This window comes from Arachis hypogaea, chromosome 11 (genome assembly GCF_003086295.3).
Source record: "Arachis hypogaea cultivar Tifrunner chromosome 11, arahy.Tifrunner.gnm2.J5K5, whole genome shotgun sequence".
NCBI lineage: Eukaryota > Viridiplantae > Streptophyta > Magnoliopsida > Fabales > Fabaceae > Arachis > Arachis hypogaea.
The window spans coordinates 87,483,547-87,555,635 of NC_092046.1; the positions used below are offsets into that span (position 1 = coordinate 87,483,547).

At 38.1% G+C, this 72,089-nt stretch overlaps 3 non-coding genes across 3 annotated transcripts; 1 reads left to right on the forward strand and 2 right to left on the reverse strand.

Annotated features, from left to right (window-relative positions):
• Nucleotides 1-26,295: 26,295 nt before the first annotated feature.
• On the reverse strand, nucleotides 26,296-26,399 carry LOC112724296 (small nucleolar RNA R71). Its single transcript, XR_003163466.1, has one exon. It is a non-coding gene; the product is annotated as a small nucleolar RNA R71 (small nucleolar RNA).
• An 8,884-nt stretch (nucleotides 26,400-35,283) lies between these two features.
• On the reverse strand, nucleotides 35,284-35,387 carry LOC112724308 (small nucleolar RNA R71). Its single transcript, XR_003163477.1, has one exon. It is a non-coding gene; the product is annotated as a small nucleolar RNA R71 (small nucleolar RNA).
• Nucleotides 35,388-55,131: 19,744 nt separating this feature from the next.
• LOC112724321 (small nucleolar RNA R71) lies at nucleotides 55,132-55,235 on the forward strand. Its single transcript, XR_003163489.1, has one exon. It is a non-coding gene; the product is annotated as a small nucleolar RNA R71 (small nucleolar RNA).
• Nucleotides 55,236-72,089: the final 16,854 nt, after the last annotated feature.

Consider the following 72,089-nt stretch of genomic DNA (forward strand, 5'->3'; position numbering starts at 1 on the left):
TAAATCTTAGTCAGCGGATCCAAATGGTTATGATGTTTTGATAATTAAAAGATAAATAAAACATAAAATAAAATAAAGATACTGATGTAATTCACTGGTAGAAATTTCAGATAAGCGTTTGGAGATGATTTGTTGCTTCTGAACCTCTGCTTTCCTATTGTCTTCTTCCAACCATGCGTGCTCCCTTCCATGGCAAGCTGTATGATCCTCTCAGATGAAAAATACCAGGTACAGTTTCTGAACGGCTAATCAACTGTCGGATTTCTCCTCTCGGATGAAAAATACCAGGTACAGCTACCGCACGGCTAATCATCTATCAGTTTTCAATAGCGTCGGAATAGGATCTCTCTATCCTTTTGCACATTGTCACTGCGCCCAACATTTGCGAGTTTGAAGCTCGTCACAGTCATCCCTTCCCATATCCTACTCGGAATACCACAGACAAGGTTTAGACTTTCCGGATCTCAGGAATGCTGCCAATTGGTTCTAGCCTATACCATGAAGGTTCTAACCCCCGGACTCGGTCCGTGGATTAGAGACCCAAGAGAATATACTCTGGTTGTCGTCCAATGACTACGTTGAATATCATGTAGACCGCTTGTGGTTGTCAGGCACGCGGATCTTGGCTAAGCGAGTAACGAAGATAGTGGGTGATTGTCACGGGTCACCCCTTCATTCTGACTTAACTGAATTAAGTACGAGAGTATATCTTGGAGAAGAAGTAGGCGTGAATTGAAAGAGAAACAATAGTACTTGCATTAATTCATGAAGAACAGCAGAGCTCCACACCTTAATCTATGAGGTATAGAAACTCCACCGTAGAAAATACATAAGAGAAAAAGGTTTAGGCATGGCCGAATGGCCAGCCTCCAAGTCCTAAGATGATAAAGTTCATCAAAAGATGATCTGATGATAAGATCCGAATACAATAGTAAAAAGTGTTATTTATACTAAACTAGTAACTTAGGTTTACAGAAAATGAGTAACTAAGTGCAGATAGTGCAGAAATTCACTTTCGGGGCCCACTTGGTGTGTGCTTGGGCTGAGCATTGAAGCTTTCACGTGCATAGGCCATTCTTGGAGTTAAACGCCAGCTTGGGTGCCAGTTTGGGCGTTTAACTCCAGTTCTGATGCCGGTTCTGGCGTTTTACGCCAGAAAAGGGTCTCTGGTGGGCGTTTGAACGCCAGTTTGGGCCATCAAATCTCGGACAAAGTATGGACTATTATATATTTATGGAAACCCCAAGATGTCTACTTTACAACGCAATTGAGAGAGCGTCAATTGGGCTTCTGTAACTCCAGAAAATCTATTTTGAGTGCAGGAGGGTCAGAATCCAACAGCATCTGCAGTCCTTTCTCAACCTCTGAATCAGATTTTTGCTCAGGTCCCTCAATTTCAGCTAGAAAATACTTGAAATTATAGAAAAACACACAAACTCATATTAAATTCCAGAAATGTGATTTTTGAATAAAACTAATAAAAAATATAATAAAAAGTAACTAAAACATACTAAAAACTATGTAAAAACAATGCCAAAAAGGGTATAAATTATCCGCTCATGATGTCCCTTATTATTAGTTATTGTGAATATTGTTAATATGTTTGCCTTTTGTTTCTTTATTAGTTGTTGCTAGTTTTAGGATTTTAATTTCATTATTTCTTGTTAGTTGTTGTTTTTATTTTCTCTTGTTACTATGAATTCTCATCACTTTGGCTACGAGTTTGGTTCAAATTATGTTGTAGGGAATGGAGGCTACAATGAGAATATGCATCAAGGATGGGACAATCAAAGGTGGGAGGAGCCTCAAGCTTATGGACAACCCTCTTGGCAACAACCTCCACCAACGTACTATGAGAAAGAGCCATTCCAAGATGCATATCAATCCAATAGCTATGGTGGACCCCGTTGTAGTCACCAAAAACCCCCACCATATGCCTATGAACCCCCTCCTCAACATAGTTTTGAACCACCATACTCACAAGCCCCATGTTACCAAACACCCCCATATGACCATAATCCTTACCCACTATACCAAGAGCCATACAAGCCATACTTAGAACCACCCCATTCCAACCCAATTACTCCCAAAAGCCACCACCTCAATATACACCATCTCTAATGTATGCAAACTTTCAACCACAAGATGAATTTTTCTTTCTACTACAACCCTCGATAGGGGAATGTCCATATCCATCAATCCAAGAGTAATATGATCCTAATTGTGTCCAAGCGGAACAAGAGCCACGGGATTATTTTAAGGAAGCAATGGATCGACTTCAAGCAACCATCCATTAAATGGAGCAAGAGGAAAGCCGAAAAGTACACGAAGCTCTCACGGCTAACATTGCCAAAACGAGAACCACCATCGACCCATGGGACTCATGCAACAAACAGAGCATTTCCAAGGATGAATGTGTTGTGCAACAAGTGAAAAAGATAGAGAGTGTTGAACCACTACATCCTTATCATGATGAACCACCCTCCTCTAATGAACCTTTCCTCCCAAGCAATAAACCCTCATATCCACCTGAATCTCCAATGAATGACACCCTTGGTGTTCTTCTTCAAGGGCAAAGAGAGATGCAAAGGACGACACTGGAGTTCATAGCTACCTTGACTGAGGTAGTAGATAATTTAGCTTCCCTGCGCTTCGACACTCAAAGTACCCCCATGGCTACATGTGAAGAATCTAATAAAGAACGTATCATGAAGGAGAGATTGGAAACTATGGTGGAAAATGAGGAATGTTGTTTTGTGTTAGAAAAATTTGAAGAAGCTATGATTGTCAAAGAAGAGGAAGAAGTGGTCAAAGATTTAGGAGATGCGGAACCTCCATAGGAATCTAGAGTTGTAGAGTATTCATCTAAGAAGCTTGAAATTAATGTTGAGGAGGGTAGTGCATAACCCCCAAGGCAAATTCCCTATGAAGAATTGGATGGAACAGATCAAGAGGCAAGTTCTCTTGGTGATGATGATCATGAATCAAGCCATTCTAGCAATGAATTTGCATCCACAAGTGAACCCCTGGAGTTTGAAGAACCTTCTCCCAATGAAATTGAAAGCAAAATTGAGGTAGATTTCTCTCAACCTCATATTTATGATTTGAGTCACAGAGAAGAGTTGGATGAATTCGGTGAGGAAGAGTTTGAAAGTGACGAATCCTCTCAAAAGGCGGAAGTCCTTCGACAAGGTTTGACGGGAGTTGAATATGCTTTGTCAACACCATTGGAGACTTCTCTACCTAGGTCACCGTCCACTCCTTTATTTGAGTGGATAAAACTTATCTCAATTAGCTTTATTGTCCCACTTGAGTATGGTATTCTTGAAAAGGATGGCCAACTTAGGAGGCTTTATGGAATTAAGCATAAGAGAAGGATGTTTAGTTGTTGGAGTTGCAAATCAATAATCATCAAAGTTGAGATTTCAAGAGCTAGATGCAAGGGTTGGACTAGTGATCAATTGGTTGGATCTAAGAGAAGAGTTTGGTACTTCATTGAGAATTTGAATTGCTTGCCACCCGGTTGGAACAATGATGACCCACTTAAAGACGGGTGTAGAAACAAGATTTGGGATCCCAGCATACAAGAGGATCAACTTTGGGAGCTCAAAGCTTGTGAAGAACTTCATCAAGGCTTGATGAATTCACTTGGAAATATTGGAGCTTATTAGAAGTCTAAGCGTTGATGGAAGTTTCAACATGAGTTCAAGCACAAGCCACCATAACAAAGAGCTCACCAAATATCCAACTTAAGGACTTTAACTAAAAGTGCTAGGTGGGAGACACCCCACCATGGTAAATTCTTCCTATTTTTCCTTTTATTTCTATTGGTAATAAGTTGAATTTTCATTTTTAATTAGGTTTATTTAGTTCAAGTTGTGATCTAGCATGTTTAATAATGTTTGGATTTATTTTGGTAGCTTGTTAGTTAAAAAAAAGGGGGGATGTCAGGCGTACGTGTGACCGACGCATATGCGTCTATACCAATTTTGCTCTCTCGTATAATGAACAGAGAGTTGCGCTGGAACTATGCGGGTGGGGTGCCAGGCGCACAACCCAACCCACATGTGCGCGTCGATGACACGTACGCGTCATTTGCATTTCTGGACATCCACGCGTAAGCTTGACCGACGCTTACGCATCGCCTCTTCTCCTGCTAACCCACGCATGCGCGTGGGCGACGCTCACGCACCACGTTTTCTTTTCCTTTCTTCTTCTTTCTTCTTACTTTTTCACTTTCTTCTCCTTCCTACTCATTCTTATTCTCTTTTATTTTCTTTTACTTATTGCATTTACATACTTTCATTCATTGCATTTTAACTTTTTGCATGTTTTTCTTTCCTTTTCTAAGTTTGCTATTTTTTTTCATTGGTGTTAAATTTTCTTACTCATCTGCCGAATATTTCCTCCATTATTTTGGTGCTTAGTGACTTGTTCTACATTGTTGGGTGATGTTTTTTATAGGTCCATGGTAATCTTCTATGACACTTGTATTCCTTGTGCATTGATATAGACTTATATTGTCTTTCATGACCCACTCTCTCTTCCTTATTATTGCAATTCTTGCACTATTGATATGCCCTTTGCTTACATTGTTGTCTCACTTGCATGTTGTAGCTACCATGTAGTTGAGAACCTCATTATTATTTGGCATTAGCCCATCCATATTTTATTTGTTTGCATATCTTTGTTTGTGGGTTATTCTTCTTCCTTTTTCTCTTCTTTCAGGATGGCCACCAAGGAGGGGAAAAGGAAAAGTTTTCGAATGGGGCGACAAACAAATCCCTCCGCACAACCTTTTGAAGGAATTCATCAATTGTAGTAACCCGTCCACTTGCACATCTTTGCATGCACCGAGGATGGTACAATCTTTAAGTGTAGGGAGGTCAATACCGACTTTCGTGGGTAACTACTTTCTTTTCCAACACCAAATTTTCATTTTCTTTGTTAGTTAGTTGTTGCATTGTATGATAGATTGCATAGTTAGTTAGTTGCTTGTATTTAAGTACTACTTGGGTGAAGTAATAATTTCTTTTCCAAGAAACTATTTTATAGCATTTCACTAATTTGAATTAAAATTTTTGTTAAACTTGCTTGAAGAAATTTATTTTGGAACATGGTTTTAGAGCTCAAACACACAAACCTAGTAAGATTTTAAGCTTGTTTGATTAGTTGCATCTTATCAACCAATATTTTGTTTTGATGTGTGTTGTTCTCTCTAAAATTGTGATCTTTGTCTTGCTTAATTCTATATTTCCAATGTTTGATGTATGCATGCACTTATGTGATTGAGGCCTTTGTTTCACTGAGCTTACATACCCATATGGCCTTAACCTTTTCATTATCCCTTGACAACCAATTTTGAGCTTGTTTTACCCCATTTATTCTTTACTTTAGCTCATCACTAACACTAAGCGAAAAACAATGAATATCCTTAATTTGAATCCTTGGTTAGCTTAGACTAGTGAGAGTGCTCATGATTTAAGTGTGGAAAAATTGGGTTTGGAAACATCTAATTTAGAAAATGGGTATTGTATATTTTTGTGAAAATGTGAAAAAAATAGTTGAGCACTTGTTCATGCATTCAATACCTTAATCATATGCATTGAGAAAAACAAAAGAAGAGAAAAATAAAAAGAAAAAAGAAGAGAAAAAGAAAAGAAAAGAAAAAAAGAGCAAATAAAAAGAGGACAAAATTCCCCAAAGTAAATGATGGTAGCAATACATATGAGTTGTACTCAAATTCGGATGCATGAATATGTGGAAAACATAGCTAATGGGTAGTTAGATTTTATATTCTGATTATATGGATTGTCTTAAGTTAGGTAGGAAGTTTAGGTTAATCAAGGATTCAGATTTAAGTCAACTTGACCAAATACAATCCTACCTTGACCCTAACCCCATTACAACCCTTAAAAGACCTCTTGATATGTGTATTTATGCATTAAATTTTTGTTGATTGGTAGAAAAAAAGCAAGTCTTAGAAAGCAAGATTAGTGGAGAATTGAGAGAATCGAACGTTAAACATTTGAGTGATTAAAGTGTATCCACCTCCGGTGAGGGTTCGATGCTCGATTCTTTATTCTCGACTTTCACGAGCTTTCTTCTTGCAAGTCTACTTGTACCTTATTTTGAGATTTGATTTAGTGGAATCCAGTTTATATTTGTTCTTGAAATATGATATGTTGTATTTCATAAATTCTACCATTCCTCTTCACCTCCTTTATAGCTTCTCTTGAGCTTAGCATGAGGACAAGCTAATGTTTAAGTGTGGGAAGATTTGATGCGCCACTATTTCATGGTATATTTTAGGTTGAATTGAGTGGATTTCACCCATTATTCTCACACTTATAAAATTCGCATATTTTACATTTTACTTCCTAATTTAGTACTATGATTGAAAACATGCTTCTTTGGCCTTAAATTTGCAAATTTTTAATCCTCCTTTATTACCATCGATGCCATGATATGTGCGTTAAATGATTTCAGATTTTCTAAGGTAGGAATGGCTTAGAGGATGGAAAAGAAGCATGCAAAAGTGAAAGGAACACAAGAAATTAAGGATTTAAAAAGCTGGCAGTGACACGTACGCGTGGACGACGCGTACACGTGACCGGTGCAGTAGGCAAACGACGCGCACGCATGGCATGACGCGTATGCGTGACTAGGAATTCGTGCAACAGCCACGCGTACGCGTGCCTGATGCGTAGGCGTGGCTGACGTATACGCGTGACAGAGCGTAATGTGCATCACTTAACAGAACTCACTAGGGGTAATTTCTGGGCTGATTTGGACCTAGTTTCAAGCCCAAAAACATAAATTAGAGGTTAGGAGTGGAGCAGAATCAAGAATTCATACCTTAATTCACACAATTTTAGGTTTTAGATGTAGAATTCTAAAGAGAGAGGCTCCCCCCTCCTCTCTTTAGGTTTTAGGGTTTCTACTCCAATTTCTTCTTAGATTTAGATTTAATTTCTATTTTTATTTACAATTCCTTGGAATTTATTATTCTAGCACCTTTGTTCTTCAATTCTACTTGTTATTTCCTTCACTTTGTTATCCTTATGTTTATGCATTCTTGATACTTTAGATCTTTGTTAATGCAATTTATACGTTCATATTGTTATTGCTTTCTTCAGTTGTCATTGTTAATTTCTTTCAATCGGTAGTTGTTAGATTTTATTATTGTTGCAATTTTATCATGCTTTTATTTTGGGTCTACCAAGTGTTTGATAAAATACTTGGTTGGATTTTAAATTAGAATTTTGTACTCTTAGCTTGGATTGAGTAATTTGGAGACTCTTGAATTGTCAAAGTCTCTTGTTGGTTGGTGATAGTTGGCTTGAGCTTCACCAACTCTAGTCTTTGATTAGGACTTGTGAACTCAAGTTGATTTGCTCACTTGACTTTCCTTCAATTGTTAGAGGTTAACTAAGTGAAAGCAATTTGCAATTACCATCACAATTTGACAATGATAATGAGGATAGGAATTCCGATTCTCAACCCTTGCTAGGACTTTTCTTAGTTGTTAGTTTATTTTCTTGTTATTTACATTTGTTGCTTATTAAACTCAAAACCCAAAAAGATAAAATCTCATATCCAATAATAAATACACTTCCCTGCAATTCCTTGAGAGACGACCCGAGGTTTAAATACTTCGGTTAATTTTATTGGATTTGTATTTGTGACAAACAATTTAAATATTGACTGAAGTTTAATTGTTGGTTTAGAACTATACTTGAAACATGATATTTTTGTGAAAATCTTTACCGACATTTTTCCTCCCATCATGCATTCTCAAGTTGCAGCTCAATACAATCCCACTAAGGACTCGCAAGAACTCATGTAGAATAAGGGGTCATACGCCTGTTCCACCCCAAATTCATAAGGATGAGGAACAAAAATGCATCATAAAATGAAATCAAACATATATTAAGGTAGAAAAGTAATGATATTAATTCATAGGAATAAGCAGAGCTCATATCCTTAACCTAGGAGGTTTAGTTGCTCATAATATATAGAAATAATGTGTATGTGCTTCTCCCCTCCTGGGAGACATAGTCCTCCAGAGGAAGGAAGTCTCTTATTTATAATAAAAACTCTAAGACTAAACCTAAAAGATATTGTTTTTAATTAAAAATTACAAAAGGGGAAATAAACTAAGCTAAAGGTGCAAAAATCCACTTCTGGGCCCACTTGGTGAGTGTTTGGGTTGAGCTTGGTGTCCAACTTGAAGGAGTGGGCATTGAACGCCTACTAGAGGGTAAATATGTTGCTTCCTTGCTCCCCTTGTGCCATTGAACGCCAGTTTGGGCGTTCAACTTGGGAGGTTGCTCCCTTTGGGGCGTTGAACGCTAGAAAGGGGGTAAGTTAGGCATTCAACCCTCGTTTTGGGCCGTCCAATCCAAAGAAAAGTATAGACTATTATATATTTCGGGAAAGCTCTGGAAGTTAGCTTTCCAACACCGTTGAGAGCGCGTGAATTGGACCTTCGTAGCTCCAGAAATGATCGTTTGAATGCATGGAGGTCAGGATTTGACAACATCTACACTCCGTTCTTTGCTTCTGAATCAAATTTTGCCAAAACTTTCCAAATTCACCCAAAATTCACCTAAAATCACAAGAAAAACACAAAAGCTCAAAGTAGCATCCAAAAAGTGAATTTTGCAATAAAACTTACTAAAACATAATAAAACTTAACAAAATAGATTGAAAACACTAAGAAAATAATGCCAAAAGGTGTATAAAATATCCGCTCATTAAGAGTCTACTTTTTATAGCATGCAGATGTAGCTCAGGGTGAAGGTTTGGGATGTTCATCGCTACTTTGGTGAAGCGGGTGACATACTCCCTTAAACTCTTGTGTTGTCCTTTCTTGATAGTGTTTAGATAGTCAGAATTATGTAGATAGATGGAAGATGCAGCGAACTGATCTTTGAATTGCTGAGCGAGCTTCTGAAAGCGTGAAATTGAACCTGCAAGCAAAGATAAAAACTAATCAAGTGCAAGACCATCTAAAAAAGTAGGAAAACAACGACACAAAATAAGATCAGAAGCACCGTTCACTATCATCGTAGATCGAAACTTCTTGACGTGCTTTTTTGGATCTCCCATGCCATCATAGGGAGTCAGAATTATTGGTAATGCAAAGTTCCTGGGTATTTTGAAACTCATGACGTTGGCCATGAATGGTCCAATAACGTTGTCCAATCCGTCATCGTCATCGTTTAGTTGTTGGTCTCCTTCTGGGTGCTGAGTTTTCGAGATGTGTGTTAGGTCATAATGTTCTTCATCGTCTTCTAGTTGCTTCTTGTGACCATCGTTATTTTCAATTTGAGCATTGGTTAACTCGGCTATTTGATTTATCATTCGTTGGTTTTCCTCCACCATACGCTGATTAGCTTGTTGTATCTCTGTTACCATCCAAAAGTGATATGTATCAAATGCTTGCTACAAAAATATTAACGTTCTTCGACTTAGGGAGAAAAATGATCTTTCTTTTACAATTAGCCAAAAGCATAAAAAACAAAAGTAAAATTCATATTTATATAAATAGAATTCAATTGATTTGAATTTGTAGGTGTACTAGTATATCGAATTCATTAGAATTGATTTACTATGAAAAACTATTTTAGCGAAGTAGCCCATAGGTTCATACGTTATATGTATGTCCTGAAACTAGTATTTTTATGTAAATCGAAGCTACTTAACTTGATTTGGACTATTCCATGTAAATCGAATCTATCGATTTACGTAAAACGAAGCTATTTGATTTAGTAGGAGCAGCTTCTATGGAGGTAAATCAAAGCTATAAGAGTCAAACCATCCCCAAGGTAAATCGAATCTATTAGTTTCGATTTAATGGTTTTGATGCCTATGGTAAATCGAAATCATTTAATTCGATTTACTGTATTTTGACATGAACAAATAAACCGAATACATTACAAATTCGTATAGTTCCCATAACATCTTCTAAGCTATTTACAATAATTACAAAAAATGCTTACAATAAAAACTAATTGCATTTTAAGTAAATCGAATCCAATAAATTCGATTTACATTAAATAGTCCAAATCGAGCTTAGCTTTGATTTACATAGAAAAACTAGTTTCATGATATACATGTAAAGTTGAACCATTCAGAACATTTATGAAATATTGTACTCCGTTTGGTTTCTTTATGTCATTTACCCAATACACACACACATATATAGTCATGGGTTAATGCTCAATTTATTCCTTGAAAGATGAGTCGATCGTCAATTTCATTCCCGAATGATTTTTTTAATCAAACTAATCCTTGAAAGATTTAAAATCTATCACGTTTGTCCCTCCGTCAATTAGTTAACCGTTTTCGTTAATATTTTTCCACATGAATTGTTAAGTGACACAACACATATTAAAACACCAATATTTCTCTTCATCTCTCCCCATTTGAAGCTCTCACCAATCATTGCACAGACACTCTTTCTTTCCTTCTTTACACAAAATAAAAAATATCAAACACACAAAGAGAGAAAAGGTAACAGAGCTCTAATCAAAGAGAAGAATACGGTGCTTTGATCAAAAGGTATGATTTTACAATTCTACCTCTCCCTTCTGTTGCGATTCTACACTTCGAATTGGAGGAAGTTGCTTTGAGCAACACCGGAGAAAGTTGTTGAATCGCCAGAATGGCTTGAGGCACATGGTTGCATTTTAGAAAGAAGCCAATCTAAAAGTTATCTTCTTAGCCCAGAATGCATTTTGACCAATCCAAAGCCCAATCTGAGTTAAAGATATGGAAACCCAAGCAATAAATCCCCAATCTCTCAATCTTTCTCACTTTTATAATTTACAATCCACAACCTTACCTCCACCTCCAAGCTCCATGGCTCCATTTTCACTTCTCTCAATCTCTCACTTTTCTCTACCTCTGAACTTTGAAATTTGACCAAAATTACTGTCGTTTATTTGTGTGGCCTGCCATTTGTGGGTGTCGCTAGTGGATTGGTGGTGTAGTTAGGCTGTCGATTTTTGTGTCGCATCACTGAGTCAGTCTCTCTGGCTCTCTGTGTAATTAGCGTCACTATTTCTCCATGTTGCCATGTCGCTAATGTCACTGGTCAGTGGTCCATGGCTTAGCATTGGTACCCTAAATTGTGAAGAATGAGCGCAATTGCACTCTGCACAGTATCACCAATTATGGCTTCCTCATCCCTTCCAATGATCCATCCGAACTCCATTATGTTCTCTCTGACTATTGTGATGTTTCATGCATTTTGAGAGAGAGGAAAAGAAAAACGGCACGTTTTGACACAATATACCCTAATACCAAAAAATAACGTCGTTTTATCATTGCTGATTTGTCATTTAATGATACATGTGGAAAACGTTAATGGAAGGTGTTAAGTATTTGACGAATGGACAAACGATATTAATGTTAAATCTTTAAGGGACTAATTTGATTAAAAAATCATTCAGGGACGAAAATTACGATCGACTAATCTTTCAAGGACTAATTTGATCATTAACCTATATATTCATACAATAATACATCTTGCTAGTCTAGAGATAATACTCTATTTGGTCTCTTAACTTGCATGCAAGCTTCAATTTAGTCCATAAAGTTTCAATTGCCTCTATTTAGTCATGCCTCAAACTTTACGAATGTGACTCACATTAGTCCCTAGGCTAATTTTCGATGCACAAACGGTAACAGAACACTGATGTAGAAAGCTGAATTTCACGTTAGACTCTATAAAACGATGTCGCTTTTGTTTTGACACTCTAATAGTCCAAAAAAAATTATAAGTGGTATTTATTAAAACTTTTTCTCCTAAAACAAGTGATCCAGCGTCGGTTTTGAACTATTTAAGTGACAAAACTCAAACGGTATCGTTTTACAAATTACAAAATGATATTTGGTTATTCATGTCAGTGCTTTATTAACGTTTTTGTGCCAAAAATTATTCTAGGGACTAATGTGAGTCACGTTTGTAAAGTTTGGAGACTAAAAAAAGATAATTAAAATTTTAAAAACTAAATTAAGATTTGCGTGTAAGTTTAGAAACAAATTAAATATTAATTCTGCTAGTCTATTTTAGAAAAATTCATTAATTTTGAAGTCATATACAAATTTTTAACCCTAACAAGGTTTTCTTTTTGTTAAATAATTTAGGTACACAATTAAATTGAACAATTATTCACAACATATTAAAAATAATTAATAGTATCCAATAAAAAAATTAATAATATATATTATAAAACTGCACGCTGACTTCTTTTCCCAGGAAGAATGTATTTAATAAGTTCAGGTGTGGGAGAAAGATAATATTAAGAAAAATTATCACATGTTCCGCTTACTTTTATGGAACATGAAATTCCCATGTACGATCAGGTAGTGGGTATGATTTTGTCTTTTAGTATATCTTTTAATGACAAAAAAATCCCTTTAGTTAGAGAGCTAAAGACAAAAAAGATAGTTAAATATTAATTATAGCTTTTACTTAATTGATTATTGCACCAGTTTTATTCGTTTTATTTGTTAATTTTTTTTGTTGGTATAATTTGATATATAATTAATGAATTTTGAACAGTGCACAATTTAATTTTTTTTTATGTATAGTATAATTTTTTTTATTAATATGATTATATGAAGATGATGACCGACTAAAATTTGGAATTTGTATTATATTGTCATTTTTTTTATATTATGAAGCATTGAACTTAATTATGAAAATACCATAAACAAAACGAATTTGTATTTTTGTAATAAATGATAAAATCAATATTATTTTAAAATTTATAGAACTTTCAAAATTTATTATCTATAATTCTATATCACATTTTAATCTAAACCTATTAGCAAAGGTATTAATACAAAGTTGTCCAATCATCTAATTTTGTAGGTGTCTAAATTTGTAAAAACTTTTTTTAAATATACCCATAACAATTTCAAGTTATAAAATGTTATTAATAACGTAATTTAATACATAATTATGAGTAACAAAAATTACGGTTCAACTAGTCACAAGTCTTGTTTAATGTATTGTCTTTACTTAATTTAATTTAAAATTTCAGAATGTATTTGTTTTGTCGATTTTTAGTAAATTAAGAGTGGTTCGATATTTAATGGTGTGAGAGTGAAACATGTAACACCCTAACTATCAAAATGTCACGCTTCTGGCTGCGCCACTTTGATAGCTCGAGTATTACGACTCTTAAAATATTTAATACTAAAATATGAGCCTATTTAAATCTTAAAACCGAATTTTCAAAACATACATCCATACTTTTCAATACAATTTATAATACTTACAAATAATATATATATATATATATATATATATATATATATATATATATATCACTACAACAATATAGATTATTTTTTAGGGTTATAATGTGTAAAAGAAAATTAAAATTTGTCAAAAAAACAAAATTTGACACTATTTTAACTATGAAAATATGTTAATAAAAATTTTGTCAAAAATAGTATTTTTAACATATAAGTGATTGTGAAAAAAATTTAAATCTTATTGTGATAAATATTGACTGTCAAAAATAATTTGTTAGAAAATTTTGAGAACATATTTTCTGTGATACTTATTAATTGTCAAAAATACTATTTATTTTGACACTTATTGACTATAAAATATTTTCAACAAAAAATTTTAACAAAGAATGAAATGAGATCTTGAAACTAAAGAATAAATTGAGATTTTGAAGATAAAGAATGAGTAGTATAATCCTAAACTGAGAGCAGTGTGATGTCAAAATTAACAGAGCCCAAAAAAGAAGAAAAATAGTGGAGTAAATTGAAAATAAATGAGTATCAAAATTGAAGAGTAATTTTCTACGGTCAAATTATTCATCAAGAAAACATAGAAAATTTGACATTTGTGATATTTGTCAAAAATATATATTAATTTTGACATTTAATTATGGTGTTAAAAAATAAAGTGTTAAAATAACTCTATTTTCTTGTAGTGTATATATATTCATACCAATATATAAACTTCACATATCAAAACTCTTATCCCTCTTGCAAAGGTTATAATATTAATGCCGAGGGAAGAATAATGGTAACTAAACTAAAACATCTTCTATCGCATAAGCTAAACTCAACTACTCTTCATAAGCTTTTTCGCCCGTTTCCTGAAAAGAAAAGTCTGTAGGGGGTGAGAACCTAACCACATGGTCTCATCACAGATTTTCAGAGTTTATTATAAGAAGATATTTAGTAGGTAAACTGTTTTTCAAACTCAGTGATTAAATATCCAGAAATCCAAAGCACAGTTTTTCCTATAAAAGAAAATTAAAAGTTTTCTAACAGTATGAATGACCAATCTGTTCCAAACATAGATTCATTAAGTCTATGCTGAACCAGCTTGATTTTTCATACTCTACTAATAAGTCCATCAGAAACCAAACACAGCTTTCAACTCAGCGACTCAAACAACTCCACAACCAAATCATCATCTCATCATCAATATCCAAACTCAAAGGTACCACAACAGAAACAAATACAAGCAAAAATATACATGGAAAACACAAGTATAGATTACAGTCACAGCAAATAGCTCAGATAGCAGTTAATAACAGTTAAGCAATTAGGCAGACCCAAACAAATTCAAACTCAAGCAAAGCATACAAATGCATATGATGAATGCCTATCCTATGGCTGTTGATATCAACTGTCGGTTACGTAGCCATCCCGACATGTTCTCAAGCTCACAATATACCATGGGAAAAATTTCCAAGCTGACATGGAAAAAAGAACACCCCAAGCTCAATAATATCCATGGGACGAATCCGAAGCTGACATGGGGAGAAGAGACAGCACCCCAAGCTGACATGAGGGGGATAACACCCACCCCAAGCTGACATGAGGGAGATAACACCCTCAAGCTCAATATATTCAAAAATCATATTTCAAAGAAAATCCTTATCATCCTTCTTTCCATTCCATTCACTAACAATTTCCAATCCAAAACATAACTCTTCCTTTGATAAATAAAGTAATCTTAAACCATATAATGCTTAAAATTAAACCTTTTAAAATAACTACTTCAAATGAAACTTCTAATTTTATAAAATTTTGGCAGCATCTCCTCTAAAACTTGGATTTCTGCCACCCTTTTTGGGTCCCATCCAAAACATTTTCCAAACCTTTCTCAACCATTCCCAAGTCTCAATCGTTTTTTCCAAAATTCATCAACTTCTAAAATCAAACTATTTTCAAATTGAATCACTTCCAATAATAAGTCTTTTCTTCAAAATAAAACCAGCTCCAATATTAATTAATTTATAAAATCAAGCTAATTTAAAACCAAACCGCTTCCAAAAATCCATCCATTTTCACATCTCAAATCATTTCAAAAACTGACTCAGTTACATTAACAAACTAACTCCAAGACCAGAAAAAAACCACATTTTATAACATTAAATCAAATAACTTTACAAACCACTCTTTTACCAATAACCATACATCACTGAAGTAATTTGTAATTCGATACAGCAACAGCCACATCCATAGGACAAATATAATCACAGAAATAAATTTTTCACATCGATATCTATTTATAACAACTCTGTAGGATAAAATTAAGTTTTAAGACAAACCCCGACCTCGATGTCGCAATAGTAGGATTTGACGCAGGAATCCCCTGTATCCCCAATTTGTGGCAGCAGCAACGATTCTAGTAATATTCTCGCAGCAGAAACATTCAATAGCTCTAGACAAGGAAGGCAACGCCGAACAATGATAATAATGACTCTGAAAAACTAATTGAATCATAAACAATTGCGGAGCAAGGTGATACAGGGCAGAAACAGAGCAATTTCTTCATAAGCTTACCAAAACGGAAGGTAATAGAAACAACGTCTCCAATTTGGTCATAGTTTGGTGGCTGGCTGGCGATGGAGGAACACCTCCTTCCACCTCTGGTTCGTGATTCCAATGACGATGAGAGACTTGGGCAAAATCAGAATAAGCAATGTCATCTCCTCCTCCCACATGCAATGGTGACGGTAGGGGCTCCGGTGGCTAGGGCTCCGATCGGAGGCAGCAGTGGTGGCAGGACACCACGGCGGTGAAACCCTTTTCCCTTTCCTTCGTCAATCGCGTCTTCCCTTCTTTCGCACCTCTGGTTCTCGCGGCTGAGCATTTCTCAGCTTCTCCCTCTCACCTACACGACGGCAGCGGCGGTGGCTGAACGGAATGGATGCAGTCTGGGTGGCGATGTGGCTGACGGCGCGACTACCTCTCCTCGCGACGGCGCAGCTAGCAGTGGCAAGGACAAACGGCAGCGACGGGGTTGACGAGCTCAGCGATGATGACCAGGAGTGGCAGCTCCCTGGATGACGACGGCGGCGAGGTTGACGGCGGCGAGCTTCTCCTCCCCTGGCGCTCCCTTCCTCTCTCTCTCGGATTCCCCTCTCCTCTCATCCCTTTCTTCTCCCTCGGGCCCCCTTCCCAGATCCCCTTTCTTTTTTTTTCTTTCTTTTCCTTTTCTTCTTTCTTCCTTTGTTTCTTTTTGTCTGAAGCTGGTAGGTGTTATTAGGGTTTGGAGAAGGGAAAGACGGTGGGGGTAGAAGGGTAGGATTAGGGTAGTTTAGGTAATTTTTATTAAAAATAGGGATAGTAGTGTAATTTTATGAAATAAATAAAAAGTAAGATAATACTAAACATCAAATTAAATATAAAGTATCCATCTTTAAAAATACCTTTTAATTAATAATCTTTAAATAATTTTCTGTTAAATACCAATTTTTTAAAAATTGGAGATAAGTAAATTAATTCTCCTTTATTTTTAAAATAAGGTTAAAAATCTATATATTAAAATTAAAACAAATAAAATACTCATTATTTTTCAATTATAAAAACTCTGAATAAATAAGAATTTACTCAACTTATATATACAAATCTCTAAAAATATAATTTTAAATAAATATATCTGATCACAAATAATTTATTGATAACTTTTCGAAATTCGGGGTCTTACATCATACGCTACTTATAAAAATTTTCATCCTTGAAAATTAACTTAATACACAAAATACTATAAATGTTTTGAATACCTTACTTCTGTATACTTTTGAAAAGCAGAGGTCTAAAGCAAAAGTTACAAGATGGTTCAAAACAAAGACTTCATGTGGGACTACTATTTTACCAAAACTTGAGGTTTTGAATGAAAACTCGACTTGTACGAACAGTTTGAAAACAGGTTGATGTAACAAATGGAATAACGTCTACGCATAGACCTTGTACCAACTTCACAACTTCAACTTCCTGACTCCATCAGTCACTTCACAACCCCATAACTTGATGCACATAAACTAGTTATGCTACGATTTAGGAAATTGCACGACCGGCAAAATTCCTTCCGGCAAGTGCACCGGTTATCGTCAAGTAAAAACTCACAATAGAGTGAGGTCGAATCCCACAAGGATTGGTTGAGTGAGCAATTCGGATTAGAAGTGTGTTCTAGTTGAGCGGAATCAAGATTGAGATGAGAATTGCGGAATGTAAAATTGGCGGGAAAAGTAAATGACAAGAAATTGAAATGGCGGAATCTTAAATTGCATGAATTAAAGAGCAGAAACTAAATTGCTGAAATTAAAAGGGAATGGGGGTGATTGCATGAATTGAGTTGCAGAATGTAAAGAGAAGATGGAAATCAGAAATGGGGGATTCATTGGGTTATAGGAGATATTGAGATCTCCGAATCAAAACATGTTTATCTCTTCCTCAAGCAATGCGTTCATTGAATTTTGCTTGGCAATCTTATATGATTGGATCCCAATCCCTTGGCTCACCAATTCTCTCTAAAAATGAACAAATTCCCAATCCCTTGGTTTAAATGTTCATAAGAAGAGATGATGCTCGATCACTGATTATACCACAAAGTTTCATGAACCACAATTTGGTAGGATTACATGTCACAATATCCATCCAAACCCCAATCCAATTCACTATGAGAAAGCTTCTCTAGCATGAATCCTCCATTCCTTTCCCAAGGTTCCGAAGGATTCCAATTATGGGTAGTTTCTTTCCCAAGACAACTACCCAATGGAATTAGATCGAGAAGCTTTCTAACAAAATTCAAGAGAAAAGATTGAAGAAGAAGATAAACTATTATTGATTCATTGAATTACAATAGAGCTCCCTAACCCAATGAAAGGGGGTTTAGTGAGTCATAGCTCTGAATTCAATTACAAAGATATGAAAACTAGCTAAAAGTGAAAGTAAAAGTCCTCTCTAACTTAAATTCTATCCTATTTATACACTTTCTATATTGAGCTTCTGTTATGTTTCTTGGGCTTTGAGGCCTCTCCCTGCTTTCCTTTTGCTTTGGGTTTATGATCCATAATCTTGATGAGGTTGCTGATCCAAATTCTGTAACATTCATTGAGCCAACTTAGTGATAATCAAATAATAATACATGACTCAACAAATTGAAATTTCAGACTCATCAATCCTTCAGGCCCAATCCCATAAACCATGATATTCAATTGGGTTTCATGCCAGAGTAAGTTTAAGTTAATGTTTGTGCTCAAAGACTAACTTAAACCGCAATATTTTTGGCCCAGAAACCTTTTCCAAGAGTGGCGTTTAAGTTGCAGTTTAAGCTTAAACTGCAGCTTAAACGCCAGACACTTCCAGTGAAGCCTTTTGTAGAAGCACGTTTAAGCTTCAGTTTAAGGTTAAACTGAAGCTTAAACGTGGAAATGGAAGAAGGCAGCCCTGGAGAGTCATGTAGTCGAACACGTTTAAGCTTCAGTTTAAGGTTAAACTGAAGCTTAAACGTGGAGATAGGAAGGGCAGCCCTGGAGGTCGAACACGTTTAAGCTCCAGTTTAAGGTTAAACTGGAGCTTAAACGTGGAAGAGGAGAAAGCCATCCTGGAAGTCGAACACGTTTAAGCTCCAGTTTAAGGTTAAACTGGAGCTTAAACGTGGAAGAGGAGGAAGGTAGCCCTGGAGGTGTCGAACACGTTTAAGCTCCAGTTTAAGGTTAAAATGGAGCTTAAACGTGGAAATGGAGAAAGCAACCCTGGAGGAGAAACTTGGTCGAACACGTTTAAGCTCCAGTTTAAGGTCAAACTGGAGCTTAAACGTGGAAATGGCTCCCTGGTGCTTTTCCCCTTTCTGGCGTTTAACCTCCAGTTTAAGGTTAAACTGGAGGTTAAACGTGGAACTGCCCCCCTTGGTGCTCTTCTCACTTCTGGCGTTTAACCTCCAGTTTAAGGTTAAACTGGAGGTTAAACGTGGAAGTGCTTCCTGATTGGAATTCTAATTCTGGCGTTTAACCTCCAGTTTAAGGTTAAACTGGAGGTTAAACTTCAATTCCAGCATTTCTTAGCCTTCATGATTCTGACGTTTAAGCTCCAGTTTAGGCTTAAACTGGAACTTAAACTCCACATGTGATATTCAAGCTTCCTTTATTGACTTTGTTGCTTCCTTGCCTAGCCTCTTCTTCCCTGAAATCATCCAAACAATTGCATCAAAGTCTTGCAAAATTTCATGAGAAATCTTCTATTCATAACATTCAAGTAATATAACTAAAACTCATGGAATTTGCATCAAAATCATATTGTTTGGATGGTTCATTGCTTTGTTCTTCTTTTAACCATTCTTGGTTACTTTAAGCTCAAGAAAATGCATAAAACATCTAAAACTATCAAAAAAAAAATGCTAGTTATAAACTCCTCGATCATTGGTTTTTGATCTTCCCAGCCACAACTTGAGTAGTGATCAAATTCACCAAAACATGGACCATTTTGTGGCTCTGGGAAGTACCCCGTTTCCTGTTCCTGATACTCCCACCCACCATGAGCATAATAACATGAATCATTCTGTGGTGGTGGAGAGTTTCTCATGAATTTTGATTGACCAAAAGATGATGAATACTCCTTTCTTTTTTGCAATGTGCTCAGTCTCAAACAATACTCATCCAAAGATAGTGGAAATTCCATAGTGAGGCAATATCACAAACAGCTAGTGGTTAGTATGCTAACAAGTGAATAAGCAAAGAAAACAAATTAAAATTTGCAGAAATTAGCAGTAATAAACTGAAACAAAAACTATTCACAAAAGAAAAGAAAAATTGCTCAATCTAGTTAACTTCCAATTGGAGAATTGTCAATCGAAAACCAATCCCCGGCAACGGCGCCATAAACTTGATGCGCATAAACTTGTTATGCTACGATTTAGGAAATTGCACGATCGGCAAAATTCCTTCCGGCAAGTGCACCGGTTATCGTCAAGTAAAAACTCACAATAGAGTGAGGTCGAATCCCACAAGGATTGGTTGAATGAGCAATTCGGATTAGAAGTATGTTCTAGTTGAGCGGAATCAAGATTTAGATGAGAATTGCGGAATGTAAAATTGCATGAATTAAAGGGCGAGAAGCTAAATTGCTGAAATTAAAAGGGATGGGGTGATTGCATGAATTTAATTACAGAATGTAAAGAGAAAGTGGAAATCGGAGATGGGGAGTTCATTGGGTTTTAGGAGATATTGAGATCTCCGAATCAAAACATTTTTATCTCTTCCTCAACCAATGCGTTCATTGAATTTTGCTTGGCAATCTTATATGATTGGATCCCAATCCCTTGGCTCACCAATTCTCTCTAAAAACAAACAAATTCTCAATCCCTTGGTTTAAATGTTCATAAGAAGAGATGATGCTCGATCACTGATTATACCACACAGTTTCATGAACCACAATTTGGTAGGATTACATGTCACAATATCCATCCAAACCCCAATCCAATTCACTGTGAGAAAGCTTCTCTAGCATGAATCCTCCATTCCTTTCCCAAGGTTCCGAAGGATTCCAATTATGGATAGTTTCTTTCCCAAGACAACTACCCAATGGAATTAGATCGAGAAGCTTTCTAACAAAATTCAAGAGAAAAGATTGAAGAAGAAGATAAAACTATTATTGATTCATTGAATTACAATAGAGCTCCCTAACCCAATGAAAGGGGTTTAGTGAGTCATAGCTCTGAATTCAATTACAAAACTAAGAGAAAATGATCCAAAGTTCTCCCCCAAAAAGTAAAAGTCCCCCTCAGGGGCTGGATTCCTCTTTTTTTTTTGGTCCCCCTCAAATGCAGCAACTAAGGCCTTTAAATAGGCTCCCTAAATTACAAAATGAAAATGAAATTCAAAGCAAATTACAATCAAATGAAAATAAACTATTCTAGATGATTCTTGTGGCCTTGATTTGGTGTTGTTGATGGGCCTTGCTTGCTTGAAGGGTAGAGTGACATAATTGATCCAAAAAGGATAATGATCCATTAAACTACACTCAAACGTTGCACCCCCTTTCTTGAGTCGTCACTTTGTTCTCTTGTCAACCTTGCCAATTTGATGCCAAATATAGACTATTATACCTCGTTGGAAAGCTATGGATGTCAGCTTTCGAACGCAACTGGAAGCACCTCAATTGGATTTCTACAACTCGAGTTATACTCCATGGAAGGTGAAGAGGTCAGCTGGCCTGATTGCATGTTGGTACTATGCTCTTCTATGCACATTACGGGGCTGTTTTCTCCCTCAATTTTTAGTATCCACCATGCATGCCATATATGCTTGGAAAGCTCTAGATGTCTTCTTTCCAATGCATTTTGAATCACCTCATTTGGAGTTTTGTAGCTCAAGTTATTTATGTTTGAAGAAGGCATGGTCAAGCTGTTCCATATAACACGTTTAAGCTCCAGTTTAAGCTTAAACTGGAGCTTAAACGCTGGTACTCCCTGGAGGCACAAGCTCGAGCACGTTTAAGCTTCAGTTTAAGGTTAAACTGAAGCTTAAACGTGGAAATGAGAAAGCAACCCTGGAGGAGAAAAATAGTCGAACACGTTTAAGCTCCAGTTTAAGGTTAAACTGGAGCTTAAACGTGGAAATGGCTCCCTGGTGCACTTCCCATTTCTGGCGTTTAACCTCCAGTTTAAGGTTAAACTGGAGGTTAAACGTGGAAATGCTTCCTGAGTGGCATTCTCATTCTGGCGTTTAACCTCCAGTTTAAGGTTAAACTGGAGGTTAAACTTCAATTCCAGCATTATATGGCTTGGTAGTTTAAGTTCCAGTTTAAGCTTAAACTGGAACTTAAACTCCACATGTGATATTCAAGCTTCCTTTATTGATTTTGTTGCTTCCTTGCCTAGCCTCTTCTTCCCTGAAATCATCCAAACAATTGCATCAAAGTCTTGCAAAATTTCATGAGAAATCTTCCATTCATAGCATTCAAGTAATATAACTAAAAACTCATGGAATTTGCATCAAAATCTTCATGTTGAATGATTTAAGACAAGCATGACTATTTGGCCCAAATGATTACTTAAGGCTCAAGAAAATGCATAAAACAACTAAAAATAAAAGAAAAAGGCTAGTGAAACTAGCCTAAGATGCCTTGGCATCACAACACCAAACTTAATCCTTGCTTGTCCCCAAGCAAGTTCTGAATTATTGAGAAGAAAGAATGAAACAGAAAGTAAATTCATTAGCCATATCAGTAAGTAATTGACATTGATTAATGGCGTGTTCATGCAGAAAGTTGTTGCAGCATCGCTTTATTGTTTCTTAGGTAAGAATGTCACTTTTTATGTTTCCACTAAAACACTACTATGGCCTCTTGTTATTCACATATCCTTGGCAAGTTTCTTTTCTTTGTTTTTCTTTTTCTTTGAGCTTATTTGCTCCATGTTGCTCAGTGTCATGTGTTGCACAAGCCTTTGGCATTTTCTTTTTCTTATCAGTGCACTACACATATCCACTACAGGCATTTTAGTTCACATTTCTTCTTGAGATATTGGTGCCCAGCACCTCTTTGTGTGACTAAATGTTTTGTATTTAGGTTGCTCTTGATAATGGACTTTTGGTTGATAATCCCGGGTTAGTTAACCCAAGTTACCAAGTGTTGAAACACTCCTCAGAACCTATTCATCCAAGCATATCCTTAATACATAAACACCACAGGCATTTGTCTCAGAAGTTCAAACCATTGGTGCCTAGCTTATTTTCTCAATTTTTTTTTTTTTTTTTTGCTTTTTGGTTGCCCTTTTTCAGTGGCTTTTTCTTCTTCTTCTTCTTTCTTTTTCATGGCCAAAGACATTTATTCATCAAGATCCATAGACAGCATCCTAATTTCCACTAAAAGTGACAATTCTAACTTTATTTCTTAGTGAGCTTACTATTCAATCAAACATGCATACCACCACTTAATCTTATTTGATTTCTTACCAAATGGAATTGAGTTACTTTTGTTCAAACATTTCTTTTATTTTATGGAAACAGAACAAGCATGGCAAGCATTTGTTTAAGAAGATGAAGTTATCCAGACACTTAGACTATCACTTATTTGAAAATTAAACAAACAGACAAACAAAAACTGCAATGACTCAAACTTAAAGCAGGGGTGCATGCAAACTTCAAATATCAGCAATTTAAAGTACAAGCAATTAAGTGACAATACAACCTTTTAGCATCTTCTTTGTTGTTCATCATCCTTCCTAGCCTTGGTGTTCTCTTTGATGATGATGTATATTCCTTCCATGAGATTGATTGTCTTCCTGCAAAGCTATTAGAAGTTGCTTGTTCCCCAAGCACTTTGAGAATTGGTTAGCATGCATGGATGTTTGTAGGCCTCTGAACTTAGATTGGTGTGTGAACACGAAACTTAGTTCCTTGCCATATGCAGCAATTGGGATCATATGCAGAAAACCTCATGTGCTTTTATTAAGAAAATAACTATGAACTAGAAAAAGAAACTATGAACTAGAAATTAAACTATTGTTTAAGTAGTTTCCCTGATTGGTTGGAGCTAGTGACTAGTCATGCTGAGGTAGAAATGTGCTTTTAATGAAGTTTTTGGTGGAACACCAAACTTAGAATCTCACATTCACCCTTGAATTGTTTTGGTGTGCAACACCAAACTTAGCTCCTTGCAATACAGATAAATCTACTTAACTCTTTTATTGAAATAACTAGAAAAGAAAAACTACCTTTGGTTGGGTTGCCTCCCAACAACCGCTTCTTTAACGTCATTAGCTTGACATGCTGTTCCTGACTTTCTTCCTCTTCCTCCAGTTTGTTAAGAGGAATGACTTCAAGTGGATAAAGGAGCTAGTTAGTGCCCCTTGTTGTGAATGCTTCTTTCCAGCAAGCTTTCCCTTGTGATTGGCTTGAGTGAACTTGCTTGTTGGCTCAGGAGTTGGATTGTTCTTCGACCTTCTCTTCTTCATGGATATGGTCCTTTGTTTCTCGGTCACAATCCTCATTTTGGTGCTTGTTTCTACTGCCTTCACATCCTTAATCTCAGAACTTGGTTGTTGTTGGACAGTTGGAGTATCCTGTTCATCAAAAGCTTCCTGAATTTGTGGTTCAATGAACCCTTCCTCTTTGCAACTCTCTGTTTCATTGGAGTGTGATCTCCCTTGATTGACTTTCTCCCTTTCTTGTTCTTCTGATTCCTCCCTTGGGTTTGCCATGGTATCACTAGAAGAATTGTGGGTAGGGATTTGCTTTGATAGATATTCAATTTGAGCTTCTAGCTTTTGAATGGCAGCACCTTGATTTTGTAAGTTGGATATCACTTCTTCCTTAAAGACTTTCAATTCGGTTATGTCTTGACTCATGGTTGCAAGCATTCCTTCTATCCTGTTTAATTGATCTTGAAATCGTTGGTTCAGATTGGGTTGATGAGGTTGATTATCTTGGCTGTGATATGGTGGCTGGGAGTATGTGTTTTGTGTGGGCTGATAGAGTCTTTGGTTGGAGTGTTGGTAGTGGTATGACTCTTGTGTGTAGTGGAATGAGTCTTGTGGATAGTGAAATGAATTGTATGAATTTGAGAAGGAATTTTGTGCTGAGAAATGCTCAAGTGATGAAGAATTTGGATATGTAAAACAAGGAGGTGAGGTTGGATAATTCAGAGGTGATGGCTCTTGATGAATGGGGTGTGAATAAGTGAAATCTCTTTGGTTTTGATCTTCCCAGCCACAACTTAAGTAGTGATCAAATTCACCAAAACATGGACCATTTTGTGGCTCTGGGAAGTACCCCGTTTCCTGTTCCTGATACTCCCACCCACCATGAGCATAATAACATGAATCATTCTGTGGTGGTGGAGAGTTTCTCATGAATTTTGATTGACCAAAAGATGATGGATACTCCTTTCTTTTTTGCAATGTGCTCAGTCTCAAACAATACTCATCCAAAGATAGTGGAAATTCCATAGTGAGGCAATATCACAAACAGCTAGTGGTTAGTATGCTAACAAGTGAATAAGCAAAGAAAACAAATTAAAATTTACAGAAATTAGCAGTAATAAAATGAAACAAAAACTATTAACAAAAGAAAAGAAAAATTGCTCAATCTAGTTAACTTTCAATTGGAGAATTGTCAATCGAAAACCAATCCCCGGCAACGGCGCCATAAACTTGATGCACATAAACTAGTTATGCTATGATTTAGGAAATTGCACGACCGGCAAAATTCCTTCCGGCAAGTGCACCGGTTATCGTCAAGTAAAAACTCACAATAGAGTGAGGTCGAATCCCACAAGGATTGGTTGAGTGAGCAATTCGGATTAGAAGTGTGTTCTAGTTGAGCGGAATCAAGATTGAGATGAGAATTGCGGAATGTAAAATTGGCGGGAAAAGTAAATGACAAGAAATTGAAATGGCGGAATCTTAAATTGCATGAATTAAAGAGCAGAAACTAAATTGCTGAAATTAAAAGGGAATGGGGGTGATTGCATGAATTGAGTTGCAGAATGTAAAGAGAAGATGGAAATCAGAAATGGGGGATTCATTGGGTTATAGGAGATATTGAGATCTCCGAATCAAAATATGTTTATCTCTTCCTCAAGCAATGCGTTCATTGAATTTTGCTTGGCAATCTTATATGATTGGATCCCAATCCCTTGGCTCACCAATTCTCTCTAAAAATGAACAAATTCCCAATCCCTTGGTTTAAATGTTCATAAGAAGAGATGATGCTCGATCACTGATTATACCACAAAGTTTCATGAACCACAATTTGGTAGGATTACATGTCACAATATCCATCCAAACCCCAATCCAATTCACTGTGAGAAAGCTTCTCTAGCATGAATCCTCCATTCCTTTCCCAAGGTTCCGAAGGATTCTAATTCCATTGGGTAGTTGTCTTGGGAAAGAAACTACCCATAATTGTGAAAGCAGCTAAGTGGCTGGAATCATTCCCAAGGGGGAGTCTAACAACATGGGATGAGGTGGAAAGCAAGTTTCTGGCACGTTTCTACCCCCCACAAAAGGTCAATAGGCTTCGATCTGAGGTTCAGACTTTTAGACAACAAGATGGTGAAACTCTCTACGAGGCATGGGAGAGATTCAAGGATTTGACAAGGAAATGCCCACCAGACATGTTCCATGATTGGGTGCAATTGCATATTTTCTATGATGGACTCTCTTATGAATCAAGGAAGGCTGTAGACCATTCATCAGGAGGTTCATTGAACAGGAAAAAGACTGTGGAAGAAGCCATTGAAGTGATTGAGACAGTGGCTGAGAATGAGTACTACTATGCATCAGAGAGGCACAACACTAAGGGAGTCATGGAGCTGAACCATGTTGATACAATTCTAGCCCAAAACAAGGTGTTTGCCAAGCAACTAGCAGAGCTTACCAGGCAATTAGAAACAAAGCAAGTGGCTGCAATACACACACAAGATCAAGAGGAAGTGAGCATTGAAGGAGGTGATTGGGAAGAGGCCAACTATGTGGGAAACCAACAAAGGCAATCATATGATCCACATTCCAACACTTACAACCCAGGATGGAAAAATCACCCAAACTTTGGGTGGGGGAACCAACAAACCCAACCACAAAACCACAAACCTTACAACCACAACCAACATAACAATTCCACATACCAAAACTCCAACCAAAGATCATACCAAGCCACACAAAACACTTACTCCCAACCATCATATCATGGCCAAAATAATCAACCTACCCAACCTAATCCGAACCAACAATTTCAAGATCAATTAAACCGGATAGAAGGAATGCTTGCAACCATGAGTCAAGACATAACCGAATTGAAAGCTTTTAAGGAAGAAGTAAATGCTAACCTGCAAAACCAAGGAGCTGCCATCCAGAAGCTAGAAAATCAAATTTTGTATTTGTCTAAGCAAACCCCTGGGACAAGCGTTTCTCATGCTGCCAAGGCTATTGCAAGGGAAGAATGTAAGGCCATAACCCTCAGAAGTGGAAAGAATCTAAAGGAGATCTCAAAGGAAACCACAGAGGATGAAGCAAGGGAACATGTGAGAGACAAGGAACAAGGACAATCTTTTACACCGTCCGCAACTAAAGAAAAAGAAAAAGAGGTCCTGAAGCCTTATACACCTAAAGCACCATATCCTCAACGTTTGATGAAAAGTGAAAAGGATGGTCAATTCTCCAGGTTCTTGGAGATTTTCAAGAAGCTCCAAATCAACATTCCGTTTGCTGAGGCAATAGAGCAAATGCCGCTCTATGCAAAATTCTTAAAAGCATTAATGACCAAGAAGAGAAGCTGGAGAAATGAGGAAACTGTGTTGTTAACTGAAGAATGTAGTGCCATCATTCAGCACAAATTACCTCAGAAATTGAAGGACCCAGGCAGTTTCCAAATCCCCTGCATCATAGGAGAAGTCATGGTGGAGAAGGCCTTGTGTGACTTAGGGGCCAGCATCAATTTGATGTCTCTAACAATGATGAGAAGAATGAAGATTGAGGAAGCCAAACCAACAAGAATGGCCCTCCAATTGGCAGATCGAACTTTTAAATTCCCTCATGGGATAGTTGAGGATTTGTTGGTGAAAGTGGGAGATTTTATATTTCCTGCTGATTTTGTGGTGTTAGATATAGAGGAAGAAGCCAAAGCTTCAATAATTCTGGGAAGACCCTTCCTAGCTACTGCTGGAGCCATCATAGATGTACAAAAGGGTGAACTCACTCTTAGACTACATGATGAGAAATTGGTGTTTAACGTATTCAAGGCAATGAGATATCCATCAGAATCACTAAGGGAATGCATGAGGGTTGATGTAGTGGACATTGCAGTACAAGAAACTTTTGAGGAAACAATAAAGGAAGTGGCAGAGGAGGAGTTCACCAAGGATATTGAAGTTAGTGACATCAAGGCTGCTGAAACAACCATGCCAAGCATGCCAGAGAGAGTAAAAGAAGAGAAGGAAGCACCAAAACCTGAGCTCAAAGCATTGCCCCCTAATCTCAAGTATGCATACTTGGGTAGTGATGAGAGTCACCCTGTTATCATTAGCTCTGCCCTGAGCCAAGAACAGGAAGAAGAATTGATCAAGGTGCTACAAACTCATCAAGATGCCATTGGATGGACCCTAGCCGATTTGAAGGGGATAAGTTCATCCATATGCATGCATAAAATCTTGTTAGAAGAGGATGCTAGACCCTCCATTCAAGCTCAGAGAAGATTGAATCCCGTCATGAAAGAAGTGGTACAAAAGGAAGTCATGAAGTTATGGCAGGCAGGGGTAATCTACCCCATTTCTGATAGCCCATGGGTTAGTCCCATCCATGTAGTTCCCAAGAAAGGTGGCATAACTGTGGTGCCAAATGAGAAGAACGAACTCATACCCACAAGAACCGTCACTGGGTGGAGGATGTGCATAGACTACAGGAAGCTCAATGAAGCCACCAGAAAGGATCATTTCCCACTGCCATTCATGGATCAGATGCTTGAAAGGCTTGCCGGACAGGCTTACTATTGCTTTTTGGATGGATATTCAGTCTACAACCAAATAGTAGTTGATCCTAGAGATCAAGAGAAAACATCATTTGTTTGTCCATATGGAGTTTTTGCTTATAGACGCATGCCCTTTGGATTGTGCAATGCACCTGCCACTTTCCAAAGATGCATGCTGTCCATCTTTTCGGACATGATTGAAAAATTTATTGAGATCTTCATGGACAATTTTTCTGTGTTTGGAGATTCTTTTCCTAGCTGCCTACACCACCTTGCCTTGGTGCTTAAGAGGTGCCAAGAGACTAACCTAGTATTAAACTGGGAAAAGTGTCATTTCATGGTCACAGAAGGAATAGTCCTTGGCCACAAAATCTCTAATAGAGGCATTGAGGTGGACAGAGCTAAGGTGGAACTCATTGAAAAATTACCTCCACCAAGTAATGTCAAGGCAGTTAGGAGTTTTTTGGGACACGCTGGTTTTTACAGAAGGTTTATTAGAGACTTTTCTAAAATAGCCAAACCCTTGAGTAACTTGCTTGTCTCTGATACACCCTTTGTATTTGATAAAAATTGCATGCTAGCCTATGAACTTTTGAAGCAAAAACTTTCCTCTGCACCTATCATTGCCCCACCTGATTGGAACTTACCTTTTGAACTGATGTGTGATGCATCAGACCTTGCTATTGGGGCAGTGTTAGGACAAAGGAAAGACAATTTGGTACATGTGATTTATTATGCCAGTAAAGTCTTGAATGATAACCAAAGGAATTACACAACCACTGAAAAAGAACTCTTGGCAATAGTCTTTGCATTTGACAAATTTAGATCCTATCTCATTGGATCTAAAGTCATTGTCTTCACTGATCATTCAGCTTTAAAATACTTACTTGCTAAACAAGAATCCAAACCAAGACTTATTAGATGGGTTCTTTTGTTGCAGGAATTTGACATTGAAATCAAAGACAAGAAGGGTGTAGAGAACAAGGTGGCAGACCATTTATCAAGAATACCATGTGAAGAAGGAAGCGCACAAAGCACACATATAAATGAGTGCTTTCCTGATGAACAACTCATGGTAATTCACAAAGCACCCTGGTTTGCAGACATATCAAACTTCAAGGCCACTGGGAGTTTACCGTTGGAATTTAACAAACATCAAAGGAAGAAATTGGTAAATGATGCCAAATACTTCATCTGGGACGAACCATACTTGTTCAAAAAATGTTCCGATGGCATACTCAGAAGATGCATATCCGAGGAAGAAGGAAGGGAAGTCTTATGGGACTGCCATGGCTCCACTTATGGAGGACATTTTGCAGGAGAAAGAACAGCAGCTAAGGTGTTGCAGTGTGGTTTTTATTGGCCCACTATCTTCAAAGATGCAAAAGAATTAGTGAAGCACTGCCATGAATGCCAGAAAGCGGGGAACCTGCCAAGAAGAAATGAAATGCCACAACAATTCATTCTGGAACTTGAATTGTTTGATGTATGGGGGATAGATTTCATGGGACCCTTTCCCTCCTCATACTCAAATAATTACATTCTTGTGGCAGTAGACTATGTCTCCAAATGGGTTGAAGCAATAGCAACTCCAACCAATGATAATAAGATAGTCATGAACTTCCTCAGAAAACACATTTTTTGCCGTTTTGGGGTTCCAAGAGCAATCATCAGTGATGGAGGAAGCCACTTCTGCAACAAACCATTAGAGGCGTTGCTTCTAAAATATGGAGTCAAACACAAGGTAGCCACACCATACCATCCACAGACAAGTGGGCAAGCCGAAATATCTAACAGAGAACTCAAAAGGATCCTGGAAAAGACTGTGGGAACTTCAAGGAAGGACTGGTCGATTAAGCTAGATGATGCTCTTTGGGCATATAGGACAGCTTTCAAAACACCAATTGGAATGTCTCCTTACCAACTAGTATATGGAAAAGCTTGCCATTTGCCACTGGAGTTGGAGCACAAGGCATACTGGGCCTTGAAACTTTTGAACTTGGACAACAAAGCTGCTGGAGAAAGAAGGATGTTGCAAATTCAAGAGTTGGAAGAATTCAGAGCGGAAGCTTATGAGAATGCCAAAATTTACAAAGAAAGAGCAAAGAAGAAGCATGACAGCAACATAGCCCCAAGGAAATTTGAAGAAGGACAAAAAGTATTGCTCTACAATTCTAGGCTGAAGCTATTTCCAGGGAAGCTAAAATCAAGGTGGTCTGGACCATTTCTTGTCACCAAGGTCTCCAAATATGGACAAGTAGAAATCATGGAAGAAAAGTCACAACGAACCTTCATTGTGAACGGTCAAAGACTCAAACATTACTTGGGAGATGTGGAAGAGAAGGACAAAGTTAAATATCACCTCAACTGAGGAAGCTGACCGTCAAGCTAATGACGTTAAAGAAGCGCTTGTTGGGAGGCAACCCAACCTGAGGTAATACCCTTTTGCTGTTTCTTTTATTTGTTTCAATAAAAAGGGTGAAGTAGTTTCTGTGCATTGCAAAGAATTAAGTTTGGTGTTTCACACCAAACAATGAATTCGTGGATCAATAATTCAAAGGGGAATGTGTGACTCTAAGTTTGGTGTTCCACCATAAAGATCAACTGAACACAACAACCTTTGAATTATATGAAAGGAACAACCATTCTAAGCAGCCACAGAAATGCTTAAAACCCTTAGCAGCAACTTCATTCCAAAGAGAACTCAAGGATTCAAAGCACAGAGAAGTACGTGGGAGACTAAGTTTGGTGTTCACACACCAACTTAAGACTCAGACACTTACCCACACATAATTGAGCTAACCACTCAAGTGCTTGAGAAGCAAGCAACTTCATCACTCTTTGCAGGAAAGGAAACAAGGATCTTAAAGCATGAAGCAACATTTAAGAGAAGAAGGAGAAATCAAATTGTTTCCTGGCAACAAAGAGAAAACAAGGAATTTCACAAGGTGGTATTGTTCATTGATAATTCTTTAAAAAGGGCAAACAAAAGCATGCTTGTTCTGGTTTAAACTGTAAATGTTGAATCTTTCTGGAATGTGAAGTTTTTAGTATATTTGTTTGTTTATTGCTTTGAATAAAGTGAATGCCTAGATGTTTGGATATAACTTCACCTTCTTAAACAAGTGCTTGCCATGCTTGTTCTGTTTCCTAAAATAAAAGAAAAGTTTGAACAAAAGTAACTTGGCTCAATTAGTGACAAATCAAGTAGAATTAAGTGGTGGTATGCATGCTTGATTGTTTAATCAGATCACTGGAAATAGAGTGTAGAATTATCATTTTTTATGTAGAAATTGAAAACTGTCTATGGATCTTGATGAATAAATGTCTTTGGCCATGAAAAAGAAAGAAAAAGAAGAAGAAAAAGCCACTGAAAAAGGGCAACCAAAAAGAAAAAAAAAATTGAGAAAATAAGCTAGGCACCAATGGTTTGAACTTCTGAGACAAATGCCTGTGGTGTTTATGTATTAAGGATATGCTTGGATGAATAGGTTCTGAGGAGTGTTTCAACACTTGGTAACTTGGGTTAACTAACCCGGGATTATCAACCAAAAGTCCATTATCAAGAGCAACCTAAATACAAAACATTTAGTCACACAAAGAGGTGCTGGGCACCAATGTCTCAAGAAGAAATGTGAACTAAAATGCCTGAAGTGGATATGTGTAGTGCACTGATAAGAAAAAGAAAATGCCAAAGGCTTGTGCAACACATGACACTAAGCAAACAAGGAGCAAAGGAGCTCTAAGAAAAAGAAAAGAAAAACAAAGAAGAGAAAAGTGCCAAGGACATAAGAATAACAAGAGGCCATAGCAGTGTTTGATGGATGCAATGAAAAAGTGATAATCTTACCGGATAAGAATGAAAAAGTGATGCTGCAACTTTCTGCATAAAACCCTTCTGATGAACTTCAAATGCTTGCTAATATAGCCAATGTAATTGCTTTCTGTTTCATACTTTCTTCTTAAATAACTCAGGACTTGCTTAGGGACAAGCAAGTATTAAGTTTGGTGTTGTGATGCCAAGGCATCTTAGGTTAAACTGGAGCTTAAACGTGGAAGAGGAGAAAGGTAGCCCTGGAGGTGTCGAACACGTTTAAGCTCCAGTTTAAGGTTAAACTGGAGCTTAAACGTGGAAATGGAGAAAGCAACACTGGAGGTTAAACGTGGGCATGCTTCTTTGGTGAGACTTCCATTCTGGCGTTTAACCTCCAGTTTAAGGTTAAACTGGAGGTTAAACTTCAATTCCAGCATTTCTTAGCCTTCATGATTCTGGCGTTTAAGCTCCAGTTTAGGCTTAAACTGGAACTTAAACTCCACATGTGATATTCAAGCTTCCTTTATTGATTTTGTTGCTTCCTTGCTTAGCCTTTTCTTCCCTGAAATCATCCAAACAATTGCATCAAAGTCTTGCAAAATTTCATGAGAAATCTTCCATTCATAGCATTCAAGTAATATAACTAAAACTCATGGAATTTGCATCAAAATCATATTGTTTGGATGGTTCATTGCTTTGTTATTCTTTTAACCATTCTTGGTTACTTTAAGATCAAGAAAATGCATAAAACCACTAAAACTAACAGAAAAATACTAGTGAAACTAGCCTAAGATGCCTTGGCATCAGGCAGTTCCACGTGTAACCTCCAGTTTAACCTTAAACTGGAGGTTAAACGCCAGAAAGGGGAAAAGCACCAGGGAGCCATTTCCACGTTTAAGCTCCAGTTTGACCTTAAACTGGAGCTTAAACGTGTTCGACCAAGTTTCTCCTCCAGGGTTGCTTTCTCCATTTCCACGTTTAAGCTCCAGTTTAACCTTAAACTGGAGCTTAAACGTGTTCGACACCTCCAGGGCTACCTTTCTCCTCTTCCACGTTTAAGCTCCAGTTTAACCTTAAACTGGAGCTTAAACGTGTTCGACCAAGTTTCTCCTCCAGGGTTGCTTTCTCCATTTCCACGTTTAAGCTCCAGTTTAACCTTAAACTGGAGCTTAAACGTGTTCGACACCTCCAGGGCTACCTTTCTCCTCTTCCTTGTTTAAGCTCCAGTTTAACCTTAAACTGGAGCTTAAACGTGTTCGACACCTCCAGGGCTACCTTTCTCCTCTTCCACGTTTAAGCTCCAGTTTAACCTTAAACTGGAGCTTAAACGTGTTCGACCTCCAGGATGGCTTTCTCCTCTTCCACGTTTAAGCTCCAGTTTAACCTTAAACTGGAGCTTAAACGTGTTCGACCTCCAGGGCTGCCCTTCCTATCTCCACGTTTAAGCTTCAGTTTAACCTTAAACTGAAGCTTAAACGTGTTCGACTACATGACTCTCCAGGGCTGCCTTCTTCCATTTCCACGTTTAAGCTTCAGTTTAACCTTAAACTGAAGCTTAAACGTGCTTCTACAAAAGGCTTCACTGGAAGTGTCTGGCGTTTAAGCTGCAGTTTAAGCTTAAACTGCAACTTAAATGCCACTCTTGGAAAAGGTTTCTGGGCCAACAATATTGCGGTTTAAGTTAGTATTTGAGCACAAACATTAACTTAAACTTACTCTGGTATGAAACCCAAGTGAATATCATGGTTTATGGGATTGGGCCTGAAGGATTGATGAGTCTGAAATTTCAATTTATTGAGTCATGTGTCATTATTTGATTATCACTAAGTTGGCTCAATGAATGTTACAGAATTTGGATCAACAGCCTCATCAAGATTATGGATCATAAACCCAAGGCAAAAGGAAAGCAGGGAGAGGCCTCAAAGCCCAAGAAACACAACAGAAGCTCAATATAGAAAGTGTATAAATAGGATAGAATTTAAGTTAGAGAGAACTTTGACACTTTCACTTTTAGCTAGTTTTCATATCTTTGTAATTGAATTCAGAGCTATGACTCACTAAACCCCCTTTCATTGGGTTAGGGAGCTCTATTGTAATTCAATGAATCAATAATAGTTTATCTTCTTCTTCAATCTTTTCTCTTGAATTTTGTTAGAAAGCTTCTCGATCTAATTCCATTGGGTAGTTGTCTTGGGAAAGAAACTACCCATAATTGGAATCCTTCGGAACCTTGGGAAAGGAATGGAGGATTCATGCTAGAGAAGCTTTCTCACAGTGAATTGGATTGGGGTTTGGATGGATATTGTGACATGTAATCCTACCAAATTGTGGTTCATGAAACTTTGTGGTATAATCAGTGATCGAGCATCATCTCTTCTTATGATATCAAAAACCAATTGTGGTAGCAGCATCCAGAAACCACCCATTCAGGCCAACAATTTTGAGCTCAAACCACAGCTAATATCACTTGTGGAGAATCACTGTTCATTTGGTGGGAGTGCTAATGAAGATCCCAACCAACATCTCACAAAATTCCTGAGAATTTGTGACACTGTGAAGTCCAATGGAGTCCAGGAAGATGCCTATAAACTGCTTTTGTTCCCATTTTCACTTAGGGACAAAGCAGCTAAGTGGCTGGAATCATTCCCAAGGGGGAGTCTAACAACATGGGATGAGGTGGAAAGCAAGTTTCTGGCACGTTTCTACCCCCCACAAAAGGTCAATAGGCTTCGATCTGAGGTTCAGACTTTTAGACAACAAGATGGTGAAACTCTCTACGAGGCATGGGAGAGATTCAAGGATTTGACAAGGAAATGCCCACCAGACATGTTCCATGATTGGGTGCAATTGCATATTTTCTATGATGGACTCTCTTATGAATCAAGGAAGGCTGTAGACCATTCATCAGGAGGTTCATTGAACAGGAAAAAGACTGTGGAAGAAGCCATTGAAGTGATTGAGACAGTGGCTGAGAATGAGTACTACTATGCATCAGAGAGGCACAACACTAAGGGAGTCATGGAGCTGAACCATGTTGATACAATTCTAGCCCAAAACAAGGTGTTTGCCAAGCAACTAGCAGAGCTTACCAGGCAATTAGAAACAAAGCAAGTGGCTGCAATACACACACAAGATCAAGAGGAAGTGAGCATTGAAGGAGGTGATTGGGAAGAGGCCAACTATGTGGGAAACCAACAAAGGCAATCATATGATCCACATTCCAACACTTACAACCCAGGATGGAAAAATCACCCAAACTTTGGGTGGGGGAACCAACAAACCCAACCACCAAACCACAAACCTTACAACCACAACCAACATAACAATTCCACATACCAAAACTCCAACCAAAGATCATACAAAGCCACACAAAACACTTACTCCCAACCATCATATCATGGCCAAAATAATCAACCTACCCAACTTAATCCGAACCAACAATTTCAAGATCAATTAAACCGGATAGAAGGAATGATGGCAACCATGAGTCAAGACATAACCGAATTGAAAAGCTTCAGGGATGATGTGAGAGCTACCTTAAGAAACCATGGTGAAAAACTCAAGAGGATGGAGTCTCAAGTAGGAGAGCTATCTCAACAGGCCCCCAAATCAACTGCAGTGTTCCCTAGTGACACAGAAAAGAATCCTAAAGGGGAACAAAAGAGAGTGAGATGGGAAGAATGCAAGGCCATCACCATATTGAAGGAAGTTTCAGAAGAAGAAGGAATCAGGCCCTCAGAGCAGGAGCCAGAAATCTTGAAGGAAGGTGCGGAAGAAGTTAAGCAGGAAAGTGAAACTGAGCAAGCCAAGGAACTGCAAAAAGGCACGATGGAAACATACCAACCAAAAGCACCATTTCCTCAGAGGTTAGGAGGAGGTGAAAAAGGGAAAACCTATTCAAGGTTTTTAGAGACATTTAAGTCTCTCCATATCAATATTCCCTTTCTTGAGATTCTCCATCAAATGCCTACACACATCAAGTATTTAAAGGAATTGTTGAGCAAGAAAAGAGTTTTGAAGGGAGGACAAACGGTAACAATGAACAAAGAATGCAGTGCCCTCATCAAGAAGGACACAGTCTCTAAGAAAACAGACCCAGGAAGTTTTCATATTCCTTGCATCATAGGAGAAACAAAAATTGACAGAGGATTCTGTGATCTAGGAGCTAGCATAAATGTGATGCCTCTAACTCTTATGAAGAGGCTACAACTGAATGAGGTGAGATCCACTGATGTAATCATACAACTGGCTGACAAAACTCAGAAGCAAGCTGAAGGGGTGGTTGAGAATGTGCTGGTGAAAGTGGGAGATTATTACTTCCCCACAGACTTTGTCATTTTGGACATGGAGGAAAGCTACCTACACCCTATCATTCTGGGAAGACCATTTCTAGCCACTACTAGAGCGCTCATAGATGTAGAACAAAGAGAGCTAATTCTGAGAATACATGATGAACAGCTCATTTTCAAAGTTTTCAAACCTGCATCTGAGCCTGAACCAGAACCTGAAAAGCCTAAGGATGATAGTAGCCATCTGTGTTTGGAGGAAAGTAATCCAGCAGCTGAAACTCTAAAACAGTCCTTGGAAGGCAAACAAGAGTTGTAAGAGTTAAAGCCACAAGAATCAATGGAAACAGATCAGAAGGATCTTCCTAGCATAAGGGTCAATGAAGAAATCCTCAAGAGAAAGGGAAGAATGATAGGGAAATTACCAAGAGGGTGGAGAAACAAGAAAATTCCCACTGAAGGTTTTTCTCCGGGAGATAAAGTGATATCAAGTCATTATCTGCCAATTCCACCTGGCCTCAAAACCATTCCTTCCCAGCTCCCTCAAGTGTTCACAATCAGGAAAGTTCTCTCTATGGAACATTTAGAGGTCATGAAGGAATCAAGTGGGGACGTTTGCATAGTGAGAGGAGAAGACGTCAAGCACTACAATCCACCCTAACAAGGGACAACCGTCAAGCTAGTGACGTTAAAGAAGCGCTTCATGGGAGGCAACCCATGTTTTTAATATCCTTACTCTTTATTGTTTTGTTTTGCATCTAATAAAGCATGGTTTCTTATGCATGAACTTGAATCCTCAGGACAACTGCTGAAAGAGTGCACTAAACATTGCATGTAAAATACAGTTTGTCTCTAAGTTTGGTGTGCCTGAAGGCACCCAAATTTTATTCAAAATGCATTCAATTTTTCATGCAAGGTGCACAACCAGACATTAAGTTTGGTGTTCCTCTTTGAACACGGTTCATGAAAAGCAAGAAGTTCCTCTGGATTTCGAAATTCATGACAAGTAGACCATTAGCATGTTTTAATACTTTGGTTTCAATTACCTAGGGTAGTAACTTTGTTTAGAATCAAAGAGCCAAGGTGACTATGAATTATTAGAATTATGCACATTCATTAAGGACAACCAATATGGATTTCATGTCATCAGGAGACTTTACCAAACACTAAGTTTGGTGTCCAATAATAAGTGTGCATACATACAAAAGTCACGGCTATAAGCTCATGGAGTCAATCATTGATTTACATGTGCAAGTACTATTCATCATTCACATGGACCGAAAAATGATAGCAAACTTGTTTGCTTGTGCAGGTACAAAAGAAAAGACAAAAATGGAGGAAAAAGACAAAGGGAGGTACGGTGCTTGGTCAAAAAGAAAGTTCACAAGTCTTTGAAGCTAACACATGGGAAAAGGAAGTTCTGCAAGAAAAGATTGCTACTTGTACAACCTAATGCACCCAGAATACTTCCAAGAAAATGAAAAGCAATTCGTCCTTCTCCCTAATTCATATATTTACCATCAAGCCACCCTTCACAAGCCACCCTAGCCGTCCATTTTTCACTTACGGCATTATAAAGAACCACTTGGGGAACGAGTTCAACACCACCAAATCTCCTTCATGCACATTTCCTTCATCATAGCATAAACTATCTCTTGCCGAAAACAACCTCCCCACACTTCCAACAACACTTCTTGCTTCACCTTGTCAACTTTAGCTTGTCACTTACCCCAAAACTAAAGAACCAATGGCAGCTTCATCTAGCCACAAAAGAAGAAAAGACAAGCAACCAATGGAGGAGAACAGGGAATTCGATGCAAGGAGATACAAATCAGTTTTCCATGAGATTCAAGCCGAATGGATGAGACCTAAAAGGGTACTAGCTGAAGTTCCCTTTGACCTTGAAAAGGATGAGTTCCCAGGTGTTTGGGAGAAGATCAAAAAGAGGAAGTGGGAGCTCCTGACTAAACCAATCACTAAAATTAACATCAACTTGGTGAAGGAATTCTATGCAAATGCAGTGAGGGAAGACTCAACCAAGAAACCCACATACAAAAGCTATGTGAGAGGGGTGGAAGTCGACTTCAGCCCCAAGGCAATCATGAAAACTCTTGGCCTGAAAAACATACATTTCAGCCAAGCAAGTTATGAGGAAAGGATGATAGGAGAACCTGACTACACGACTATTGCTGAAGATCTTTGTGCCATCAGAGCTGAATGGGTGAGAAAAAACAAGAGGGGCTCCAAGAGTCTTGAGAAGGGGAGACCTAACACCTGAAGCTAAAGGGTGGTATGCAATAGTTAGGAGATCCATCCTACCCACTGCAAACTCTTCAGAAATAGTCCCTAAAAGAGCCATCTTGCTACATTGCATTATGGTGGGAGGGGAGATCAAAGTTCATAAACTCATTGCTGAACAGATACAAGAGTTTAGTGAGAAAAGTGACCCTGAATCCTGGCTCCACTTCCCTAGCACCATCATTAGACTATGCATCGATGCCCAAGTACCACTTGAGGATGAAAGACCTAATTGGCTATATCCTGGATTGGCCATAACTGCGTACAGAATGACTCTTGGCCCAACTCCTCCAAGACATACAAGAAGAAGAAATGAAGAAGGGCAACAAGTGGAAGCCGAGCAAGAAGCAGAACAAGAAGGACAGGAAGGAGAAGACAGAGAAGAAGAGCAAGAAGAGCAAGCAATTCCAGAAAGAAGACAACGAATTCCCAGAGACCCCATGGATATGAGCAGAATGCAGGAAATCATGGAAGGAATGTCTCAACAATACATGAGGTCTCAGGAGAGACAAGAGGACTTTCACCTAAAAATGATGGATATGCAAAGGAACTTTGAATCAAGATTCTTCGATCTGCAAAGGGAACAGAATTTACACTTACAGGAATCCTTCAGCCACATATGCCAACACCAAGATGCCAATGTCTTGGCAATCAAGGAAGCCACCACTTTACAGAATGCAAGATACTCAGTCCAAGCTGATTACAACATCAGTTCGCAAATCAAGCTTAACTACATAGGGGAACATCTACACAAGATGGACCCAACATTCCCAGCTTTTGATGAGTATTTCAAAGGGAGGAAAGAAGGAGAAATAAACAAGGCAATGATCCTTGAAAAAGGAGTGGAAGAAACGATGAAAAAGGCTGGATTCTGGAAAAAGCTCATAAGAAAAGACAAAGGAAGCACAAGTGGTCAAAAAGAGGCAGGAAGCAAGAAGAAGCAGGATCCCAAGAATTAAGAAGAACCAAGCAATAAATAAGAGGTGGTCTCGTTCCTTAATAATCAAATGATAACTGGTGAATTGTCTTTATGAGCTTTCTTTCATCATAAGTCATTTAAGTGTTATGTGGAGTTTTTTTTTTTTTTTTTTTTAGTATGAGTGTCTGTTTATTGCTTTGAATAAAGTGAATGCCTAGATGTTTGGATATAACTTCACCTTCTTAAACAAGTGCTTGCCATGCTTGTTCTGTTTTCAAAAATAAAAGAAAAGTTTGAACAAAAGTAACTTGGCTCAATTAGTGACAAATCAAGTAGAATTAAGTGGTGGTATGCATGCTTGATTGTTTAGTCAGATCACTGGAATTAGAGTGTAGAATTATCATTTTTTGTGTAGAAATTGAAAACTGTCTATGGATCTTGATGAATAAATGTCTTTGGCCATGAAAAAGAAAGAAAAAGAAGAAGAAAAAGCCACTGAAAAAGGGCAACCAAAAAGCAAGAAAATTGATAAAATAAGCTAGGCACCAATGGTTTGAACTTCTGAGACAAATGCCTGTGGTGTTTATGTATTTAAGGATATGCTTGGATGAATAGGTTCTGAGGAGTGTTTCAACACTTGGTAACTTGGGTTAACTAACCCGGGATTATCAACCAAAAGTCCATTATCAAGAGCAACCTAAATACAAAACATTTAGTCACACAAAGAGGTGCTGGGCACCAATATCTCAAGAAGAAATGTGAACTAAAATGCCTGAAGTGGATATGTGTAGTGCACTGATAAGAAAAAGAAAATGCCAAAGGCTTGTGCAACACATGACACCAAGCAAACAAGGAGCAAAGGAGCTCTAAGAAAAAGAAAAGAAAAACAAAGAAGAGAAAGGTGCCAAGGACATAAGAATAACAAGAGGCCATAGCAGTGTTTGATGGATGCAATGAAAAAGTGATAATCTTACCTGATAAGTATGAAAAAGTGATGCTGCAACTTTCTGCATAAAACCCTTCTGATGAGCTTCAAATACTTGCTAATATAGCCAATGTAATTGCTTTCTGTTTCATACTTTCTTCTCAAATAACTCAGGACTTGCTTAGGGACAAGCAAGTATTAAGTTTGGTGTTGTGATGCCAAGGCATCTTAGGCTAGTTTCACTAGCATTTTTTTTGATAGTTTTAGATGTTTTATGCATTTTCTTGAGCTTAAAGTAACCAAGAATGGTTAAAAGAAGAACAAAGCAATGAACCATCCAAACAATATGATTTTGATGCAAATTCCATGAGTTTTAGTTATATTACTTGAATGTTATGAATAGAAGATTTCTCATGAAATTTTGCAAGACTTTGATGCAATTGTTTGGATGATTTCAGGGAAGAAGAGGCTAGGCAAGGAAGCAACAAAGTCAATAAAGGAAGCTTGAATATCACATGTGGAGTTTAAGTTCCAGTTTAAGCCTAAACTGGAGCTTAAACGCTAGAATCATGAAGGCTAAGAAATGCTGGAATTGAAGTTTAACCTCCAGTTTAACCTTAAACTGGAGGTTAAACGCCAGAATTAGAATTCCAATCAGGAAGCACTTCCACGTTTAACCTCCAGTTTAACCTTAAACTGGAGGTTAAACGCCAGAAGTGAGAAGAGCACCAAGGGGGGCAGTTCCACGTTTAACCTCCAGTTTAACCTTAAACTGGAGGTTAAACGCCAGAAAGGGGAAAAGCACCAGGGAGCCATTTCCACGTTTAAGCTCCAGTTTGACCTTAAACTGGAGCTTAAACGTGTTCGACCAAGTTTCTCCTCCAGGGTTGCTTTCTCCATTTCCACGTTTAAGCTCCAGTTTAACCTTAAACTGGAGCTTAAACGTGTTCGACACCTCCAGGGCTACCTTCCTCCTCTTCCACGTTTAAGCTCCAGTTTAACCTTAAACTGGAGCTTAAACGTGTTCGACTTCCAGGATGGCTTTCTCCTCTTCCACGTTTAAGCTCCAGTTTAACCTTAAACTGGAGCTTAAACGTGTTCGACCTCCAGGGCTGCCCTTCCTATCTCCACGTTTAAGCTTCAGTTTAACCTTAAACTGAAGCTTAAACGTGTTCGACTACATGACTCTCCAGGGCTGCCTTCTTCCATTTCCACGTTTAAGCTTCAGTTTAACCTTAAACTGAAGCTTAAACGTGCTTCTACAAAAGGCTTCACTGGAAGTGTCTGGCGTTTAAGCTGCAGTTTAAGCTTAAACTGCAACTTAAACGCCACTCTTGGAAAAGGTTTCTGGGCCAAAAATATTGCGGTTTAAGTTAGTCTTTGAGCACAAACATTAACTTAAACTTACTCTGGCATGAAACCCAATTGAATATCATGGTTTATGGGATTGGGCCTGAAGGATTGATGAGTCTGAAATTTCAATTTGTTGAGTCATGTATTATTATTTGATTATCACTAAGTTGGCTCAATGAATGTTACAGAATTTGGATCAGCAACCTCATCAAGATTATGGATCATAAACCCAAAGCAAAAGGAAAGCAGGGAGAGGCCTCAAAGCCCAAGAAACATAACAGAAGCTCAATATAGAAAGTGTATAAATAGGATAGAATTTAAGTTAGAGAAGACTTTTACTTTCACTTTTAGCTAGTTTTCATATCTTTGTAATTGAATTCAGAGCTATGACTCACTAAACCCCCTTTCATTGGGTTAGGGAGCTCTATTGTAATTCAATGAATCAATAATAGTTTATCTTCTTCTTCAATCTTTTCTCTTGAATTTTGTTAGAAAGCTTCTCGATCTAATTCCATTGGGTAGTTGTCTTGGGAAAGAAACTACCCATAATTGGAATCCTTCGGAACCTTGGGAAAGGAATGGAGGATTCATGCTAGAGAAGCTTTCTCATAGTGAATTGGATTGGGGTTTGGATGGATATTGTGACATGTAATCCTACCAAATTGTGGTTCATGAAACTTTGTGGTATAATCAGTGATCGAGCATCATCTCTTCTTATGAACATTTAAACCAAGGGATTGGGAATTTGTTCATTTTTAGAGAGAATTGGTGAGCCAAGGGATTGGGATCCAATCATATAAGATTGCCAAGCAAAATTCAATGAACGCATTGCTTGAGGAAGAGATAAACATGTTTTGATTCGGAGATCTCAATATCTCCTATAACCCAATGAATCCCCCATTTCTGATTTCCATCTTCTCTTTACATTCTGCAACTCAATTCATGCAATCACCCCCATTCCCTTTTAATTTCAGTGATGCCAAGGCATCTTAGGCTAGTTTCACTAGCCTTTTTCTTTTATTTTTAGTTGTTTTATGCATTTTCTTGAGCCTTAAGTAATCATTTGGGCCAAATAGTCATGCTTGTCTTAAATCATTCAACATGAAGATTTTGATGCAAATTCCATGAGTTTTTAGTTATATTACTTGAATGCTATGAATGGAAGATTTCTCATGAAATTTTGCAAGACTTTGATGCAATTGTTTGGATGATTTCAGGGAAGAAGAGGCTAGGCAAGGAAGCAACAAAATCAATAAAGGAAGCTTGAATATCACATGTGGAGTTTAAGTTCCAGTTTAAGCTTAAACTGGAACTTAAACTACCAAGCCATATAATGCTGGAATTGAAGTTTAACCTCCAGTTTAACCTTAAACTGGAGGTTAAACGCCAGAATGAGAATGCCACTCAGGAAGCATTTCCACGTTTAACCTCCAGTTTAACCTTAAACTGGAGGTTAAACGCCAGAAATGGGAAGTGCACCAGGGAGCCATTTCCACGTTTAAGCTCCAGTTTAACCTTAAACTGGAGCTTAAACGTGTTCGACTATTTTTCTCCTCCAGGGTTGCTTTCTCATTTCCACGTTTAAGCTTCAGTTTAACCTTAAACTGAAGCTTAAACGTGCTCGAGCTTGTGCCTCCAGGGAGTGCCAGCGTTTAAGCTCCAGTTTAAGCTTAAACTGGAGCTTAAACGTGTTATATGGAACAGCTTGACCATGCCTTCTTCAAACATAAATAACTTGAGCTACAAAACTCCAAATGAGGTGATTCAAAATGCATTGGAAAGAAGACATCTAGAGCTTTCCAAGCATATATGGCATGCATGGTGGATACTAAAAATTGAGGGAGAAAACAGCCCCGTAATGTGCATAGAAGAGCATAGTACCAACATGCAATCAGGCCAGCTGACCTCTTCACCTTCCATGGAGTATAACTCGAGTTGTAGAGATCCAATTGAGGTGCTTCCAGTTGCGTTAGAAAGCTGACATCCATAGCTTTCCAACGAGGTATAATAGTCTATATTTGGCATCAAATTGGCAAGGTTGACAAGAGAACAAAGTGACGACTCAAGAAAGGGGGTGCAACGTTTGAGTGTAGTTTAATGGATCATTATCCTTTTTGGATCAATTATGTCACTCTACCCTTCAAGCAAGCAAGGCCCATCAACAACACCAAATCAAGGCCACAAGAATCATCTAGAATAGTTTATTTTCATTTGATTGTAATTTTTCTTTTAATTTCATTTTCATTTTGTAATTTAGGGAGCCTATTTAAAGGCCTTAGTTTCTGCATTTGAGAGGGTGGGATTGAGGGGGAATCCAGCCCCTGAGGGGGGAGTTTTACGGAGAGAATTTTGGATCATTTTCTTTGAGTTTTGTAATTGAATTCAGAGCTATGACTCACTAAACCCCTTTCATTGGGTTAGGGAGCTCTATTGTAATTCAATGAATCAATAATAGTTTTATCTTCTTCTTCAATCTTTTCTCTTGAATTTTGTTAGAAAGCTTCTCGATCTAATTCCATTGGGTAGTTGTCTTGGGAAAGAAACTACCCATAATTGGAATCCTTCGGAACCTTGGGAAAGGAATGGAGGATTCATGCTAGAGGAGCTTTCTCACAGTGAATTGGATTGGGGTTTGGATGGATATTGTGACATGTAATCCTACCAAATTGTGGTTCATGAAACTGTGTGGTATAATCAGTGATCGAGCATCATCTCTTCTTATGAACATTTAAACCAAGGGATTGGGAATTTGTTCGTTTTTAGAGAGAATTGGTGAGCCAAGGGATTGGGATCCAATCATATAAGATTGCCAAGCAAAATTCAATGAATGCATTGGTTGATGAAGGAATAAAAATGTTTTGATTCGGAGATCTCAATATCTCCTAACACCCAATGAATTCCCCATTTCTGATCTACCACTTTCTCTTTACATTCTGCAATTAAATTCATGCAATCACCCCATCCCTTTTAATTTCAGCAATTTAGCTTCTCGCTCTTTAATTCATGCAATTTTACATTCCGCAATTCTCATCTAAATTCTGATTCCGCTCAACTAGAACATACTTCTAATCCGAATTGCTCACTCAACCAATCCTTGTGGGATTCGACCTCACTCTATTGTGAGTTTTTACTTGACGATAACCGGTGCACTTGCCGGAAGGAATTTTGCCGATCGTGCAATTTCCTAAATCGTAGCATAACAAGTTTATGCGCATCAAGTTTATGGCGCCATTGCTGGGGATTGGTTTTCGATTGACAATTCTCAAATTGGAAGTTAACTAGATTGAGCAATTTTTCTTTTCTTTTGTTAATAGTTTTTGTTTCAGTTTATTACTGCTAATTTCTGCAAATTTTAATTTGTTTTCTTTGCTTATTCACTTGTTAGCATACTAACCACTAGCTGTTTGTGATATTGCCTCACTATGGAATTTCCACTATCTTTGGATGAGTATTGTTTGAGACTGAGCACATTGCAAAAAAGAAAGGAGTATCCATCATCTTTTGGTCAATCAAAATTCATGAGAAACTCTCCACCACCACAGAATGATTCATGTTATTATGCTCATGGTGGGTGGGAGTATCAGGAACAGGAAACGGGGTACTTCCCAGAGCCACAAAATAGTCCATGTTTTGGTGAATTTGATCACTACTCAAGTTGTGGCTGGGAAGATCAAAACCAAAGAGATTTCACTTATTCACACCCCATTCATCAAGAGCCATCACCTCTGAATTATCCAACCTCACCTCCTAGTTTTACATATCCAAATTCTTCATCACTTGAGCATTTCTCAGCACAAAATTCCTTCTCAAATTCATACAATTCATTTCACTATCCACAAGACTCATTCCACTACACACAAGAGTCATACCACTACCAACACTCCAACCAAAGACTCTATCAGCCCACACTAAACACATACTCCCAGCCACCATATCACAGCCAAGATAATCAACCTCATCAACCCAATCCGAACCAACAATTTCAAGATCAATTAAACAGGATAGAAGGAATGATTGCAACTATGGGCAGAGATGTGGCCGATTTGAAAAGCTTTAAGGAAGAAGTGATATCCAACTTACAAAATCATGGTGCTGCCATTCAAAAGCTAGAAGCACAAATTGGATATCTATCAAAGCAAATCCCTACCCACAATTCTTCTAGTGATACCATGGCAAACCCAAGGGAGGAATCAGGAGAACAAGAAAGGGAGAAAGTCAATCAAGGGAGATCACACTCCAATGACACAGAGAGTTGCAAAGAGGAAGGGTTCATTGAACCACAAATTCAGGAAGCTTTTGATGAACAGGATACTCCAACTGTCCAACAACAACCAAGTTCTGAGATCAAGGATGTGAAGGCAGTAGAAACAAGCACCAAAATGAGGATTGTGACCGAGAAACAAAGGATCATATCCATGAAGAAGAGAAGGTCGAAGAACAATCCAACTCCTGAGCCAACAAGCAAGTTCACTCAAGCCAATCACAAGGGAAAGCTTGCTGGAAAGAAGCATTCACAACAAGGGGCACTAACTAGCTCCTTTATCCACTTGAAGTCATTCCTCTTAACAAACTGGAAGAAGAGGAAGAAAGTCAGGAACAGCATGTCAAGCTAATGACGTTAAAGAAGCGCTTGTTGGGAGGCAACCCAACCAAAGGTAGTTTTTCTTTTCTAGTTATTTCAATAAAAGAGTTAAGTAGATTTATCTGTATTGCAAGGAGCTAAGTTTGGTGTTGCACACCAAAACAATTCAAGGGTGAATGTGAGATTCTAAGTTTGGTGTTCCACCAAAAAACTTCATTAAAAGCACATTTCTACCTCAGCATGACTAGTCACTAGCTCCAACCAATCAGGGAAACTACTTAAACAATAGTTTAATTTCTAGTTCATAGTTTCTTTTTCTAGTTCATAGTTATTTTCTTAATAAAAGCACATGAGGTTTTCTGCATATGATCCCAATTGCTGCATATGGCAAGGAACTAAGTTTCGTGTTCACACACCAATCTAAGTTCAGAGGCCTACAAACATCCATGCATGCTAACCAATTCTCAAAGTGCTTGGGGAACAAGCAACTTCTAATAGCTTTGCAGGAAGACAATCAATCTCATGGAAGGAATATACATCATCATCAAAGAGAACACCAAGGCTAGGAAGGATGATGAACAACAAAGAAGATGCTAAAAGGTTGTATTGTCACTTAATTACTTGTACTTTGAATTGCTGATATTTGAAGTTTGCATGCACCCCTGCTTTAAGTTTGAGTCATTGCAGTTTTTGTTTGTCTGTTTGTTTAATTTTCAAATAAGTGATAGTCTAAGTATCTGGATAACTTCATCTTCTTAAACAAATGCTTGCCATGCTTGTTCTGTTTCCATAAAATAAAAGAAATGTTTGAACAAAAGTAACTCAATTCCATTTGGTAAGAAATCAAATAAGATTAAGTGTTGGTATGCATGTTTGATTGAATAGTCAGCTCACTAAGAAATAAAGTTAGAATTGTCACTTTTAGTGGAAATTAGGATGCTGTCTATGGATCTTGATGAATAAATGTCTTTGGCCATGAAAAAGAAAGAAAAAGAAGAAGAAAAAGTCACTGAAAAAGGGCAACCAAAAAGCAAAAACAAAATTGAGAAAATAAGCTAGGCACCAATGGTTTGAACTTCTGAGACAAATGCCTGTGGTGTTTATGTATTAAGTATATGCTTGGATGAATAGGTTCTGAGGAGTGTTTCAACACTTGGTAACTTGGGTTAACTAACCCGGGATTATCAACCAAAAGTCCATTATCAAGAGCAACCTAAATACAAAACATTTAGTCACACAAAGAGGTGCTGGGCACCAATGTCTCAAGAAGAAATGTGAACTAAAATGCCTGTAGTGGATATGTGTAGTACACTAATAAGAAAAAGAAAATGCCAAAGGCTTGAGCAACACATGACACTGAGCAACAAGGAGCAAATAAGCTCAAAGAAAAAGAAAAAACAAAGAAAAGAAACTTGCCAAGGATATGTGAATAACAAGAGGCCATAAGCAGTGTTTTAGTGGAAACATAAAAAGTGACATTCTTACCTAAGAAACAATAAAGTGATGCTGCAACAACTTTCTGCATGAACACCCCATTAATCAATGTCAATTACTTACTGATATGGCTAATGAATTTACTTTCTGTTTCATTCTTTCTTCTCAATAATTCAGAACTTGCTTGGGGACAAGCAAGGATTAAGTTTGGTGTTGTGATGCCAAAGCATCTTAGGCTAGTTTCACTAGCCTTTTTCTTTTATTTTTAGTTGTTTTATGCATTTTCTTGAGCCTTAAGTAATCATTTGGGCCAAATAGTCATGCTTGTCTTAAATCATTCAACATGAAGATTTTGATGCAAATTCCATGAGTTTTTAGTTATATTACTTGAATGCTATGAATGGAAGATTTCTCATTGGACCCACACCATGGTTAAACTGGTGCTTAAACGTGGAAATGGAGAAAGCAACACTGGAGGTTAAACATGGGCATGCTTCTTTGGTGAGACTTCCATTCTGGCGTTTAACCTCCAGTTTAAGGTTAAACTGGAGGTTAAACTTCAATTCCAGCATTTCTTAGCCTTCATGATTCTGGCGTTTAAGCTCCAGTTTAGGCTTAAACTGGAACTTAAACTCCACATGTGATATTCAAGCTTCCTTTATTGATTTTGTTGCTTCCTTGCTTAGCCTCTTCTTCCTTGAAATCATCCAAACAATTGCATCAAAGTCTTGCAAAATTTCATGAGAAATCTTCCATTCATAGCATTCAAGTAATATAACTAAAACTCATGGAATTTGCATCAAAATCATATTGTTTGGATGGTTCATTGCTTTGTTATTCTTTTAACCATTCTTGGTTACTTTAAGCTCAAGAAAATGCATAAAACCACTAAAACTAACAGAAAAATACTAGTGAAACTAGCCTAAGATGCCTTGGCATCACAACACCAAACTTAATACTTGCTTGTCCCTAAGCAAGTCCTGAGTTATTTAAGAAGAAAGTATGAAACAGAAAGCAATTACATTGGCTATATTAGCAAGCATTTGAAGTTCATCAGAAGGGTTTTATGCAGAAAGTTGCAGCATCACTTTTTCATTCTTATCCGGTAAGATTATCACTTTTTCATTGCATCCATCAAACACTGCTATGGCCTCTTGTTATTCTTATGTCCTTGGCACTTTTCTCTTCTTTGTTTTTCTTTTCTTTTTCTTAGAGCTCCTTTGCTCCTTGTTTGCTTAGTGTCATGTGTTGCACAAGCCTTTGGCATTTTCTTTTTCTTATCAGTGCACTACACATATCCACTTCAGGCATTTTAGTTCACATTTCTTCTTGAGACATTGGTGCCCAGCACCTCTTTGTGTGACTAAATGTTTTGTATTTAGGTTGCTCTTGATAATGGACTTTTGGTTGATAATCCCGGGTTAGTTAACCCAAGTTACCAAGTGTTGAAACACTCCTTAGAACCTATTCATCCAAGCATATCCTTAATACATAAACACCACAGGCATTTGTCTCAGAAGTTCAAACCATTGGTGCCTAGCTTATTTTCTCAATTTTTTTTTTCTTTTTGGTTGCCCTTTTTCAGTGGCTTTTTCTTCTTCTTTTTCTTTCTTTTTCATGGCCAAAGACATTTATTCATCAAGATCCATAGACAGTTTTCAATTTCTACATAAAAAATGATAATTCTACACTCTATTTCCAGTGATCTGATTAAACAATCAAGCATGCATACCACCACTTAATTCTACTTGATTTGTCACTAATTGAGCCAAGTTACTTTTGTTCAAACTTTTCTTTTATTTTAGGAAACAGAACAAGCATGGCAAGCACTTGTTTAAGAAGGTGAAGTTATATCCAAACATCTAGGCATTCACTTTATTCAAAGCAATAAACAAACAAATATACTAAAAACTTCACATTCCAGAAAGATTCAACATTTACAGTTTAAACCAGAACAAGCATGCTTTTGTTTGCCCTTTTTAAAGAATTATCAATGAACAATACCACCTTGTGAAATTCCTTGTTTTCTCTTTGTTGCCAGGAAACAATTTGATTTCTCCTTCTTCTCTTAAATGTTGCTTCATGCTTTAAGATCCTTGTTTCCTTTCCTGCAAAGAGTGATGAAGTTGCTTGCTTCTCAAGCACTTGAGTGGTTAGCTCAACTATGTGTGGGTAAGTGTCTGAGTCTTAAGTTGGTGTGTGAACACCAAACTTAGTCTCCCACGTACTTCTCTGTGCTTTGAATCCTTGAGTTCTCTTTGGAATGAAGTTGCTGCTAAGGGTTTTAAGCATTTCTGTGGCTGCTTAGAATGGTTGTTCCTTTCATATAATTCAAAGGTTGTTGTGTTCAGTTGATCTTTATGGTGGAACACCAAACTTAGAGTCACACATTCCCCTTTGAATTATTGATCCACGAATTCATTGTTTGGTGTGAAACACCAAACTTAATTCTTTGCAATGCACAGAAACTACTTCACCCTTTTTATTGAAACAAATAAAAGAAACAGCAAAAGGGTATTACCTCAGGTTGGGTTGCCTCCCAACAAGCACTTCTTTAACGTCATTAGCTTGACGGTCAGCTTCCTCAGTTGAGGTGATATTTACTTTGTCCTTCTCTTCCACATCTCCCAAGTAATGTTTGAGTCTTTGACCGTTCACAATGAAGGTTCGTTGTGACTTTTCTTCCATGATTTCTACTTGTCCATATTTGGAGACCTTGGTGACAAGAAATGGTCCAGACCACCTTGATTTTAGCTTCCCTGGAAATAGCTTCAGCCTAGAATTGTAGAGCAATACTTTTTGTCCTTCTTCAAATTTCCTTGGGGCTATGTTGCTGTCATGCTTCTTCTTTGCTCTTTCTTTGTAAATTTTGGCATTCTCATAAGCTTCCGCTCTGAATTCTTCCAACTCTTGAATTTGCAACATCCTTCTTTCTCCAGCAGCTTTGTTGTCCAAGTTCAAAAGTTTCAAGGCCCAGTATGCCTTGTGCTCCAACTCCAGTGGCAAATGGCAAGCTTTTCCATATACTAGTTGGTAAGGAGACATTCCAATTGGTGTTTTGAAAGCTGTCCTATATGCCCAAAGAGCATCATCTAGCTTAATCGACCAGTCCTTCCTTGAAGTTCCCACAGTCTTTTCCAGGATCCTTTTGAGTTCTCTGTTAGATATTTCGGCTTGCCCACTTGTCTGTGGATGGTATGGTGTGGCTACCTTGTGTTTGACTCCATATTTTAGAAGCAACGCCTCTAATGGTTTGTTGCAGAAGTGGCTTCCTCCATCACTGATGATTGCTCTTGGAACCCCAAAACGGCAAAAAATGTGTTTTCTGAGGAAGTTCATGACTATCTTATTATCATTGGTTGGAGTTGCTATTGCTTCAACCCATTTGGAGACATAGTCTACTGCCACAAGAATGTAATTATTTGAGTATGAGGAGGGAAAGGGTCCCATGAAATCTATCCCCCATACATCAAACAATTCAAGTTCCAGAATGAATTGTTGTGGCATTTCATTTCTTCTTGGCAGGTTCCCCGCTTTCTGGCATTCATGGCAGTGCTTCACTAATTCTTTTGCATCTTTGAAGATAGTGGGCCAATAAAAACCACACTGCAACACCTTAGCTGCTGTTCTTTCTCCTGCAAAATGTCCTCCATAAGTGGAGCCATGGCAGTCCCATAAGACTTCCCTTCCTTCTTCCTCGGATATGCATCTTCTGAGTATGCCATCGGAACATTTTTTGAACAAGTATGGTTCGTCCCAGATGAAGTATTTGGCATCATTTACCAATTTCTTCCTTTGATGTTTGTTAAATTCCAACGGTAAACTCCCAGTGGCCTTGAAGTTTGCTATGTCTGCAAACCAGGGTGCTTTGTGAATTACCATGAGTTGTTCATCAGGAAAGCACTCATTTATATATGTGCTTTGTGCGCTTATCCAAATTGCACTGTAAAAACCAGCGTGTCCCAAAAAACTCCTAACTGCCTTGACATTACTTGGTGGAGGTAATTTTTCAATGAGTTCCACCTTAGCTCTGTCCACCTCAATGCCTCTATTAGAGATTTTGTGGCCAAGGACTATTCCTTCTGTGACCATGAAATGACACTTTTCCCAGTTTAATACTAGGTTAGTCTCTTGGCACCTCTTAAGCACCAAGGCAAGGTGGTGTAGGCAGCTAGGAAAAGAATCTCCAAACACAGAAAAATCGTCCATGAAGATCTCAATAAATTTTTCAATCATGTCCGAAAAGATGGACAGCATGCATCTTTGGAAAGTGGCAGGTGCATTGCACAATCCAAAGGGCATGCGTCTATAAGCAAAAACTCCATATGGACAAACAAATGATGTTTTCTCTTGATCTCTAGGATCAACTACTATTTGGTTGTAGCCTGAATATCCATCCAAAAAGCAATAGTAAGCCTGTCCGGCAAGCCTTTCAAGCATCTGATCCATGAATGGCAGTGGGAAATGATCCTTTCTGGTGGCTTCATTGAGCTTCCTGTAGTCTATGCACATCCTCCACCCAGTGACGGTTCTTGTGGGTATGAGTTCGTTCTTCTCATTTGGCACCACAGTTATGCCACCTTTCTTGGGAACTACATGGATGGGACTAACCCATGGGCTATCAGAAATGGGGTAGATTACCCCTGCCTGCCATAACTTCATGACTTCCTTTTGTACCACTTCTTTCATGACGGGATTCAATCTTCTCTGAGCTTGAATGGAGGGTCTAGCATCCTCTTCTAACAAGATTTTATGCATGCATATGGATGAACTTATCCCCTTCAAATCGGCTAGGGTCCATCCAATGGCATCTTGATGAGTTTGTAGCACCTTGATCAATTCTTCTTCCTGTTCTTGGCTCAGGGCAGAGCTAATGATAACAGGGTGACTCTCATCACTACCCAAGTATGCATACTTGAGATTAGGGGGCAATGCTTTGAGCTCAGGTTTTGGTGCTTCCTTCTCTTCTTTTACTCTCTCTGGCATGCTTGGCATGGTTGTTTCAGCAGCCTTGATGTCACTAACTTCAATATCCTTGGTGAACTCCTCCTCTGCCACTTCCTTTATTGTTTCCTCAAAAGTTTCTTGTACTGCAATGTCCACTACATCAACCCTCATGCATTCCCTTAGTGATTCTGATGGATAGCTCATTGCCTTGAATACGTTAAACACCAATTTCTCATCATGTAGTCTAAGAGTGAGTTCACCCTTTTGTACATCTATGATGGCTCCAGCAGTAGCTAGGAAGGGTCTTCCCAGAATTATTGAAGCTTTGGCTTCTTCCTCCATATCTAACACCACAAAATCAGCAGGAAATATAAAATCTCCCACTTTCACCAACAAATCCTTAACTATCCCATGAGGGAATTTAAAAGTTCGATCTGCCAATTGGAGGGCCATTCTTGTTGGTTTGGCTTCCTCAATCTTCATTCTTCTCATCATTGTTAGAGACATCAAATTGATGCTGGCCCCTAAGTCACACAAGGCCTTCTCCACCATGACTTCTCCTATGATGCAGGGGATTTGGAAACTGCCTGGGTCCTTCAATTTCTGAGGCAATTTGTGCTGAATGATGGCACTGCATTCTTCAGTTAACAACACAGTTTCCTCATTTCTCCAGCTTCTCTTCTTGGTCATTAATTCTTTTAAGAATTTTGCATAGAGCGGCATTTGCTCTATTGCCTCAGCAAACGGAATGTTGATTTGGAGCTTCTTGAAAATCTCCAAGAACCTGGAGAATTGACCATCCTTTTCACTTTTCATCAAACGTTGAGGATATGGTGCTTTAGGTGTATAAGGCTTCAGGACCTCTTTTTCTTTTTCTTTAGTTGCGGACGGTGTAAAAGATTGTCCTTGTTCCTTGTCTCTCACATGTTCCCTTGCTTCATCCTCTGTGGTTTCGTTTGAGATCTCCTTTAGATTCTTTCCACTTCTGAGGGTTATGGCCTTACATTCTTCCCTTGCAATAGCCTTGGCAGCATGAGAAACGCTTGTCCCAGGGGTTTGCTTAGACAAATACAAAATTTGATTTTCTAGCTTCTGGATGGCAGCTCCTTGGTTTTGCAGGTTAGAATTTACTTCTTCCTTAAAAGCTTTCAATTCGGTTATGTCTTGACTCATGGTTGCAAGCATTCCTTCTATCCGGTTTAATTGATCTTGAAATTGTTGGTTCGGATTAGGTTGGGTAGGTTGATTATTTTGGCCATGATATGATGGTTGGGAGTAAGTGTTTTGTGTGGCTTGGTATGATCTTTGGTTGGAGTTTTGGTATGTGGAATTGTTATGTTGGTTGTGGTTGTAAGGTTTGTGGTTTTGTGGTTGGGTTTGTTGGTTCCCCCACCCAAAGTTTGGGTGATTTTTCCATCCTGGGTTGTAAGTGTTGGAATGTGGATCATATGATTGCCTTTGTTGGTTTCCCACATAGTTGGCCTCTTCCCAATCACCTCCTTCAATGCTTACTTCCTCTTGATCTTGTGTGTGTATTGCAGCCACTTGCTTTGTTTCTAATTGCCTGGTAAGCTCTGCTAGTTGCTTGGCAAACACCTTGTTTTGGGCTAGAATTGTATCAACATGGTTCAGTTCCATGACTCCCTTAGTGTTGTGCCTCTCTGATGCATAGTAGTACTCATTCTCAGCCACTGTCTCAATCACTTCAATGGCTTCTTCCACAGTCTTTTTCCTGTTCAATGAACCTCCTGATGAATGGTCTACAGCCTTCCTTGATTCATAAGAGAGTCCATCATAGAAAATATGCAATTGCACCCAATCATGGAACATGTCTGGTGGGCATTTCCTTGTCAAATCCTTGAATCTCTCCCATGCCTCGTAGAGAGTTTCACCATCTTGTTGTCTAAAAGTCTGAACCTCAGATCGAAGCCTATTGACCTTTTGTGGGGGGTAGAAACGTGCCAGAAACTTGCTTTCCACCTCATCCCATGTTGTTAGACTCCCCCTTGGGAATGATTCCAGCCACTTAGCTGCTTTGTCCCTAAGTGAAAATGGGAACAAAAGCAGTTTATAGGCATCTTCCTGGACTCCATTGGACTTCACAGTGTCACAAATTCTCAGGAATTTTGTGAGATGTTGGTTGGGATCTTCATTAGCACTCCCACCAAATGAACAATGATTCTCCACAAGTGATATTAGCTGTGGTTTGAGCTCAAAATTGTTGGCCTGAATGGGTGGTTTCTGGATGCTGCTACCACAATTCCCAGAGGTTGGGTTTATGTATGAACTAAGAACCCTCCTCTCAGGAATGGCATTGTTTCCATCAGCTCTCTCATGGTTGTGAACTTCTCTATCCATGTTGAGATCTAGAGCTTCCTCAAAATTATCCTCAGATTCTCCTTCAGATTCTTCTTCTCCCAGTACTCTCTTCCCTCTTGCTTCCCTTCTAAGTCTATGAAGGGTCCTCTCTGGTTCGGTATATGGAGGAGTTGATGTCTCTCCTCTCCTACCTGTCATACAAGAACACAGCACAGGCAACAAACAAGTGAAATACTCTTGGTTAATGGAAGAGTATGGTTAGAGAAATTGAGGAATTAAATCAAACAGTTAGTGAGTCAGTGAGTTAGTTGCTTGAATTTAAAGGCATAAAGAAAGAAAGCATGTAACAGAGTGCAGAAATTAAAATTCAACAAGTAACTTGTACTGAATTAATCAAAACAAAAAAAATGCTCAATCTAGTTAACTTCCAATTTGAGAATTGTCAATCGAAAACCAATCCCCGGCAACGGCGCCATAAACTTGATGCGCATAAACTAGTTATGCTACGATTTAGGAAATTGCACGACCGGCAAAATTCCTTCCGGCAAGTGCACCGGTTATCGTCAAGTAAAAACTCACAATAGAGTGAGGTCGAATCCCACAAGGATTGGTTGAGTGAGCAATTCGGATTAGAAGTGTGTTCTAGTTGAGCGGAATCAAGATTGAGATGAGAATTGCGGAATATAAAATTGGCGGGAAAAGTAAATGACAAGAAATTGAAATGGCGGAATCTTAAATTGCATGAATTAAAGAGCAGAAACTAAATTGTTGAAATTAAAAGGGAATGGGGGTGATTGCATGAATTGAGTTGCAGAATGTAAAGAGAAGATGGAAATCAGAAATGGGGGATTCATTGGGTTATAGGAGATATTGAGATCTCCGAATCAAAATATGTTTATCTCTTCCTCAAGCAATGCGTTCATTGAATTTTGCTTGGCAATCTTATATGATTGGATCCCAATCCCTTGGCTCACCAATTCTCTCTAAAAATGAACAAATTCCCAATCCCTTGGTTTAAATGTTCATAAGAAGAGATGATGCTCGATCACTGATTATACCACAAAGTTTCATAAACCACAATTTGGTAGGATTACATGTCACAATATCCATCCAAACCCCAATCCAATTCACTGTGAGAAAGCTTCTCTAGCATGAATCCTCCATTCCTTTCCCAAGGTTCCGAAGGATTCCAATTATGGGTAGTTTCTTTCCCAAGACAACTACCCAATGGAATTAGATCGAGAAGCTTTCTAACAAAATTCAAGAGAAAAGATTGAAGAAGAAGATAAACTATTATTGATTCATTGAATTACAATAGAGCTCCCTAACCCAATGAAAGGGGGTTTAGTGAGTCATAGCTCTGAATTCAATTACAAAGATATGAAAACTAGCTAAAAGTGAAAGTAAAAATCCTCTCTAACTTAAATTCTATCCTATTTATACACTTTCTATATTGAGCTTCTGTTGTGTTTCTTGGGCTTTGAGGCCTCTCCCTGCTTTCCTTTTGCCTTGGGTTTATGATCCATAATCTTGATGAGGCTGTTGATCCAAATTCTGTAACATTCATTGAGCCAACTTAGTGATAATCAAATAATGACACATGACTCAATAAATTGAAATTTCAGACTCATCAATCCTTCAGGCCCAATCCCATAAACCATGATATTCACTTGGGTTTCATGCCAGAGTAAGTTTAAGTTAATGTTTGTGCTCAAATACTAACTTAAACCGCAATATTGTTGGCCCAGAAACCTTTTCCAAGAGTGGCGTTTAAGTTGCAGTTTAAGCTTAAACTGCAGCTTAAACGCCAGACACTTCCAGTGAAGCCTTTTGTAGAAGCACGTTTAAGCTTCAGTTTAAGGTTAAACTGAAGCTTAAACGTGGAAATGGAAGAAGGCAGCCCTGGAGAGTCATGTAGTCGAACACGTTTAAGCTTCAGTTTAAGGTTAAACTGAAGCTTAAACGTGGAGATAGGAAGGGCAGCCCTGGAGGTCGAACACGTTTAAGCTCCAGTTTAAGGTTAAACTGGAGCTTAAACGTGGAAGAGGAGAAAGCCATCCTGGAGGTCGAACACGTTTAAGCTCCAGTTTAAGGTTAAACTGGAGCTTAAACGTGGAAGAGGAGAAAGGTAGCCCTGGAGGTGTCGAACACGTTTAAGCTCCAGTTTAAGGTTAAACTGGAGCTTAAACGTGGAAGAGGAGAAAGCCATCCTGGAGGTCGAACACGTTTAAGCTCCAGTTTAAGGTTAAACTGGAGCTTAAACGTGGAAGAGGAGAAAGGTAGCCCTGGAGGTGTCGAACACGTTTAAGCTCCAGTTTAAGGTTAAACTGGAGCTTAAACGTGGAAATGGAGAAAGCAACACTGGAGGTTAAACGTGGGCATGCTTCTTTGGTGAGACTTCCATTCTGGCGTTTAACCTCCAGTTTAAGGTTAAACTGGAGGTTAAACTTCAATTCCAGCATTTCTTAGCCTTCATGATTCTGGCGTTTAAGCTCCAGTTTAGGCTTAAACTGGAACTTAAACTCCACATGTGATATTCAAGCTTCCTTTATTGATTTTGTTGCTTCCTTGCTTAGCCTCTTCTTCCCTGAAATCATCCAAACAATTGCATCAAAGTCTTGCAAAATTTCATGAGAAATCTTCCATTCATAGCATTCAAGTAATATAACTAAAAATCATGGAATTTGCATCAAAATCATATTGTTTGGATGGTTCATTGCTTTGTTATTCTTTTAACCATTCTTGGTTACTTTAAGCTCAAGAAAATGCATAAAACCACTAAAACTAACAGAAAAATACTAGTGAAACTAGCCTAAGATGCCTTGGCATCAATAACCCGTTACAAGTCTTAACATCTGCAACTCTTTCTCAAGGAATAAAACTCTCACAACTACTCATAATGTTGCACACTTACCGGTTTACCTTCCATATTCATAAACCACTTCTTAAAGAACCAATGCATCGCGTTACTATACCTAAAGGTCGCACGTGACATTAAAACAATCCTCGAGTTTAATTAGAAGGGTATTAAACTTTAGAAAAAGGACAAGCGACAACGACAATATCCGCAAGGATCTGAAAGATTTGTTGAGGTCACAAGTAACTAAGGATGTACAAGGAATGAAGAGGTTCGGAAGGAGAAATTAGTTTGGCGACCTCAGGAACAACGCCTGAATTAGAGAAAACCGACAGGAACAACAAAAAGAAAAGCAGTGTGATAGTTTGAAACAAAGTCAAGCTGAGTTAAAGAGGTATAAAATCATAGAAGAAGATTAACAAGAGTTAGTGATAACGCTCACAAGGTTTAAAAATTTATGATTAAAAACACCTCCTAATACATTTGAACATAAAGAATGAAGACTTAAGAAATATCACCTTATGTTCTAAAAGAAAAGATATGCAGTTCGCATTTTGCAAAAGGATAACAGAAACATATATCAAAACTGCAATATGGTCAAAGAAAATTTAATTGCATTTCGTCCAAACAGTTTCCAAGTAAAAGACAAAATAGGTGAGGTTTAAAAAAAATGAAAATCAATTGTGTTAAGGCCAAAATAATGTCTCACCATTTTCGAAAGATATCTAAGTACTAAATCAAATAAGGTTATGCAATGGAATCGTGGCAAAGTTGGAAGGTGTTCAATTTTGTTGGAAAGGAAAGTCTGGGGTAAAGTTTTAAACTACACAAACTTTCAAAGTTCATATTCAAACTCCATTTAGAAAAGAAATTCCGAGGTACAATTTGCTTATAGGTTAGTAAAGGAAATAAGTGGTGCGTTGCAAACAAACAGGTTTCCGATAAATAAAGAAGCTTTTCAAAACTTCATTTAAAATAGCACATGCCAACTTTAAAACAACTTGTCAAATTTAAAGAATAGCTATAGAAGCAATTAAGCGAGAAAAATTGATTTAAAATTTCTTAAGAAGGAAATCTAAAACTTGTTTTAAAAAATTACATCAAAGTTTCAAGAATACACTTGAAATCTCCATCATCTAGGGACATTCAAGAATATTAAGGTGTACTGAAAAAGAAATCAAGTTATATGAGAAAGAATTTTAAATTAAGGGAGTCCTAAACAAAATCCACGAGGCATGAGACATCAAATAAGCTTTCAATCGATCCAAAAGAATACAAAACTCGTAAGGAAAGACAACTCAGAGTATGCAATGAAGCATAGTCAGTCCATTCCTTAGGCTCTACAGGAAGGACTGCTCTGATACCATAATGTAACACCCAAACTATCAAAAGTCACACTTCCGGCTGCGCCACTCTGTTAACTCGGGTATTACGACTCTTAAAATATTTAATACTAAAATATGAGCCTGTTTAAATCTTAAACCGAATTTTCAAAACATACATCCATACTTTTCAATACAATTTACAATACTTACAAATAATATATATATATATATATATATATATATATATATATATATATATATATATATATATATATATATATATATATATATATATCATACCAATATATAAACTTCACATATCAAAACTCCTATCCCTCTTGCAAAGGTTATAATATTAATGGCGAGGGAAGAATAATGGTAACTAAACTAAAACATCTTCTATCGCATAAGCTAAACTCAACTACTCTTCATAAGCTTTTTCGCCCGTTTCCTGAAAAGAAAAGTCTGTAGGGGAGTGAAAACTTAACCACATGGTCTCACCACAGATTTTCAGAGTTTATTATAAGAAGATATTTAGTAGGTAAACTGTTTTTCAAACTCAGTGATTAAATATCCAGAAATCCAAAGCACAGTTTTTCCTATAAAAGAAAATTAAAAGTTTCCTAACAGTATGAATGACCAATCTGTTCCAAACATAGATTCATTAAGTTTATGCTGAACCAGCTTGATTTTTCATACTCTACTAATAAGTCCATCAGAAACCAAACACAGCTTTCAACTCAGCGACTCAAACAACATGACAACCAAATCATCATCTCATCATCAAATATCCAAACTCAAAGGTACCACAACAGAAACAAATACAAGCAAAAACATACAAGGAAAACACAAGTATAGATTACAATTACAGCAAATAGCTCAGATTGTAGTTAATAACAGTTAAGCAATTAGGCAGACCCAAACAAATTCAAACTCAAGCAAAGCATACAAATGCATATGATGAATGCCTATCCTATGGCTGTTGATATCAACTGTCGGTTACGTAGCCATCCCGACATGTTCTCAAGCTCACAATATACCATGGAGAAAATCCCCAAGCTGACATGGAAAAAAGAACGCCCCAAGCTCAATAATATCCATGGGACGAATCCCAAGCTGACATGGGGAGAAGAGACAGCACCCCAAGCTGACATGAGAGAGATAAAACTCTCAAGCTCAATATATTCAAAAATCATATTTCAAAAAAAATCATCATCATCCTTCTTTCCATTCCATTCACTAACAATTTCCAATCCAAAACATAACTCTTCCTTTGATAAATAAAGTAATCTTAAACCATATAATGCTTAAAATTAAACCTTTTAAAATAACTACTTCAAATGAAACTTCTAATTTTATAAAATTTCGACAGCATCTCCTCTAAAACTCGGATTTCTGCTACCCTTTTCGGGTCCCATCCAAAACATTTTTCAAACCTTTCTCAACTATTCCCAAGTCTCAATCATTTTTTCCAAAATTCATCTACTTCTAAAATCAAACTATTTTCAAATTGAATCACTTCCAATAATAAGTCTTTTCTTCAAAATAAAACCCATCTCCAATATTAAGTAATTTATAAAATCAAGCTAATTTAAAACCAACCCGCTTCCAAAAATCCATCCATTTTCACATCTCAAATCATTTCGAAAACTGACTCAGTTACATTAACAAACTAACTCCAAGACCAGAAAAAAAACCACATTTTATAACATTAAATCAAATAACTTTACAAACCACTCTTTTACTAATAATCATACGTCACTGAAGTAATTTGTAATTCAATACAGCAACAGCCACATCCATAGGACAAATATAATCACAGAAATAAATTTTTCACATCGATATCTATTTATAACAACTCTGTAAGATAAAATTAAGTTTTAAGACAAACCCCTACCTCGATGTCGTAATAGCAGGATTTGACGCAGGAATCCCCTGTATTCGCAATTCGTGGCAACAGCAGCGATTCTAGTAATATTCTCACAGCAGAAACATTTAATAGCTCTAGACAAGGGCGGCAATGCCGAACAATGATAATAATGACTCTGAAAAACTAATTGAATCAGAAACAATTGCGGAGCAAGGTGATACAGGGCAGAAACAGAGCAATTTCTTCATAAGCTTACTAAAACGGAAGGTAATAGAAACAACGTCTCCAATTTGGTCATAGCTTGGTGGCTGGCTGGCGATGGAGGAACACCTCCTTCCACCTCTGGTTCGTGATTCCAATAACGATGAGGGACTTGGGCAAAATCAGAATCAGCAACGTCATCTCCTCCTCTCACATGCAATGGTGACGGTAGGGGCTCCGGTGGCTAGGGCTCCGATCGGAGGCAGCAGTGGTGGCAGGACACCACGGCGGTGAAACCCTTTTCCCTTTCCTTCGTTAATCGCGTCATCCCTTCTCTCGCGCCTCTGGTTCTCGCAGCTGAGAATTTCTCAGCTTCTCCCTCTCACCCACACGACAGCAGCAGTGGTGGCTGAACGGAACGGACGCGGTCTGGGCGGCGACGCGGTTGACGGTGCGACTCCCTCTCCTTGCAACGGCGCAGCTAGCAGTGGCAAGGACAAACGACGGCGACGGGGTTGACGAGCTCAGCGACGATGACCAGGAGTGGCAGCTCCCTGGATGACGACGGCGGCAAGGTTGACGGCGGTGAGCTTCTCCTCCCCTGGCGCTCCCTTCCTCTCTCTCGGATTCCCCTCTCCTCTCATCCCTTTCTTCTCCCTCGGGCCCCCTTCCCAGATCCCCTTTCTTTTTTTTTTCTTTCTTTTCCTTTTCTTCTTTCTTCCTTTGTTTCTTTTTGTCTGAAGCTGGTAGGTGTTATTAGGGTTTGGGGAAGGAAAAGACGGTGGGGGTAGAAGGGTAGGATTAAGGTAGTTTAGGTAATTTTTATTAAAAATTGGGATAGTAGTGTAATTTTATGAAATAAATAAAAAGTAAGATAATAGTAAACATCAAATTAAATATAAAGTATCCATCTTTAAAAATACCTTTTAATTAATAATCTTTAAATAATTTTTAGTTAAATACCAATTTTATAAAATTTGGAGATGAGTAAATTAATTCTCCTTTATTTATAAAATAGGGTTAAAAATCTATATATTAAAACTAAAATATATAAAATACTCATTATTTTTTAATTTTAAAAACTCTGAATAAATAAGAATTTACTCAACTTATATATACAAATCTCTAAAAATATAATTTTAAATAAATATATCTGATCACAAATAATTTATTAATAACTTTTCGAAATTCGGAGTTTTACAAAACCTACTCCTCTATGTGAGTACTAGCTTTTTAAATGTGTATTAAAGGACCTTTCGATTAAACAAAATAAAAAAATCTGAAAGACAACCCAAGCAATTTCAAAAATAAATTGACTGAAATAAATTACATTAAATTTAAATAAAAATAGTAAAATGCCTTCGATCAAATCAAAGGTCTTTTGAAATTAAAAAAAAAATATTGAAACGTAAAATTTAACAAAGAAATTAAATGTTGCTTTGAAAAGTAAATTTGCAAAGAAATTAAAGATGACAGAAAATATAAATGAAAGAGTAAAAATAATGGAAGGAACCCTATAAAACTCGAGGCAGACTCAGAAAGTCTTTGGAATGTGAGTGTACTTGAGTGTTTTCTGAAAAAATTCTAACTCTCATCCCTTCGAGTCTTCTCATATTTATAAGTATCTCCAACCAATCAGATTGAGATGTAACTTTCACATTCTTTAGTCTTTAAACAACTGTTCCTGCTCCTTTTGCCTAGCATAAATAACTGTTGAAAACAACCTTCGATATTTGAACTCTTCGATTCGAACATATCAGCCAATATCCTCGACTAGATCCACTGATTAGTTCCTACTTTATATTCCCTGCCATAAATTTTTTCGATACAGACCTTTACTCTTTAAGATACAAACTTACTAAATCTCGAATTCAGTATCTCTTCGAAATATAATATTTTCGACTAACAATAGTTTTTTTATTAGAAGATATTAATATAATTTTATAATACTATTTGAAACATATAAATAGTTATATCTCTAATATACTTTCTGACGTAATACTTTTTTAATTTGTGTCAATTTTATCATAATTTTTTTTTATTTATCTCAGACTAAAGTTCTTTCTTCTGATAATATACATTAAAAAAAAACTAGATTTGCTTTAATTTTTATAAACTATTTAAAATTTATTTTCACATTCAGTAATTATAAAAACATAATGTAATGTTTAAATTGTAAATGTTCTTGCTTTAGTTTAAAATAATAAATAAAGTATTTTTATTTAAATTTAAAAAAGGGCTAGATATATAAGAAGAGAGTTTGGATATCAGGATTAAAAAAAAAGATAAAATAAAAAATTTAAAAATTGAATAAAAGTAGCGTGGCTAATTAATACAATAATTGTTTGGATAAATTAATTATATAATACAAAATGACTTTTATTAGTTCTTTTAAATTTTAAAAGTGTATATAACTTTGAGAAATTCTCCACATACAAGCATTTTTTTATACAAGTCTTTACAAGTCATTATATTAACGCGCTTGAATCGTTACTGCACGTTCTTCTTCCTCTTCCTCTTCTTCTTCTTTTCTTTCGTTTCTTGCTTTCTCTTTCTCCTTCTTCAACCGTTACTGCACAATTTCACTGCACCTTCTTCTTCTTCTTGCTGGACATTCTTCTTCCTCTTCTTCTTCCTCTTCTTCTCCTTCTTCATTTACGTGCTTTTCTCTCTGTTTTCTTTCTTTGTTATTCTCGATTTCCATTATTTTTTGATATCAAGCTCTGAAATCGTTTTTGAAGAAGAAGAAGCAGCAGAAGATGAGGAGGAGAAAGAGAAAGAGTTCTCAATTATGCATAAGGTGTACTTCAACGAATTTTAGGTGTAGTTTTGTAATCCTTTGGGTGTATTTCTATAATCGTTGTACTTCAACGAATTTTGGGTGTATTTCTTAAATCCTTTGGGTGTATTTCTGTAATCCTTTGGGTGTATTTCTATAATCGTTTGGGTAAATTCCTGTAACCATTTGGGTGTATTTCTGTAACCTTTTGGGTGTATTTCTGTAATCGTTTGGGTGTATTTCTGAAATTCCATTATCTTCAAAACGATTTCAAAGCTTGATTTCAGAAACCATGAAAATCGAAAAAAAACGAAGCAAGTTTAGAAACTGAATAACGCATTAAAAGACCCGTATGTGTAGCAACTTGTAAAACTTGTAAGTCAAAAAGACTTGTATGTGTAGCAGGCCTCTATAACTTTTAAAAGTACTAATAGAGTAGTACATAGGTTACCTTTTTTTTTATAATAGATTTAAACAAAGAGTAAAGTAATAATTAGGTCTTGAAGATTTTGACTTTGAATAAATTAATTTTTTAAAAAAAAAATATTAATTTGGTCTTTCAGGATAATAAATGATAGATACATGATTTTTTTTTATTAACTTATTAATTAAAATCTAATGATAATGCTTATATGTATTATTAATTATTCTGATATGTATTTATGAAAGATAGTTATGTAGATAACAATTTTTGGAGTGAAATTTTACTTATTTTGATAGGATTTGTGATAAATAGAGAGTAGTTGATAAAGAATATATGAAAACTCAAAAGATAATAAATATTTTTCTGTCCAAAACTACATTATTTTCCTACTGATGTGATAGTAACGAGATACATGCACCACTGTAAATAACAAAATACATAGACAATTTAGTTTCATGTCCTACTATTTATTAACAGAAGAACGTTATGTTCATTGTTTGTTATCTTAGAAGACCTAGTTAGTACTTTTTTTTCTTCAAAGACAAATTAGTCCAAAGTCAACATTTTCGAGAATCTAATTGTCACTTTACTCTTAAATAAAATACTTATATTTTAGAAAAGCACAAATTCCTATTTAATAAATTTTATAAAATTTCATTCTAAATCATATATATTGTAATATTTAAAGAGTGTTTTTAGATAATATTTTTTATTAGTAAATTTAATATGTCTAATTTATTATCCATTTAGTATTGAATATATTAGAGCACACACTAATATATATTTCAATTTTTGTTAAAAAATTATTTAATTATTATTTTGATAATTAAATTATAGAATTTAATTTGATAAAATAAATACTCCAATTGAAACATTATTGTATTATTTGCTAACACCAATAAAGATAATCATTACAAATAATTAAAAATATTAAATATAAATTAAAAATATATTTTATTATTAGTTTTTTATTTGATTTTTAATTAAAATTGGATAAAAAATTAAATAAATTCATTTCAAATTGAGATTAGATATGAACTAATTCAATTTGAAATATGATAAAATAAAATTTAAAATTTTTTGTTGACATCATACTCTATATATCTATAGCAATAATAAAAGAAAGATAGGTAATCCAATTCTTTTTATATATTTCTATATAAACATGTAAGTGTAAATTTTAAAGAAAAAATTGTGCGCTAATAAGGTCAATTAGAAAATTCTCTCAATTAAAATTCCACTGGTCAAGCTATTAATAGAAAATTTTGGTCTTAGTGTAGATATGTATAATGACTTCGTATAATTAAAGGACAATTTTTTTTTTTAATAAATCAAGTCTTTTAGATATTTATATATAATATAAAGTAAGGTTCTTAGTTAAGTATGCAGTTGTCCGAATAGTAAACGACTTAAATTTATTTTTCGAAGTTTAGTGTGTGTAATTATATATCTCCATTAGAACCCATCCACTGCAACTAGGTGCACAACCTGGATCTAGTCTGAATTAAAAAAAGTTTTGAATATCGGATAAACAATTAAAAAAAATTAAATATACAAAATACATCATTATGAATTACTTATTAAGTTTGAGATTTTTTTTATTATAATCTTAAGTGAATTAGAGATTAAAGAAATCAATAATCTAAATATAAGTGTATATTCAAATAAAAGTAAATTCAATATTTATATATAAGTGTATATTCATTATGTAAATTAAACAATTCAACAAATTAAATATAAACAATTACTTCAAATAAAAGTAAATTCAATATTTATATATAAACAATATAAAATTATCTAGCAAATCAAGAAGATTGAAATTATAGAATAGATTTTGTTCGGTTGGTCGGTTATCGGACGGTTCGGGTTGGAATCCTGGGAAATGGTAGGGGCTCGTCAGGTCGTGGACTTCCGGCAAGGGGTGTGCGAGGTCCCGAGCACTCCGTGAAAAGGGAGGGTGTCACCTGCAAAGACACTCCGACGCTCTTGTCAGTAAGTGTGCAGGCAAAAAAGGGGTGATGTGATATGTGACGTACCTTGGGGGAAGGGTAAATCCTTCCCCTTATATACTGTGTCAGGGGTTGGCCCTACAAGGGTAGGCCCACTTTTCTGGGACGTGCTCCTACAGCTGCGGGTGAGCTGGCTGGGACGCGTGTCCGGGTCGGTTGCGGGATGCCTCACCCGTGACCGTCCGGGTCGGGTGACGCCCGGGTCGGGCCGACCCGTAGATGATTTGGGCCAAGCCGTAACAGTGCCCCCACGCGCCAGTGATAGTCATGGGAGCTATCAGTGGCGTGTTACTTCGCGTTTCATTCATCATCGTTAGGTCGGCCGCTCGTGGAAGGGACATGTTCCCTGCGCGCGTGTCTCTTGGTTGCTGAGGCAACCGTTTATCGCTTCGTTCCTCGCGCTGAGCATTTAATGCTCATAATGGGTTGCAAAACCCCGTGTGTAAATACTATTTTGCCCCCAAGTCTTTCGCGCTTTCTGAGTGGCAGTTTTAAATAGTTTACCTCCCACTTTTTCTTTTTACGCTCCTGTTTCTTCCATTTCCTTGTTATCTCCCTCTTCTTCTCTCAGAAATTCTAGAGCGTTGTTGTAGTTTCTTCGAACATCTTCCTCTCATCCTTCCAGCTTTCGTAACAAATTCAGGTAATTCTCGGACTTCTCTCTTTTCTGCTCTGTTATTGTGTGTTTGCTGTTTGTATTTGCTTGTTCTTGTTGTCTTGTTTGGAATTTGTTGCTATATGATCTTTTGATGCTAGGTAGGCGTGTTAGGGGAGGGGTACCATTCCAGGGTAGGTTTTTAGGTGGCTTTCGGGATAGGTGTAGCTTTGGCCATGCTTGATCTTAATTGTTGAATAGGATAAACGTAGTTTTTGGGTTTTTCCGGGCTCCCGACCTCATAGACTAATGGAGTGGTACCCCCACTGTAGGTATGCCTCGCATCGTCTCCCGGGCTTCCACCTCCGAGGCGAACTATGACCCCTACGCCTGGGTGACCTCAGACGTAAAAGACTCGCCGAACCAGATGGATCTGGAGGAGTTGACGGAGTTCCGGCAAGCCGGGTATCTGTGCGGGGGGACAGATGAGGAGACCAATTACGAGACCTTCGTCCCTGCGCCCAACGAGCGATTGTACGAGATTAATTTCCGTTCTTCCCAGGTTGGCGTCCGCTTGCCGTTCTCCTATTTCCGGATGTCTCTCCTTAATCGGATATCCGTGTCGCCGTCGCAACTTCATCCGAACAGCTGGGGTTCTATCCGCTGTTTCGAGATGGTTTGTGAATATCTCGAGCTGCCGGCGTCAGTGGATGTCTTCCTCTTCTTTTTCAACCTTACCAACCCCTCCAAACAAGGGAAAGCGAGGAAAGGGTTTTTGTATTTCCGGTCTGCCCAAGGCTAGAGGATATTTGGCCTGTTCGAGGACTCTTATCATGGGTTCAAGGATAAATTCTTCAAAGTACGCCCTGTTAAAGGTCGCCATCCCTTTTGGTTATCGTTAGAGGGGGAACGCCTCATCCCGACTTATTGGAGTTTCGAGGCGAGGTCTAATTCTTTCATCAAGGTGACCTACAAGGGAATGTCCCCTGTAAATAAAAGGATTGCCGATGTGTTGTTTGCTATTTTTGGAAAGAACCCCATGAACCCCCACCTCCTCATGGGTGAACGGGAGTCCGCCAGGAATTATATTTGTGAGCTGTTCTACCTTTGTGTTTTGAAATTGTTCGTTGTTTGGTTTGTTCTTCCCGACTTCACGACTAACGTATTGGTTTTTCTGTTACAGTGGAGATGTCTGCCTCGGTGACTGGACTCGAAAATTTAGTCAAGACCTTCTTGGAGGACAGCGATGACGAGAAGGTCGACGAGAAGGACGCCGGGAAATCGGATGGCCCTTCTGGGGAGAAGGGGAATCAGGCTGTGCCCTCTCCCCAAGACACCGCAATGTCCGAAAAGAATCCGGCCGAGGTGCAGGCTTCCCCCATTCCCGAAGAGGCTGCCGTTGGCGGGCACTCGTCTTCTACCCACCAAGACTATGATGATGTGGAACTTGTTCATCTCCTAAGAAGCGGAGGGCATCTGCCAGCCCGGAAGGAACTCTCACCATTATGGAACAAAATTTTGATGCTACGAAATTCATCGACTCCCAGCTGATCCCTGACACGGAGGACCACTTCCATGGTACCGATTTGGCGCGTCAGGCGAGGTGGATGTATTGTACTACGCTCTGTGGGGCTGTGATAGCTCGAAAAGCCGAGTTCGAGTTGTCGGGGATGCAGGCGCTTCGAAGGAGACTTGAATCCTCTGCCCAGGCCAATAACGACTTTAAAGTTCAAGTCGAGTCGCTCCGGGGGCAGCTGTCCGAGGTAGGGGAGAAGCTCAAGGCTGCCGAGGAGAAGGTGGCATCTGCCGAGGAGAAATTGAAGACTTCCGATGAGTCGGTGGCCCATTTAGCCGAGCGGGAGATGTCCCTGGAGAGCCAGCTGAACGCCGCTCAAGGTCGGGTGGCGGCCTTAGAGAAGGAGCGCGACCAGGCCATTTCGTCGGCTAAGGCTGCCAAAGTCGAGGTCGAAGAGCTTAAGAGGAAGCACAAGGCGACCAAGGAGCAAGGGAAGAACGCAATCTTCATGATTGAGGATGCTCTGAAGGCTCAAGTGAAAGTCGTGGCCCCTGACTTCGATACGTCGGCTATCGGGGTCTTCAAAATGATCCAAGACGGCAAGATTGTTGACATGCCTCAGAAATGATTTCTTCTAACTTTGGTTTGGTGTGGATTTGTTGAACACTTCGTTGTGACTTTTTAACTTTATGCTTAATTGGTCGCTTGGTCGAATTATCATTATTATCGTTTATCTTGCTTGGTGTTTTGTTTTCGTTACCGTCTTTTCGGGGTGGACCTATTGCTTGTGTCTGTTTTGCTGTTTGTGTTGGTAACCCGATTAAAACCGCTGTGGTTTTATTTTTGAAACCGTTGTGGTCTTATTATCGCGGCCGTTCGATATGGCTAGGGTTCCGTTGGCTTCCCGAGGTGATCAATCCCGGGTTGCCGTTTACGAGCACGATCTCGCAGGGTACGCGTTGGAAGATAATAGATGGAAGAATTTGGACAAGTAAGAATTAGTCGTTAGCTAGACAAGTTCATGAACACAGTAGGCATTTGACAAAAGTAAACAATTGGGAATTAACATTTGATTAAAGTGAACCTCTACCCAGCTTATCAGGCCGCTTGGTCGGTGCACCCAAGCTATGAATAGAACCTCCTCAGGTTACCTGCGTTCCATGTTCTTGGGATTTCTCTGCCGTTGAGTCTTTCCAGCTTGTAGGCGCCTTTGCCGAGCACTTCTTTGATTCTGTAGGGACCTTCCCAATTTGCCGCCAGTTTTCCTTCTCCTGGGGTCGGTATATCGACATCGTTGCATCGCAGGACGAGGTCTCTTTCCTCAAAATCCCTCCTGAGGACTTTAGTGTTATAGCGCAGCACTATTCTTTGTTTTAGTGCTGTTTCTGACAAGTGGGCCATCTCTCTTGTCTCTTCCACCAGGTCCTTTTCCACCGCTTCGTCTACTTCTGCGAGAAGTAACCGTGGACTCGGTTCGCCAATTTCCACGGGTATCACTGCGTCGACCCCGTACGTTAGGAGAAAGGGGGTTTCCCCGGTGGAGCTTTGCTCGGTTGTCCGGTAGGACCAGAGGACCGAAGCAAGCTCGTCGGCCCATGCGCCTTTCTTGTTGTCTAAGCATTTCTTGAGGCCTAGTAGGATGACTTTGTTTGCGGACTTCACTTGTCCGTTCGTCTGGGGATGTTCTACTGAGGAAAACTTTTGTTTTATCCCCAGGTCGGTGAGGAATTCCGTGAACTTCTTATCAGTGAACTGCATCCCATTATCCGAAATGACGACCTCTGGGATACCGAAACGGGTTATCACCTGTCTCCACATGAACTTCCTGCAATTGGATGAGGATATGCTGGCTAGTGGTTCAGCCTCTATCCATTTGGTGTAGTAGTCGATGGCGACTATGAGATATTTAACTTGTCCCGGGCCAACCAGAAAAGGCCCTAAGAGGTCGACTCCCCATTGGGCGAAAGGTCGTGTAGACGTCAGTAGGCTCAGCTCGGAAGCCGGCGCTTTGTGGAAGTTGGCGTTTTCTTGACACTTTACGCATTTTCTGACAAATTCTTTGGAGTCTCTCATGATTGATGGCCAGTAATATCCAACTCGGATGAGCTTCCTTGCTAGGGCTTTGCCCCCGATGTGGTGGCCGCAGCATCCCTCGTGGACTTCTCTAAGTACATAGTCCGTCTGGTCGGGGTGTAAGCACTTCAATAGGGGTTGGCTGAGCCCCTTTTTGAACAGTTGTCCTTGTATGATTACATATTTGGCAGCCTCCCTTCTCAACATTTTGGTCGCTTTCTCATCATCAGGAAGCTTGCCATGTTCCAGGAAGTTTATGATGGGGTCCAGCCAGGAGGGGCTTGACTCCATCAAATGGAGGGCAACCGTCGGTTCCTTCACCATGCCCTGAATGAGAGACCGGTTGCCAGCTCCCGGCTTCGTGCTTGCTAATTTAGATAGGAGGTCTACCCGTGTGTTCCTTTCTCTTGGAACGTGTTGGACCGTGACCTCTTGGAACTGCCTGGTTAATTCTCTAACCTTTTCCAAATACTTTTGCAGGAGGGGGTCCCTGGCTTGATAGCTTCCGTTTACTTGCGAGGTGACGACCTGTGAATCGCTGCACACTTCCAGCCTTGTTACCCCGACTTCTCGGGCTAGGGTTAGTCCACCTAAGAGGGCTTCGTATTCCGCTTGGTTGTTCGACACCGGAAATTCGAACTTGGTCGATTGCTCGTAAATGACTCCCGCCGGGCTCTCTAAGATGACCTCGGCTCCCCCGGACGTCTGGTTGGAGGCCCCGTCTACGTGGAGCCTCCACCGTGTGCCCGTTTCCTCGTGGGGGTCACCCGTTATCTCTACCAAGAAATCTGCCATCGCCTGTGCCTTGATTGCATGTC